The 72,089-nt window shown below is 48.1% G+C and overlaps 1 non-coding gene across 1 annotated transcript; it reads left to right on the top strand.

Moving 5' to 3' along the window:
- Positions 1–21,324: 21,324 nt before the first annotated feature.
- LOC135899254 (U4 spliceosomal RNA) lies at positions 21,325–21,466 on the top strand. Its single transcript, XR_010563570.1, has one exon. It is a non-coding gene; the product is annotated as a U4 spliceosomal RNA (small nuclear RNA).
- The last annotated feature ends 50,623 nt before the right edge of the window (positions 21,467–72,089 follow it).

The following is a 72,089-nucleotide window of genomic DNA, read 5'->3' on the forward strand; positions in this document are numbered from 1 at the left end:
TGACGTTGTGGCGACGTACTGTTGCAGCGAACCCCATTTTGATCGGTACCCCTGCAGTTCCACTGCCACAGTGTCAGTCCCGCCGTTATATTTTGCATTCGCGTTGGAGGAGTCATCATCCTGTAGATGGGCAAAGCGAACGTATGGGTGAGCGCGCTCGCTAGTCGTTAGTGATGGCAGTGATGTTGGGTTTTACGCTATACGGCAACGGCATTACGATCTGGTGCCCCTGAGGCTCGGAGGCGGCCTTGGAACAGGCGCTCCAGGAGGCCTTGGACGTGAACGAGTCTTTCCTGGGGGGAGTGGGGGGCGGGTCTCCGACTCTCCTTGACCAAGTTAGAATTCATGTTATACAGACCGGTAAGGGGGTTCGCGTGCTCGTGCCGCTCGAGCAGATACCCATCCATGTGTATACGCGGGACATCCAGGAGATGCCCAGTGTGAACTCGATCAGGGTTCTAGGACTGTTGCTTGATGCCAGGGGCTGTAATGCCAAAACAATAGCGCATCTGACCTCCAATACCGCGAATATTCTCAGATTAATCACGAGAGCCTCCAATAAGAAGGGGGGGGGGGGCTAGGCGAGGACAACCTACTTAAGGTGCGCCACGATTTTCTTATAAGCCCCATCAACTATGTGGTGTCAGCCCTGCAACGCACAAAGACTGAAAGGGACAAACATGATGCGCTGATGCGAAAGAGTGTCAAAACGGTACTGGTATTTCGGTCTCAAGGAGCACGGACAGGCTAATGGAGCTCGGCGTTTGCAACACCACATTCGAACTAATAGAGGCGCAATGGTCGGCACAGATCACGAGGCTCAAGCCGGCGCCTCTTCGAGGCGGCCGGCTTGCGGCCGCGATACAGTCAGTGTGAGGCGGTTCAGGTGGACGAGAACTCAAGAGGGACCTACGTCGTCGGTCCCTTCCCAGAAACATTTACCCACAGCCCAATGCGGGCAGGTGAGCAGCTCGTGCCAGGGCGAATTTAAAGAAAACAGTCCGCAGAGAAATCTTCGTGGACACAGCTCAATATGGGCACTCCGGCAAATTCGTGGTCACGGCGGTCAGCGAGAAGGGCGAGCTCCTATCTGCGGCCTCGGTACGCGCTGTGAGAGTCTACGTAGCAGAGCAGGTGGTGGTTGCGCTGGCTATGCAGGATCCTAACAGGCCATGTACTACACTGACTCCCGCGCGGCCGTCAGGGCTTTCGCTTGCGGAATGGTTGCGAGACAGGCGGCGGTGCTTTTGCAAAGCCAGTCCAAAACCAATTCTGACATCCTGCATTACATTACGTGGTTCCCCGCTCACACGGTCTACAACGTGCAGCCGGCCCACTTGAACCCCAATGAGATTGCTCACCGTCATGCGCGAGAACTTACGGCCCGCGATGGCGATGGGTATTGATTGGATCCGGAGGAGATCGGTCACAGCGACCAATTATTAACATTCCATGGGATCGTCTCCCACTACAAAGAGGAGCGTAGGCGCTTCCCGCCTCCGCACCCACAACTATGTAGATCTCAAGCGATTACGCTTAGGATGCTTCAGACGAGGTCATATCCCTCGCGATGTTTCCTAAGCAGGATTAACACAGAAACTGATCCACAGTGCCCGGATTAGGGGGAGGAGCTTAGCACTCTAGCTCGTATGCTCTGGCTCTGTCCTGCATTACGGTATACCCCACTCACCAGCGAACAGGACTGGGACATGGCCATCTCAACTACCGAACTCAACATTCAGTCCACGGACGTACAGAGGGCCCGTGAAAGAGCGTAGGGGCTTGGCCTCCCGATTCCGACATGGGAGCAGCCCGCGTGGAAGCCGGGTACCTCAACGGGTTTCAGCCGGCTAGTCCCTCAGGACCTCAATAAAGTTTTTTTGTCTGCCTGTGTGTGTCTACTAAAGCCTAAGCATTTTCTGCCACCGGAAAGGTCATGGGTAGGCGTGCCTAAAGTAGTAAAAGCAATTAAGCAAAGCTAAGCGAAAATGAAGTCACAGACGAGCCAAACAATGATGTTTGTCTTCTGCACCTTCTCGGGACGCCCTGTATCGCACGACGCGTGGGATTCACCAGACACGCTCGAGTTGCGGATAACGCCTGGCACTGGGTAGTTGCCCCCCTAACAAACGGTCATTTTGCGCAACTTGTATCATGCCCACTTTCTAAGGACCTTCTAAAACACAGTGTTTGTTGAATTTAATATGTGGATGAAATGGAAGTCCGGATAAAGTGTTATAACCAGCGTCCTCAACGACTGGTGTGCCTAACAGCATGAAATCATTGGATTATCAAATTGCGGATCCATTTTTTCTATGTCCGTTGCAACGTTGCAGTCTCAGTATCTTCCCTTACAAAATGTTTTGGAGAAAGTCTATAGATTGTCTATAAAAACTTGTGTATGAAGTTTATAGAGATTTGTTTAGACTAGTCTATAGACAGTCTACAGACCTATGGTCATACACTTTTCATAGACTAGTCTATAAAAAGTCCGGTCTCTAGACTGTCTATGGACTTTCTATAGTATAATGCAAACACATTCGCAGACAAATGTCTGCAGAATGTCTGTAGACAAAAGTGTATAGGCACATACAATTCTACTTTTGTAGACAGAAGTCTATAGAATGCCTATAGATAAATATCTATAGACTATCTATGGAGAAATGCCTATAGACCGTCTACAGACATTTCTTTAGACTAGTCTATAGACCGCCTGTAGACTTATGGCCATACACTTTTTATAGACCTGTGTATAAAGTGTCTGAGCGTACAGACACTCTATAGACTATCTATAGACTAATGAAAATTCACGTTTGTAGACAAATGTCTGCAGAATGCCTATAGACAAAAGTGTATAGTGTTATGCAGTTCTACATTTGTAGACTGAAGTCTATGGAATGTCTATAGACAAATGTCTATAGATGTTCTAAAGACATTTGTCTATAGACGTTCCATAGACTTAAGTCTACAAAAATAGAACTCTACATAGCAGTTCTACTTTTGCAGACTGAAATCTATCAAATATCTATAAGTAAATATCAATAGATTATCTATATACATTTGTCTATAAACATCCCATAGACTTTCGTCTGCAAAAATGGAGCTATATAAAGTTTTACTTTTGTGGAAGAAGCGTGGGATCTCCAACGGATTGAAACTCCTCAGGACTTCAATAAAGTTCTTGACTGACATTGTGGACTGAAGCCTACACAATGTCTATAAGCAAATGTCTATAGACTATCTATAGACATTCTGTAGACTGCAGTCTACAAAAGTAGAACTGTATATTCCTATACACTATTTTCTATAGACATTCTGCAGACATTTGTCTACAAACATGAATTTTCGTTAATCTGTAGACAGTTTGTAGAGTGTCTATAGACTCACACAATTTGTAGACTAGTCTGCAAAGTGTGTAAGGTAATAAATCCATAGGCTGTCTGTAGACAATTCCTGCACATCAGTGTATAGCTTTAAGGCTTACACTATTTGTCGATTGTTGTCAATACAGGGTGTCCGAGCTAACATAAATCCAGTGAAGCTGTTCAACGAACAATAAAGTAAAAAAAGAGGATGCAGTAAGATCTAAATTTAAGACTTATGGTGTTCAGCCGTGAGAGATCTGACCTGTAGGTCTTTTTATAATAGTATGTCTTGTACCGTGTTCTTTGTAGATATTGTATTTCAATTTATCAGATTGGCTAAAAGAACCGGGATCGAAATCCTATGTACTAGCTATATAAACCATAAAATTTGCCAAATACGTTTCGATTATATATAAGCACTCGCTGCTGAGATTGTTAATCAGCAGTCTATTGGAAATGTCTATAAATATTGACACGTGTATTTATATTTATCGGGCGACCAGGTTTCACCGCCTAACAAATCTTATCGCACAGCGCGCGACACGCTTGCATGTATCCGAAGTTTCTGGAAAGTTATCGATGCTTCTATCCGCAGTCTGTTGTTGCCGAACCTTGTGTTATCTGATTTATTCGCCTGACGCGAATGATGTAGAACTTTATGGAAGGCAGGCGGGTCCCAACGATTAGTCTGGAACATTCGACGATTGTGTATAAAAGCCGACGCGCTTGAACCGCTGATCAGATTTTCGACGATCGCCGACCGTGTTCGCCGCTATCGTTGTGCTATAAGTGTAGCCTGTTTTGTGGGCACAGGTTCGCCCAATAAAAGTTAGTTTTGTCTATCACAGTATTGCTACTGTGTTCTTAACGTCACCACCACGTGACATCTGGTGGAGGTGCTTTTGGTCCATGTACCGGACGCCCCCGACAAGCCGTGATCCAAGCCCGGAACGCAAAGACAACACCAACGCAGTCCCGGACCATCGAGCAAGCCGCCGTCTTCAACAACTGCCCCCGGAGCACGGACTTTTGCCTGAGACGACCACAAAGATTGCCACCAAGTCCACCCCAATGGCAGCCCCGGCATCGCCCATCGTGCTACAGCAGCCCAGGGAGCCTCCGACGTTCCGTGGTTCAACTTTCGAGGACCCGGAAGGCTGGCTTGAGACGTACGAGAGAGTCGCTACGTTTAACAACTGGAACAGCGACGACAAACTGCGATATGTCTTCTTCGCATTGGAAGACGCGGCCAGGACGTGGTTCGAGAACCGAGAAGCCACCCTAACGACCTGGGAACTTTTCCGAAGCGGCTTCCTTCAGACATTCGCAAGCGTCGTACGCCGAGAACGAGCCCAAGCGCTATTGGAAACCCGGGTGCAGCTACCTAATGAGAGGACCACGATCTACATGGAAGAAATGAGCCGTCTCTTCCGCCACGCCGACCCTGAAATGCCCGAGGAGAAGAAAGTCCGCCTGCTGATGCGTGGTGTGAAGGAGGAACTTTTTGCCGGAATGGTACGAAGCCCACCGAAGACCGTCGACGAGTTTCTTCACGAGGCCACCAGCATGGAGAAGACACTCGAGATGTGAAACCGGCAATTCGACCGCCGCACGACCTCGACAAACTACGCCGGAGTTCAGTCACTGGCCGCCGACGACCTACGCGAGACTATCCGAGCTGTCGAGCGGGAGGAGCTACAAAAGCTGTTCCCATCATCACAGCCTCAAGTGGCTTCGATTGCCGATGCCGTGCGTGAGGAACTACAACAACTTGGAGTAGCCCCTGAATCGCCGCAGCGTGAGCCGCAAGCGATGACCTACGCCGCCGTCGCACGCCGTCAAGGACCCCCTCCGCGACCGCGCCAGGGCCCTGTCACGCCACAGTTTCGTCGTCCGCCGCCGCCAGCACGACCACCCGTCACCCAGCGCACCTACGCGAGGAAGACGGACATCTGGCGTGCTCCTGACCACCGCCCGCACTGCTACCACTGCGGAGAAGCGGGTCACGTCTACCGACGATGTCCGTACCGGGAGATGGGACTGCGAGGCTTCGCCGTCAACGCGCCGCGTCCACAGCTTGGCGAGCGCCCACGTGACATCGCCGATTACCTCGCCGCTAAACTGGGGAGCCCTCGACGGCCGTCCCGTTCGCCCTCACTACCTGTCTCCTACCTGTCTCCTACCTGTCTGTCTCCTACCTACCTCGCTACCTGTTTAGCCCTCGCTACCTGTCGCCGCAGCGCCGACCATACACTGGCCCAGCCCGGGGCCGGTCAGCGAGCCCATATCCGGAAAACTAAAAGCAGCAACCGATGGAGTTGCGGTTGCTGTTCGTCGAACTGACGAAGATCCTCCGCCGCCGACGAAGACGACAACGAAACGATCTCGACGACATAACAACGACACGCCGCCGTCCCGACGAAGTCAGGAAGGCAAGACTACACCGACGAACGACGACTTGACGAAGCGACGTTCCAACTTCAGTTCAACACGACGCAGCCGTGATCCGACGCCACGACCTAACTGCAACGCCAGACAAAGAACCACCGACCTCGACGTGCTTCTCGACGGCCACGCAGTCACTGCCTTAGTCGACACAGGGGCTGATTACTCTGTCATGAGTGGACACATCGCCGCCCAGTTGAAGAAAGTTAAGACTACGTGGGAAGGCCCTCAAATTCGAACCGCTGGAGGACACCTCATCACGCCGTCAGGAGTCTGCACGGCAAGAATTACCGTTCATGACCGGACTTACCCTGCCACCTTCGTTGTCCTCCAACAGTGTTCACGAGACGTCATTCTCGGCATGGACTTCCTGAACCAAGACGGCGCAATCATCGACCTGAAGTCGAAGTGAATAACGCTGTCGGAGGAGCAAGCGATACCGCCGGAGAGCCCTCGTAGTCACCACGCCTTGAGGGTGCTCGAAGATCAAGTGAGCATCCCGCCTCGCTCCAGCATTGTCATGTCGGTCGGCCCCGAAACACCCGTTGACGTAGAAGGCGTCATCGAAGGCGACCAACGTCTACTGCTCGACCGTGAGATTTGCGTCGCAAGAGGGATCGCTCGACTGCACGGAGGAAACACGAAGGTGTTGCTGACAAACTTCAGCCAGGAGTTCAAGCACATCAACAAGGGCACGATGATCGCATACATCGAGGAATTTCAGGAAACCGGCGATGCGTTTGTCCTCTCGGATTCTGTTGCATCTACCCCGACGACCGTAGTTCCCGAGCCACACTTCGACATAAATCGAAGTCTCCCCGTGATTAAGAAGCAACAGCTCAGAAGTCTGCTTCGACGATACAAAGACTGCTTTTCGACGTCATCGAGGATTCGACAAACCCCAGTCGCAAAGCATCGCATAATAACCGAAGAGTGCGCTCGACCACTCCGCCAGAGCCCTTACCGAGTTTCGACGCGAGAACGCGAAACTATAAGACACCAAGTCGACGAAATGCTGCGCGACGACATCATCCAGCCGTCGAAAAGCCCGTGGGCGTCTCCAGTTGTTTTAGTGAAGAAAAAGGACGGAACCCTACGTTTCTGCGTCGATTATCGTCGATTGAACAAAATCACGAAGAAAGACGTATACCCCCTCCCGCGGATAGACGACGCATTGGATTGGCTCTGCAATGCTAGATACTTCTCATCGATGGACCTCAAGTCTGGCTACTGGCAAATAGAGGTCGACGAAAGGGATCGCGAAAAGACCGCCTTCATCACGCCAGACGGCCTCTACGAGTTCAAGGTTATGCCATTCGGACTGTGTTCGGCGCCTGCAACGTTCCAGCGCGTGATGGACACAGTATTAGCAGGACTGAAGTGGCAGACCTGTCTCGTTTACTTGGATGACGTCGTCGTCCTTGCCGGGAATTTCGACGATCACCTAAAGCGGCTTGCGACAGTACTAGAAGCCATCAAGTCGTCAGGGCTTACTCTGAAGCCGGAAAAATGCCGCTTCGCTTACGATGAGCTTCTGTTCCTAGGCCACGTAATCACCAAATCTGGTGTCCGTCCAGACCCGCAAAAGACAGCTGCAATCGCACAGTTCCCGCAACCCATCAACAAGAAGGCAGTGCGTAGGTTCCTTGGCATGTGTGCCTACTATAGGCCTATAGGCGCTTTGTCAAGGACTTTTCACGCACCGCGGAGTCGCTAACACATCTAACGAAATGTGATGTCGAGTTCAAGTGGGAAACACCACAGGCCGACGCATTTGAAGAACTCAAACGACGCATGCAGTCGCCGCCGGTGCTTGCGCACTTCGACGAGTACGCCGATACAGAAATCCATACTGACGCCAGTAGCCTAGGCCTCGGTGCCGTTCTAGTCCAGAGGAGAAACCGAGTCGAACAGGTGATAGCTTACGCTAGCCGGTCGCTCTCAAAAGCGGAAGGCAACTATTCTACGACCGAAAAGGAATGCCTCGCCATCGTTTGGGCTACAGCTAAATTTCGCCCTTATCTTTATGACAGGCCATTCAAAGTCGTCAGTGACCATCACGCGTTGTGTTGGCTAGCGAATATAAAGGATCCTTCAGGACGACTCGCGCGGTGGAGCTTCAGACTACAAGAATACGACATCACTGTCACCTACAAGTCCGGACGAAAACACTCCGATGCCGATTGCCTATCACGCGCTTCCATTGACCCGCCGCCGCAAGACGACGAGAATGACGACGCCTTCCTCGGAATGATAAGCGCCGAAGACTTCGCTGCACAGCAACGGGCAGACGCGGAGCTAAAAGGCCTCGTCGAATATTTGGAAGGGCACACCGACGTTGTCCCCAGGGCATTTAGGCGCGGATTATCTTCCTTCACGCTTCAAAACAATCTACTCGTGAAGAAGAACTTCTCCCCAGTCCGCACCAACTACCTTCTTGTTGTCCCGTCAGGACTTCGTCCAGAAGTATTGCACGCCCTACATGACGATCCGACCGCTGGACACCTAGGATTTTCCCGGACACTATCAAGGATACAAGAAAAGTATTATTGGCCGCACCTGACCGCCGACGTCGCCCGTTATGTCAGAACATGCCGAGACTGTCAGCGACGCAAGACACCGCCGACAAGGCCAGCCGGATTACTACAGCCAATCGAGCCTCCTTGCCGACCATTCCAGCAGATCGGGATAGACTTGCTGGGACCCTTTCCGACGTCAACAACCGGAAATAAGTGGATCGTCGTGGCGACGGACTACCTCACCCGCTTCGCTGAAACTAAAGCACTGCCGAAAGGTAGCGCAGCCGAAGTGGCGAAATTCTTTGTCGAAAACATCCTGCTGCGACATAGTGCCCCAGAAGTCCTCATCACCGACAGAGGAACGGCCTTTACAGCGGAGCTCACCCAAGCCATTCTGAACTACAGTCAGACAAGGCACAGGTGGACAACGGCCTACCACCCGCAGACGAATGGTCTTACGGAGCGGCTGAATAAGACCCTCGCTGACATGCTAGCGATGTACGTGGACGTCGAGCACAAGACGTGGGATGCCGTCCTGCCGTACGTAACATTCACTTACAACACGGCGGTGCAAGAAACAACACAGATCACGCCGTTTAAGCTGGTTTACGGCAGGAATCCGACGACGACGCTCGACGCCATGCTGCCCCACGTCACTGACGAGGAAAATCTCGACGTCGCTAGCTATCTCCAGCGCGCCGAAGAAGCCCGACAGCTCGCCCGCCTGCGGATCAAGAACCAGCAGAGGACCGACAGCCGACACTACAACTTCCGACGACGCTTTGTCGAGTACCAGCCCGGTGACCCTGTTTGGGTTTGGACCCCTATACGCCGACGAGGACTGAGCGAGAAGCTTTTGCGTCGCTATTTTGGACCGTACAAGATCATCCGACGTATTGGTGCACTGGACTACGAGGTCGTGCCAGACGGCATTTCGCTGTCACAGCGGCGCCGCTCACGACCTGAAATTGTCCACGTTGTGCGGCTCAAGCCGTACCACCAGCGTTGACGAACTTTGGGACTTCGCGTAACTGACCTTTGGACTTCATTTCTTTTCGTTGTTTTGTTACGTATGTTTAATAAGTGTCCCTTTGTGTTTCGCTCTCTTTGTAGCATCGGGAAGATGCTTTTTAAGAGGGGGGTATTGACACGTGTATTTATATTTATCGGGCGACCAGGTTTCACCGCCTAACAAATCTTATCGCACAGCGCGCGACGTGCTTGCATGTATCCGAAGTTTCTGGAAAGTTATCGATGCTTCTATCCGCAGTCTGTTGTTGCCGAACCTTGTGTTATCTGATTTATTCGCCTGACGTGAATGATGTAGAACTTTATGGAAGGCACGCGGGTGCCAACGATTAGTCTGGAACATTCGACGATTGTGTATAAAAGCCGACGCGCTTGAACCGCTGATCAGATTTTCGACGATCGCCGACCGTGTTCGCCGCTATCGTTGTGCTATAAGTGTAGCCTGTTTTGTGGGCACAGGTTCGCCCAATAAAAGTTAGTTTTGTCTATCACAGTATTGCTACTGTGTTCTTAACGTCACCACCACGTGACAATATGTACTGCATCCAGCATGCATACGGGAACAAACCGAGGGAACTGTGCGTAGAAAATCATGCGTGCGGATGGAAGCAGTCGATAAATTTCAAATGCATGTAGCCGCAAATCTTCATGCAAGACTGCATGAGTATTTTTGCACTACCGCATTTAGGAAATAATACAGTTGCATGCAATGCATCCGGTTGAACGAAATCTGCTAGCTATCTGATATATACAAGTTAGTTTACATTTCTGTTTACATCTGGCGGCAAAAAATATTTAATGTATATTATGTATGTTCCCGTATTGCTTCTCATCTGCACTGTACTTATGCATTAAGGTCGATAGCTTAATAATGCTTCTAAACCAGCTGCACTCTCATATGTTGCATAAACAGAAAAAAATTGAAGCAATTCCATGAGTGCTGAACCATGCAAGCAAAAAAGAAAACAAATGCTCCGGCTTTGAATTGAGTTTTCTTATTGCGCGATATATTCATTTTCTTAAAATGCAGGTCTTACGCTGTGATCGAAAGAGACTGTTTACAGATTTACAGACTACTTCCCCTTCGCAAACAAGGCCGCCAGGCCGGACTTGACTTTCGTGTCATATGTTCCAAAGATGCTGAAACTGTATGCTGCAAATAAGTAGATGCAACAATGTGAGGCAAAAATAACAATTGTGTATTCTTTGTATGTTCACTAAGCAGCTTCATATATTTATTCAAACCACTTAAGTCAATACTCAATAAGTATGAGTAATGGCTGCTTGTGAATACAAATCAGAAGTATTATGCATTGTTTCATATCATGGCAGGATGAACAGTTAGACAGTCCCAACTGCTTCTGGTGCTACAGCAACAGTATGGTGCTTTTAAGACAAGTTCATATATGACACATCATTGTAACTATCCCAAATGACCTCGATATGATTTCCTGAAGCAAGGTTGCCGACTTGGACTGTCTGTGCAATTTTTGGTTAGTAATTAAATATGCCCACGCAAAGGGATATGCTCAGAAGAGTGACTGGAGTAATCATAGTATCATGGCAAAGATTGTAATTTATTTTCATTCATACTCATTTAAATGTCTTACTCATACTCCTAAATGAATGGGTCATTGGCCATAACTTCAACAGAAGGTAGATGGATTGATTGTATTGATATGGTCACTTAGTTTCTTACTGGTAATGAGGCCTCTTGGGCATGCTAACACGTTTGCAAGTCAGGCATATCACATGAACACCCAAAAAACTATGCGAGCACTTTGCCATGGCACGACAGATATGCACCTCGTAGGAAACAAACTGAAACCATAGTTCGAATGAGTGATATCACATTAAATTATTTTAGGTGCTGTCAAAGATGAAAAAAAAATTTCTAGGGTGTCGAGATTCAGGACTTTTTTTAACGCAAAAAAAACAAATAGAGTAAGACATGCCATGCCAGTATGCTTGACTATCATTTTTTTTTCAACAAATGGGACCAATTTGCCTCAACTTTTTATTAGGTGAAACGTTTTAAAAATATATTTAACAAGAGAGATTCTCTAGGAAACCTCGTATGACATATAACAGGACAGCATACCTGTGTGGTCATTTTCAATTTCCCCGATCTTTTTCTAAGGCTTCCCTGGCTGTTTTCATGAAAATTTCATGGCAATCTATGACACCCGCAACTTAAGTGCGAAAAAAATATTGTGGTTTAATGCTTGCCAAGTACAGCCAGTCTATAATATTTAGATAAAACGAAGAACACGTCAGTCACTTGAAAGGCAGTATTAGATTCAGCTGAATTGAATCCCTTGTTTAATAAGGCTGGGAAGGGCTTGGGCAAGTTCGTAATTGATGGCCACACGAGCACAGCACGGACGACAAGGACACAGAGACACACACGTAAAGCAAATGCAACAATGTGAGGGAAAACTACTCGCTGAGTTATTTTTACGGTTCAATAGTAGTTTTGTGTATAATCTGTTCTCATCTCTTATGTCTAGTTAACTTGGTTCAACTCTTACTATAGACTACACGGCAATAGGAAACAGTACCATTAGGATGTTTCATTATGTTACAGTATGATGAGCAATTTAGACAACCGTAATGATCGCTGGTGCCAGCAATGGTGTGTTTCATTTCAAGACAAGTTCATGTGACACACAGTGTACTTATAAAAATTAAAGAAATACGAGAATCCCAAACGGTTCCTATAACAATAATTGCTGAAACAAAGATACCCGGCTAGGCTGTCCCGGGTATTAATGCAATATGCCCGTGCCGAACGAACATGCTCAGCATAGTGACTGTAGTTTTGAACAATCAGGTTAAGAATTGCAGTTTATTTCCGCTTAGAACAGTCCGCAATGTCTCTTTTCTCATACTTCGAGATGAATACATTTGCAACACTTTCAGTAGAATGCCAATGAATGGGGGCGTCGACGATGGTGCGCCCGACGATGGTGTTTTGGCCCTTGGGCTTTATACGGTAGGTCACGGCGATGGGTGTTGTGGGGCTGTTGAGAACGAGGTCGCGGGATCATATCCCGGCCACGGCGGCCGCATTTCTATGGAGGCGAAATGTGAAAACACCAATGTACTTAGATTTAGGTGCACGTTAAAGATCCCCAGATGGTCAAAATTTCCGGAGACCCCCACTACGGCGTGCCTCATAATCAGAAAGTGGCTTTGGCACGTAAAACCCCACAATGTTTTTAACGGCGATGGCAACGGCAAATATGCGCCTGGAGTATCCTGATAATTATCGCAATAAAACAAAACATAAAGGAAACACAGAGTCGGCTGCGCGCACACGTTCGCGCGCTTGTTTTGGTGGAGACTGCGTGAGCGCCCCCACGTGACTCAGCTACACCAATAGGGACGGGCAGACCTCATCGCCTGCCCTCGCTAGAGTGCTCTGGTGAAAAAAAAAAGACTGTTGCTACTTTTAGTTTTCTTCGGGTGGTTTAGCGGCAGCAGTATCAGCCTGAGAAGCAGCTTTCTTTTCAATATGGTCTGCCCTGTACATCGAATGACTGCTCTGTCGCTGGCGGGGCTTCGCAGAACCAGTGTGCTTACTAGTTAGCTTTATAAATGCGTGCGTTCGGAGGTGCCACTCGAGCTGCAAAGGGTGAGTTTAGGCGCGTGATTTTCCCGACAGACATCCCGTCGTTTGTGCGGCATTATACCCTTAACACATAACACCCACAGTCTCTCTTACCCGAATACTGCGCACGTTCTGCCGAGATTAGATTCTGCAGCCGGAAACAAAGTGCGACCGTGTCGAACTAGCTCCAGTTATGCCGATGAGTGCAGAGCCAGTTCGTCGTGTGTCTAATGCATTCCTCACGTGGACGGTGATGTCTCTATGCCAGTGTCTTGCTATATATTTTTTCACGTATCCGAAATACAGATACTGATACACGTCTTGCCAGACGTATCATGATACAAATACAAGATATCCAAAGAACCCGCCGTGGTTGCTCAGTGGCTATGGTGTTAGGCTGCTGAGCACAAGGTCGCGGGATCGAAAGCCGGCTACGGCAGCCGCATTTCGATGGGGGCGAAATGCGAAAACACCCGTGTACTTAGATTTAGGCGCACATTAAAGAATCCCAGGTGGTCGAAATTTCCGGAGTCCTCCACTACGGCGTGCCTCATAATCAGACAGTGGTTTTGGCACGTAAAACCCCTAATTTAATTTAATTTAAAATATACAAAGAGAGCGAGAGAGAGAGAGAGAGAGGAAAGCCCAGGAGATTAACCAGAGGCGAGTTTCCGGTTTGCTACGTTGCACTGGGGTGGTAGGTATAGGGGTTGTAAGGACGACAAAGAGTTAGAGGGAAAAAAAGAACAAGAATTAAAAACGAAAGAAAAAGACGATAAAAAGCGAAATAAAGAAGGAAAGCTGGTAATAGAAACGGCGTCCCAATCACAGTCATTCACACAGGCCGGTCATTCTCAAGAAGCGCAGTAGCGCTTGCGCGGCCTTCTGGCGCAATGTTACGTCACGTAGATGTTTCAAAATTCGTTCTTCCGACAGAGGCTGGTCGTCCAACTGGCTCAGCACGACGGAAAACGATTGTCTTTGTACACTGTACTGTGGGCATAGGCAAAGAACATGACGAATTCTTATCGCGTCGTCGCAATCACCACATGCTGTGGTGTCGGCCATCTCTATGCGGAAGGTGTAGGCATTGGTAAACGCGACACGACACGCAACCATAGCCCCTACAAGAGGTTCGCGTCTCTTCGGGGAACTTTTGGTGGAAGTGATAGGCCTAAGGTTCGATCCAGAGTGTATAAGCAGGCATGCATAAAATCTGGTTTATTCCACTCTTATGTAGTGCATTGGCGTGCAAGTAGGGGGAGCACCCTTGCAGCAGCCGTCCTAGAAAGCACACTCGATAGGCGGTTGTCTTCTACATGAGTTTAACGAGCAGCTTGATCGGCACGTTCATTGTCGATGATACCACAGTGACTTGGCAGCCACTGAAAAATTATTTCATGTTCTTTCTCAGTCAAGTGGGGTATGACCTCTGTGATTTCAAATACCAACTGTTCATGCGGACTGCGCCGTAAGGCTGACTATAAACACTGTAGCGCCGTCTTTGAGTCGCAGGAAGTCGCTCATTTGCGTGTTTGTTCGTCATTAAAAAAGCGTAGCGCCACTCGAAGCGCTGCGAGTTCTGCTGCCGTCGACGTTGTCAAGCTATATCCACAGAGCATCTAAGATAGTATCCGGGATACACGTGTTTTCGATACGGCACCGCACTGGCCATGTTATAGCACTGACGAGAGATACAAGCAAGCAATAAATGAAGACGGTGGTGGCGGCGCAAGTCAGAAGTTGCTGGTGGAAGGTGCATCAAGTTTTTGAAAAAGGTGGGGGAAAATGTTTCATGCCAACCAGCGGGAAATCAGTCGTGAATATCACGTAGTCGCATCAGACGAGAGGCCGTTGCTAATTGAACGCAGCGAAGAAGTATGAATGGCGAAGCGTCCCGCCGCGGTTACTTTTCTCGAAGCCTGCAGGTGGCGATAGCTGGGTGCAGAATTTTTTTTTCGACAGCAACACACTACTGGCAACTGATATGCATCTAATGTTGTTTCTTCTCATGTGTTCATCAGGGAACTACGAATACAATCGAATTCTGTGCGCATTCCGCAGCCGCCTTTGCTGGGGACTCTAGCAATATGGCCGCCGCGGCTTCCCTCGCTCCCGCATGTGGCTGCTGGAACTGCGGCTTCAGAAATTTTGTAATAGCGTTTCAGCGAACATTTTTAAAATTTTTCAGATATTTCCTGCGGCAGATAGTACAATTTTATTTTAAGAGCTGGTCCACTAGAAGAGGCGGACATTACTGGCACAAGAAATCTAAGGGCATTATCGACTAATGATTAAAGTTTGCTAGTTACATTTTTAACTAATTACCTCATGGAACATATGGCAATGCCTAGGGGGTGAGACTGCAAGGCATATCCACTTGAAAATAATTGTGTGGGTGATACTATTAAGAGATACGCGCCGTCAAACTTGCGGCAAAAATGCACTGCCGTTCTTCTTATTTTTTTAACAAAACATCGTTCTTTGCACTGCAGCACAAAGTGCCAGTGTATTTCCCCATAAAGTTTGGAAATTCCTATCTCAAACCTAGTGTCATCCTGAGTAATTCGTTCCAAGTGGATCCGCCTTGCGAACTGCCTGGAAGAATTTGTAAACTGCATTCTTTGCCACAAGGTAATTAGTTCAAAACGTAATTAGTGATTTTTTTTTATTTGCCGATTATGCATTTCCACTTCTTTTTCATAGTAATGCCCGCCTCTTCAAGTAGACCAGCTCACGGACTAGAATTGCGTTATTTGCCTTAGGAAACTTAAAAATTCGGCAGCCATTCCACTATGTGAAGGCAGACGACCCGGGAAGCTGTATAGATGGTATAATGTAGAACTCAGAGATACAAATATTTTGGTGTTGTTCATTATTGCACGTAAGTTACTATAGCTTTGTGGTCGCTGTGGTAGACGGCCAACGGTTAGCTAACGATGATGGTGAACGTTAAGTCCATACACGAGCGCCTCGGGGTCGTTGGCACCTTGGGATCGGTGTAGCACTGTAGCCCGAATCGTTCGAGCATAAACGAGGGCAGCCAATTAACAGCTCTCCACGCTGAAGCGCCAATGACCTGGAGTGGAGTTTGATCGTCATAGGCCCGATGAAGCAGCCGTCCAAAGTGGTCGTTCATGAAGTCCTCTACGTCGCACCTACGTACACGGTGGCAACGACCATCCCGTCGCCAGTCTTCACGGTACGCACTTCGGCAGAAAACGCCGTGCTTACAAATTCTTGGTTGGTGGACGAAGCGTCGTACGGCCCGACGGTGATGACTACATCGTCCCTCACACATATGGCAGCTCCGCCAGCTCGCGAATCGACTTGACGGGTACATGCGACACGGATGTAGTAGTCGACTTTAATGAAGAAATCGGACCACGTCTCGGAGAGACACAAAAGGGATACCCGTGGGAGTAGGGCGTCGTGGAGCGCGTCCGCCGCGAAGAGACGCAGCGACCTGACGTTGAGAGCTGCCAGCGAGATGGCGGGTGGGCGAGTCTAGGCGCACACGCTTGGGTGATGATGCGAAGGTGGTGGTTATCTAGTTGCCGAGACTCGTCCAGCAGGTCGTGGTCCAGGTTCTCTGAAGCGAGAAGGTGTGATCTCCCTTGGCATTGGTGAGGTATAGCAGGTTGACGTCCGTGAACCTACAGAGGGCAACGTAGAGCAGCTGCTGCGAGCGTCTATGGTCGTACTTGTACACCACGTCCGAGTAGGTGGCCTTCTGCGACTTGTGGACGGTAATGGCACGGGACCAAAGCCCGGGAAACTGCTTGCGCCGACAGGCAAGCCTCGTCTTTATGTCCACAGTGACGGTGACGGTCGCAATTAAAATGGTGCACTTTCACGATTATTAATAAGCAATGTACTTCGCATATTTAAACAAGCAGTCCTAATAAGTTCAACAAAATTTGACGAAACGGCAAACGAGGCCAGTACATTAAATATGTAGCTATGTTCAAGGCGATCGAATGCCTTTTTGATCTAGTGAAACTAAGAGACCATGTACTCACCTGGTCAGCGTGTATGTCACTATGTCGCTCGTGACGAACGAGGGACTGTGTGTATCTCTCTTCCAGGGACTGAGCATGCCTGATGGTGTCCTATTAAGGAAGGCATCAGGTTTCTCGAGCGTCGAGGGATAAGAGCTGTGAAGGTTTTGTAGTCAACATTGAGAAGCGTGATTGGCCTCCGTTCCTCTTGACGAACTGATGGTGGATCGTGCTTAGGTATAAGAATGTTAGATAAAACTCTAAGGGTAACCCGCCCGGCCCTGGGCTTGCCCAGGGCCGGGCGGCATTATCATCCATTATCATGGACGATAATGTTGCTTTCACCTCGTCAGGTGACGGTCGTGCACACAGACGTTCAGTGACCTCAGATTTAACCTGAGGGAGCTGACTAAGCATTTCGACGTTACCATCACCCATTCACATATTCGTACGCGCCATGTTTTCAAAATGCGATACAAAGAGCGAATAATCACGTGCGGGAGGCGACATAACAGAAAGTGCTCTTGGGCCACAGAACTGAATGCATTCGGCTGTCTAAAAAGCGAGTTTCTTGCAAAACACAGAACTTCATGCTGTGCACACAGATTACGTCTGCCTCGCCAAGCAGCAGCTGACAAAGACGAAGCTACACTGAGGCATTGGAAACACGCTTCCGTAGCTCACGCTGCCATGACCGCATCAGCGGAGTCAGTTGATTGACCCGAAGGGCAATATGGAGCTTCTTAGCAGTATCCACCCGTTCTTCTGACTTGCGTCTTCTGAGTGCACGATCTTCAACTGAACAATGCAGACGCCATTGCACCTTGAGCTTGTCCCATGACTCTGGGTCAGATCTAGAAAGAGAGGCGCGCAAAACCCTTGACAAACAAGAGCGCGAGTGCGCGTCATGTAGAATGCGGTTGTCGGGGCGCCAAGGTTTTTCTGATGAAGACGCAGGGTAACAAACGTCAAGCATAACTGTAAAGTTAATGTAAAGTTAATGTAAAGTTATCATATCATAATGTAAAGTTATCACATCAGATTGGGAGACATACTGAGCTAAATTGATTGGTACATCGGCACGGGCTAACTGCCTTGACGACGTGCCACGTCGCCACGTGCAGACAAATGGAGAACCATGACAAAGTCGATATGTATATCCCGCAACGAAAAGTGCTGCACGAGGCGACGCAACACACATGCGCTCCAATCAGGGCGGCCCGAGCCCGGGCCTTTCACATCTGCTCGCGTGTCTAAAACGCAATTAAAATCCGCAACAAGCTAAGTGGACTTAGCGGCTTGCAGGGGTCCATAGATGTACAAAATATGTAACGTAAATGAATAGAGCACACAATCAAATGCCAATATCCGCCCTGTCCAATTATAAAAAACGTGAAGACCTCGCAGTAAAACTCTGTTTAATATAATAATACCGACTCCACTAGAGCGTGATGTCGCGAAAGAGAGATAGAAAAAAATGAACAATCTACGTTGAAAGTGCGTTTGGAAGCAAGAACATGTCCAATGGTGAAAAAAATGGCTGTGGCTTAGGTAAGGTTAAGCCCAGGATGCGAAGCATACTAGCCTTTATTTTAGTTGTTGAACCACTGTTTAGCCTGGTGAACTGCTGTTGCTTGGCTATATTTGGTTCGGCTAGACGAAGAAACAACTCATGCATTACTTCTTCGCCTTCAAGAGTGGAACGCGACAGCGTTCCCGTCGACCCGCCAAGGGGTGTAAGACAATGGGCTACAGGGCAGCGACTACGCGCCCCGCATTGGACGCGGTGAGCGTCGAGCAAAGCAGCGTTCGGCGCGGCAACGAAATGTGCGCCTGAGCAAGAGACGCACGCCTTAGAAACAGCGCGTTTCTAAGGCAACACCGCATTCACTAGAGGCGCTTTTGTACCGCTTTGAAGCGTTGTACTCGTGGCTCAGTGGTAGCGTCTCCGTCCCACACTCCGGAGACCCTGGTTCGATTCCCACCCAGCCCGTCTTGCAAGAGTTGAGCCAAAGCCACTTCTCCTCTGTCGTGACGTCACGGTGTCACGTGATTTCATGGTCACCGCCGCGCCTGAGGAGCTGGGTTGAGCCCTCGTAATATGCTTCGCATAAAAATTGTTTCTTGCAAACACAGAACATCCCAATTTTTAGCGCGGGCCACGCTGATAACTTCGCCTTGTTTTATAGGACTTTAGAACCCCTGCGCGTTTAATGAAATAATATGCAGGGTGTCAGCCATATTTAATTAAAAGTGTCACCGAACTGACCTAGTCGTGTTGTTCAAGTCGGCGCACCGGGAACAAGTCCAGGGGACACGCAGCCCACACGTCACTTCTTCGACTCTCTCGAAGAAGGCCGAGGTTTCTTTGGCCGTTGTAACTCGGCGCGGCTATCCAGGGCGCCGTCCGAGCTAGAGGCTGAAGCGTGGGCATGGTTCACTCCTCGTGGAACTGCCATTTTTACGTCGAGTCTATCCAGGCTAGGTGAGAGTCCAACGCTACTATGAACTCCGAGGCTGAAGCTATTTTCAGATAATGATGATGTTGGTAGCGGTTGGGCGCCGGGATTGATTCCGTCGCCGCCGACAACTTCGGCTGCCTGGGGCGCATTCCGATGCAGCGGCGCAATGGCTTTTGCAGAAGAGCCACCAATCGGATGTGGTGTTGGAAAAGACACAGCTGAGGTGGATAAAGCCACCGCAGATTTCGTTGGTGTATCGAGTGTAGAAATCGCAGGCCAGATGTTTTAGCCGTGTTTAAAAGTTCTGTGCGATCAGAACTGATGGTAGTAGCCGAAGTGGAGGCGCTATCGGCCACAGCATGCGTGTCCGTGGCTTGGGAAGCCAGCGAACATGGCATGTTGGAATCGGCCACGCGTGATCTTTTTGGGTTTACGAGGCCGGCGAACATGGCGTGTTGTCGCTGCTCGAGCTGCATGCTTTTTCTTTGTCATTTACCGATGTTGGTTGATGCGGTGTGCAGGCTATCTATTTGGTTACGGCGTCATGCGCAGTCGCGATTGGAGCTGACGCCGCTGGTAAGGGGGGAAAGGGACCAGCAGTAGGCTGTGAGTATGAACGCGGCACAGGGCACACGACTGTAGGGTGACCACCTACGCAACGCCGACAAGGGGTCGTCCGTCGCTTTTGTGCCCATGGATACCACAAGTGGCCAGAGAACGCTGCTGTGCACTGTGCACAGTAGTGGTCGCTGGAGCCGCACAGCTGACGCACGCGTAGCAAGCTAAGGTAGTCAAACGTCAGACGATGACCAGAGACTCGCAGGTAATCACGGGCATGGTTTGTGGTGCTCATCTCCATCCGAATGAAGCAGGTGCCAGTGAGCACGGCATGTCGTCCGCTCATAATACTAGCATTGACAGCGAATTTAATTAGCTTGCCGTATGGTGATAGTGCCTGGACGAGTACTTCGTTCGTAACGAAGGACGGCAAGAAGAGGCAGGTTACGTCGGTGACCTGCGGGCCGACGGGAACGACAGGAAGACGCTCGCCACTGATTAAAAGGCAGCCAGCATTGACTATTATAGCCATGGAAGCCATGCTCTTGACGGTGACTTGGAAGTTGAAGCCTCCCATGTGCTGAACGCAATAGACCTCAGAGAGGCGAACTATTGAGGCCGTCGCGTGGGTGACGGTGTCGGGACCATTCCCCACAGGGACAATAACATCGAATATCTGGGCCTTCGAAGTAGTCCACGGCACTGTAGGCGTCATGGCGTGAGAGGTGAATGACCCTGACGTGAAACAGACAAGAACGTCAGGAGAAACTGGGACCTCTGTGGGTCCCACCTGTGACAAGGGTAGTTGAAGGGCTCGTTACAGGTCTCCGAGGCCACAGGGGTGATGAATTATTCAGCTTGGACCCTATCTACACTATGAACAGGATCCACCCATATGACGATTTGTTTTTGTCAACATCACGTGGGCGGGAGGACACATTTTTTACAGGTCCTAATCGTAGACAACTTCGCGGGAAAAATTGAAAATACTCGCTGAAACACCCGGTATAACCTCCTTGGGAGCGACACCCCCGGAACCAGTGGCCGGAACTAAGAAGGTTAGGAAAGACCGCGTGGACAACATTTAGGTTCAACACTTTCAGGAAGTAACACACGAGCAAAATAAAAAGAGCTGTGCTTCCAAAAACTGCCTGCAATACGAACAATTTAAGTAAAAAGTATTTTGAGGAAGCGTTTAAATGCTTAACTGCACAGCAATAATTTACATTTCCCAAGTGTTACGTCTGCTGGAGCTCCTAGCATGGTACTGCTGGCTTGTTAAGGAAGTAGGGACACAGGAACTGGTACCTCAACAAAAGGCTTTCCTGAATTAGCTTTGCGCAGAGGCAGTGTCGTATCCGGTGAAGTTCTTACTGAGGAGCGACTATTGCTAGTTGAAAACTTTTCCCAATACCCCGCCTGGACGACGTGAAACACCGTCCGCCGTGGCAATTTTTGGGTGGCCCTCGCGGGCCTAACAACTGTATGTAAAAATAGATGTAATTGTACCGAGTTGTTTTTTCCTTCTGTCTAGCTGTTTTCATGGCGAACACAAAACTGACGGAAATGAAGGCGGTAGCTATGTAGCACAACCAGAACCGCCTGATCTTCCTAATCCTCCCCTTTCGTTTCCTTGCTTTCACAATACTGTCAAATCATTGTGTTCTCACGTTGTGTTTCGACGCATGCTGAAGAAACAGCACGGGGTGCTAGTGCATCACCCTGTTCTCTTTTAACGCTATAGAACTGTTCGTAAGAGGAAATGTCAGCTAACCGCGTTGTCAGACACCTCACTGTCGAAGCCAATGACTAATGGCAAACAGCGCTTACGAAGAAAAAATATTGGAGGATGCTTAGGCTTCGCCTTCAAGAGTGGAACGCGACAGCGTTCCCGTCGAGCCGCCAAGGGGTGTCAGACAATGGGCTACGGCGCAGCGACAACGCGCCCCGCATCGGACGCGGTGAGCGTCGATGCGGCGCGTTCGGCGCGGCAACGAAATGTTCGCCTGAGCAAGCGACGCACGCCTGAGCCTTAGAAACAGCTCGTTTCTAAGGCAACACCGCATTCACTAGAGGCACTTTTGTACCGCTTTGAAGCATCGAACTCGTGGCTCAGTAGTAGCATCTCCGTCGCACACTCCGGAGACCTTGGTTCGACTCCCACCCAGCCCATCTTGCAAGTTGTTTTTTATTCATGAAGTGCCTGCTGGGATTTATCGCTCACGGCCAACGCCGCCGACACCAACGCCGACGACACCAGCTTTTCTGCGACACGAGCTCCTTAACGCTGTCGCGTTAAAAAGCTCTTTCAACTCGGCTCTTGGTTCCCACTGCTGCGATATTTTCCTCAATTGTTTTTAGAGGAATGAAAATATCTGAGGATATTTAATTACCAAATAGTTCTGAGGGCTTATATAGAAAGTGCTAAAGTTTTAAAAATTACTGCCTCTCCGGTAATAGAGAGTAGATGCAGGCATGGAATGCCAACCGCCAAAGCAGATGGGGGGGGGGGGGATGATACTAGTCACAATGTTAACATGGGTGTAGTGGACGCTCACCACAGCCCACCCCACCACACCACACCGCACCCTACCATACCGTGCATTCGCACCACAGTTTCCTGTCGCAGACAGAACCTCATTGCAAGTCTCGCCTCGGTCAAACAGCCATCCGTGGTGCGCCGGACGCTACCGGCGCTGTCGGCGTGCCGGACGCGCCGCAGGCCTCACGGACCGCTAGCGTTGAAAAGAGCCCAGGCAAATCTGTCTCAGTGCCAAAATATGACTCTCAAGTGTATGCTTCCCTGTATGCGCCTTTTGAAACGTCGGTATTGGATATGACAAATAAAGATTCAGCGTGCTAGCAGTTATAGCTTCGGTGCTATTGTGAACAAACATTAGGAAGAAGTCGGAAGCAATATTTATCTAAGTTGTTTGGGAGCAAAAGAGTATGTAATTCGGTCCTACACAAAAGGCGGGGAGATCTCTTTTTGTTCTCGAAACTTTCCCGGATCTTCTCGTTTCGCAGCCCGGATGGATGCTGCGAATTTTGACTCAAAGTCACTTGAAGGTCGCTGAAAACGGGAGCTAAAAGCATTTCGTGCCTAAAAATTCGAATGAAGGTAACAGTACACAAGGAATTGTTTCTGTCCGTTTGCTGAAATCAAGAGTCTTCATTTCAATAAGCTGAAGGCCATGCACACTGCAATGACCCACTAACTATTGGTTATATTTTCGAGTGTGCTCATTGTTGGTGTGAATATAGCCGGTGGAAATAGGGCTGCGCGCACGCGTTTCATCTCTAACGGTCACGTAAAAACGTCGGTGCTAAAGTTTTCCTATGACCACGTGCAATAGCCTAAAAATAACTTTTACAGTGAACCGGTATAGGGCTACCCGATTCGTCTGTCTGTCCGTCCGTCCATACATCTATCGGTCACCTGTACGCGGAAAACTCCTCCATCGCAACCTCTACGTTGTGCGAAAAGAGAGAGAGAGAGGTGCGCAATTAGCCAACACCACCTAGATAGCTCGAGGCCGGTTTGATCGGATCCATGATGTCACTTTACCTGACGCGGAACTTCCATCGACAAGGCTGGCTCGATGAAAGGGGTGACGTGAAAATTATTGTTGCCTACTCAGGAGCATCCCCATTAATTCTATGGCATTCGGGCCTGGTAACATGACGCCACGGATCAGAGTGAAAAGGCCTTGTGCTATCTTGATGGTGTTGGATTAGGTGCTCCAGTAGTGACGCAGTTTCTCTCCAGCTGCGAAATGAGTAGGCCACGCGTCATACGTACTCCTTAGGAGCAGGCAGCATTCGATCAGCAACGCCGCGAGTAGAACCGGGAACGAGCTCGTCTACGCCATGCCGATGCTACAGTCCGGGCGCAAGAACAGGCTCGTGCAGCCGAGCGCATGGAGCAACTGCGGACTGACGGTCGGGCAGCCTACCAAGCAGTCGGTTAATAACCGTCGAGATTAACCAAGTGATAGACACCGAGGCCGCACGTTTGAGCATCGCTGGTTAACCATCTGTACTGATTGCTTTGGCGGCGATCTTTCATAATCATGCAAAAGCGTGAAATGGCTGATTGAGCAAAAAGACAGTGTCTGTCTTCTGTAGCACCGAAACGGCACATAAATTCCCATTGGCTCCAACGTCAACTTTCGAACGTGCCTGAACGGAGCATAGCGGGTGAAAGGGGACACCTGCTGGTGCGGTAACGCCAGGAGTTGGATGAGAGAAAATCTCTCGTCGCGCAGGACGCCAGTGCTCATGAGGAGTGTTTAGGTTTCCTGGGCTTTTTACTTCAGAAGTATAATTCTGACATTTGAAATATGATAGGCGCCTACTGGATTCGAGAGACGACAATATAGCTGCAGAGCTTTCGGGAACAGCCATTGTAGGCGACTAACAACCGCAAACGCACTGTGGCGCGTTATTGCTCGAGTAGAGTCCACAGTCCCCAGGCTGTGCTCCCACCAGCGCCATCATTATGACGAGAGTGGTGGTGGCCCCGTACATGTGCTGCAAATTCTGTTCTAGATATACACCAGGTGAAACCAGGATTTTTATGCTGTCCAAAATTGCATTGCAGCCTGGCTCTAACTACTGTCATACCCACCCTATATATATATATATATATATATATATATATATATAGTCATATAATGAGAAGCCAACAAACACTGACACCAAGTACAACATAGGGGAAATTGCGTGAGCTTAATAAATGAAATCAAGTAATGATAAATTAATGGAAAATAAAGTGGATGAAAAAACAACTTGCCGCAGGTGGGAACCGAACCCACAACCTTCGCATGTCGCGTGCGATGCTCTACCAATTGAGCTACCGTGGCGGCGTTTCCCCATCCACTTTCTTGGGTATTTATGTGTACTAGTAGAACCCTGGGAGTGTTAGCCAGCGCCCCCACTCACAGGTCTGTGAGTGGGGGCGCTGGCTAACACTCCCAGGGTTCTACTAGTACACATAAATACCCAAGAAAGTGGATGGGGAAACGCCGCCACGGTAGCTCAATTGGTAGAGCATCGCACGCGACATGCGAAGGTTGTGGGTTCGGTTCCCACCTGCGGCAAGTTGTTTTTTCATCCACTTTATTTTCCATTAATTTATCATTACTTGATTTCATTTATTAAGCTCACGCAATTTCCCCTATGTTGTACTTGGTGTCAGTGTTTGTTGGCTTCTCATTATATGACTAATAATTATCGGGTCCCTCGGTTTACCCCCTTTCTTCTCGTTTATATATATATATATATATATATATATATATATATATATATATATATATATATATATATATAGAGAGAGAGAGAGAGAGAGATTCCGTTCACAGTGCTCTTTATATACGGGCGTCTTGAGCGTTGGAAGAAAAGCCAGAGGCATTTTTGCGGGACAGAAAAAAACGAATGTACACGTATTTATAAAAAGCCATTGCACATAACCGCGCCGACCAGCGCATGCTCACAAACACGCCAAAACTGCAGCGGATAAAACGTGTGTTAAAGAATGAACTTGGCCGGTACAACGTAAATCTGTTCCAGTATGTTTTGGTTCCAAATCGGCCTTTAACACTCCGTGATAGGTAAAAGTGACTGGGGCTCTGCCTATGTAGGCGTGGCGCCCGCCCACACGGGCTGGACCCGAACAATTGTGACCTATCACGGAGGGCTCATGGCCGATTTGGAAGAAAAAGAGGCTGGAATAATTTTATACGTGCCCTGCTGTAAAAGATCATGAGCCATTCCACTCTGTGAAGGTAGATGACCAGCGAAGCTGTTTAGTGTATGACACAGAGGTGACCCAGAATATTGAAGAAAGGTACGAACATATTTGTTGTCCTAATCTGTGGTAATCGTGGTGGCTTAGGTACGCACACACATTCGCGTATCACCTCTGTTATTAAATGTGTCCGTAACGTAAGACAATGAATGGCTCGTACTCCCTAAAGAACGGCTCGGCCTCGGAGCCTAATGGGGAGGCCTACCGCGGCCTCCGCATTACGACGACAGAAAAATAAAATTCTACGCTGGAATGATGAGGGGAAGAACCTGATCCCACCTCGGCCTGGGTGCCAGAGCCGGGCTCAGACAGCCCCTTTTCGGTGGAAATAAAAGTTCATTCATTCATTCACTCATTTATTCATGAGCGACGACGGAGCCAGCCGTGGAAGACGACGACGCTCGAGCCATCGTTGATGTTGGTAGTTTTTTTCACACTGGGGCCATCTGTGGAAGCAGACGAAGAATGCGCGAGCATTGGCACTATAGCGTGTTTGCGTGGCTGGCGCCAAGAACTTTTAAAATTCATTTTTGCAAAGGTGTACCAAACCTTTTTCAAAAACATCTGTTCTTTCACTTGTGCCTAGGACCTCCTTGGGTGCCACGTGTGACAAGGGTGAGAAAGAGAGAGAGTAAAACTTTATTCAATGTAAACAAAATAAGGCACGATGTTTGGAGCCCCTATTCCAGGGCCCCACTGGCACGAGCGGCTCGCTGGGCTTGGTCCAGAAGAGCAAACTGGCTCTCCCGACCCTCGTCCGCAAGCCATGCCTCCCACTGCCTATTCCTCATTAGTGGATGTTGGTGTAATATGGGACTGTCTATGTGCGGAGGCCTCCTAGGGCACTCCCATGTAATGTGTTGTAGTGTTAGTGTGTCTGTGCACCATGGGCACTCGTCAGTGAACCTCGTGGGTTGTATTCTGTGTAGGTGGTGCAGGTTGGGGTATGTATTCGTCTGAATACGACGCCAGTCCCTCTCCTGTTGGCTGTTTAAATCAGAGTGAGATGTCCAAAGCGTCTCCGCTACTGCCTTTGCTGTAGGAGGATGTCACGAGAATTCGGTAGAAGGTCGCCACTAGGCCATGCCTTTGCTCGTACGTTTAATCCTCGACCAATACGGTCTGACCTCGCGTTTCCTGCCAGTCGCTCGTGTGCCGGACACCATACGATAGTGTGGTGCCTCTCTAGTTGCGTGCCTAAAATTTTGATTATTGATTTGGGTGCAGTTCCATGTAAAAACAGGCGGCAAGCCGCTTGTGAGTCGGATAATATGACAGCCGAATTGGGTTGGCGCTCGGCATCCTGAATGGCCAAGGCGATGGCTGCAGCCTCTGCCACGCATACCGAAGCGGCTTTGAAGGATGCCGTTGTTATGTTGTTGTTGCATGTAGAGACTATGGTGAAAGTGTCTGAGCTGGCTCAACTGGCATCCGTATAATAGACCCCCGGTCCCATGCCAAAAGGTTTGTGAAGGGTCTTTACCCTTGCTCTGCGTCGTCCGGGATGGTACTTGGGGTGCATGTTTTTGGGAATTGGGGTCACTGCGATGTGCGATCGAACATTGTGGTCTATCTGTGCCGTTTCCTCTCCGCAATACTGGGGTCTCAGGGGAAAGCCTAACCTCGACAATACTTCCATACTCTGAGTTAAAGAACAAAGTCGTTGTGTGTGGGCGTAAACGTCGCGACTGCGTACTCGTCAAAAGTATTGTGCAGGCCCAGTCCCTCGAACCTCTTTGTACTAGCGCATTCGGGAAGACCAAGGGCGGCTTTGAAGGCTTTTCTTATTATTGTGTTTGCCTGTATAATCTTTTGGTTTATCAAGGCCTGATAGGGAAGGGCGTATGGGATTCGGCTAATTACGAATGCGTGAACCAGGTTGATGGTCTCTCCCTCAGTTAGGCCGTTTTTCTTTTGTGGGGTTTTACGTGCCAAAACCACTTTCTGAATATGAGGCACGCCGTAGTGGAGGACTCCGGAAATTTCGACCACCTGGGGTTCTTTAACGTGCACCTAAACCTAAGTACACGGGTGTTTTCGCATTTCGCCCCCATCGAAATGCGGCCCTCGTGGCCGGGATTCTCAGTTAGGCCGTCACTGCTCCTTGCCACTCTCCGTATCATTCTGGCCACCTTTCCTGTGACCGCCTTTAGTTTTTGAAGGGTGTGAGATGTTCCAGCGTTCTGCTGTATCCACATCCCCAATGTTCTGAGTATCTCCACTTCACGAATTGGCGCCCCGTCGAGAGTCAGAGCGAGCGGCACCCAGTCCTTCTTTCTTGCGTGTTTTGCGCGCACCCGAATGAATTCCAATTTTTCGGGTAGGCATGCCATGTCCGCCGCCCTCGCGTATTCCACGACTGCGTCTATGGCATTTGAAGAGTTTCTTGCTTGTCCCCGTAGCACCCCTGGTGAGCCCAGAACGGGATGCCATCGGCATATATCGCACAACCGAGATTCGGGTGTTTATCTAGCTCCAGGGCTAGCTTTTTCATCCCTACATTAAATAGCAGTGGAGAGAGTATAGCTCCCTGAGGGGTACCTCTGTCGGGACAGTTGAAGATGTCGGACCTCGTGGAGCCTAATCCGATTGTGGCCGTGCGGTCGCTGAGGAACGAGCGCACTAGTTATAAATTCGCGTTCCGCAGTTCACCGCTTCCAGTTCCTCCAGAATTGCGTGGTGGGAGACGCTGTCGAAGGCCTTTTTGATGTCCAATGCCAGTGCAAATTTATCGTCCGACCCTCTGTTTGGGTGCAGGACCTCGTGCTTTAGTAGTATAAAAACGCCCTGCGCTGACACGTGGGGTCGGAAAACGAACATGTTGGAGGGGAACATACTGTATAGCTCCATGTGGTTCGAGAGCCGGACCTGCACAACCTTTTCAAAGAGTTTCCCCGCGCACGACGTTAGGGAGATGGGTCGAAGGTTGTTGATGTTACGAGGCTTACCTGGTTTTGGAATAAGAATAATTTTTGCTTCCTTCCATTCTTTTGGAAGGACGCCTTCCTCTGTCCAGACCATGTCGTTAAAGAATTTGGCCAAGCTCTTCAGCGTGTGGTCACTTAGATTGCGAATCATTGCGTTCGTGACCTGATCTACCCCTGGGGTCGTGTTTTTCTTGAAGTGTGCCGCTGCGTAATTCTCTTCAAAGATTATGGGGGCGTCCAGTTCCGGTTGGTCCTGACCTTCGTAAACGGGTTTGATGGATTGCCCGGTCGGTACAGTTCCTACATATATCTGTTTAATTTTGTCTATCATGTCAGCTTCCCGACCTTCAAACTCGTCTTCAAGCAGCTTGAGTGTGCGATTAGCGACTGTTTTTGTTCCTTCCGGGTCAATCATACTTCTAAGAATGCGCCATGGTTTCTTTGTATTCAACGTGCCCCGAAGCGAGTCGCTGAACTGACGCCAATCACTGTCGCTTAACTTTTGTGCGTATTCGTTAGCTTCCTGCGCTAGCTGAGCTATCTGTATCCTGAGTTTGCGATTAAGCTTCTGCCTTTTCGATCTTTTTGTGAGGCCTCTCCGGGCTTCCCAGAGATGCAAGAGGTGACGATCCACGGCTGGAGTCTCCATTGTCGTTTCAATTGTTTTTGTGACCCCAGAGTGAATAACTCGGATCCGCTCGGGCCATTCTCCTACGTCTGTTATGCTGCCGATTGTTTTCTGTTTTTCACGAGATTTGGTCCTGTCGGATAGCCTTGCCTTGCCAATAGCCCTTCGAATCCTGGCTGCATTAACCGATATGCTTAAGATATGTGACAAGGGTAGTTCAAGAGCCCGTTACAGGTCCCCAAGCCCACAGAGGTATGTGCCATTGAGCTTGGACCCTTTCTGGAGAATTACCGGGACCGGCACATATGAATCATGATTTGTTTTTGTCAACAACTTGGGGGGAGGTGCACGTTTTTTCCCCCATCCTAGCCACAGACAGCTTCGCTGTAAAAATTTGTTCATAAATGGGAGCGTCAAGGCCAACTTCTGAGCAACAGTTTCTTGCTTGTGCACTGAACGAAGACATGCGAAGAGCTATGCATGGCAAGTTGGATTTAAAAGCTGCTACAGAAATGCCGTGCAATATCTCGCACAACACAAGGTGTTCTCTACTGGACAAAATAGCTGCGCCGCGCTGTTTGGCTCTGGAATGCGTCGAAAACCTTGACGCTTTCGCTCCACTAATGCTTACTAGTGTTTCCACTTGTAATTCATAACACTGCAATCAAGGCGAATAATAAATAAATAAATAAATAAATAAATAAATAAATAAATAAATAATGTTTTATTTATTGTTGCATCAGGAAACATTACAGGAGGATAGTTATGTGTAGCGCCGTGCCGTTAATGACAGTTCTACAAGGATGTGTCAGCACACTCCCTGGCAGACCTCAAGCGGGCTGGCTCGCAATCACATGTTGGAAAATATTTTTTTCGGGAAATGATTGTAGTGTTGGGTGGGGCGTGCCACCCTCACCATAATAATGGACACTTGAAAGCCACGAAATTGCTTGAATACTTTTCTTGAGACGACCATGTTGAGAGGCTTATTGGTTTATTATTTCGGTCAGTGCAAGTAAAGCGTAAGTGCCGTACTTATTCAAATCTAAGTCCGTCTCGATTCAAAGCCATCCGCCGAAATTTAGGAATCCAGAAAAATGACATTATTGAATCTAAATCTAACGAATACAGGGATTCGACTGGGAGGAGGACATGCAGCACTCTAGAGACGTTGCACTTTTGCAATACTCGTATAGATGCTTAGACAGCAAAAAGTTAAATACACTTAGACGGGAACCATGAAGTAGTACCTACGTATTCCAACATCTTTTTTTTCTTTTCTTTGACTACACTAGCTGGCCACGTTCATCTAACTTCATCTTTTTCTACATCCTGCCCCACCCAAGAAGCAGTGGGCATCTCCAGGTGATGCAGGACATTAACGGGCCTTTTGAGTATTTTGCCGCCGTGCGTTTGGATGGCGTGGGCCCGTACCGGTCCATCGCGGCCGTGATATACATTGCGTACTCGAGCCAGTGGCCAAAGATCTGTTGCTTCTGTCATCTTCTATTCAAACGACATCGTCCATTCGTACTTTGGTTTGAGCTTTGTGGGTACTGATGCACTGATCGTAAGTCCAGGAGACACCCCTTTTTCCATTTTCCCCAGAGATGATCAAGGATCCTCTGACGGTACTCGAGCTTCCCGATAACATTTTTTCATGTCGCTTGTGGCCCTGACGAGGTTTCGCAGAAGCTGGGATCCGCATTATCCAGCATTGAGTTTCCAGCCTGGAAGTGCGCCGGACATGCCAGCGACGGTTCTCTTGCTTTCGAGTACTTGTAAGTCAAATGGTGGGAGTTAATCACGGATTCTATTTACAGTAGTAGAGTCCTCAACCCTTTGCTTTTCAGACTGCTCTTCCCGAAAACTTGGCGCAGGGCTGACTTGATCGACCGTACTTGGATTTCCCACCGGCCACCCCACAATGGCGCGTTGGGCGCCAGGAATGTCAACGATATTCCATGGTTGACGAGAAATGAAGCAAATGCAGAAGCATTCATAGTGCGCCCCACGTCGCGTAAATCTCTGCTTACCCTTCCTCTTCCCTTCCCTGTTCCCCAGTGCAGAGTTGCAGACTAGAGCGCACTAGCTCTGATCGACCTCTCTGTCTTTCCTGTAAATAAATTCTATCTGTCTGCTTGCCCTCTTGATGTTCCGGGCATTGTCAGAATACATCGTGAGAGGCACTCCTCTACGAGCAAGGAACCTTCTGAAGGCAAGAAGGAAAGTGTGAGACGAGATGCCTACTCTCATTTCTAGATGCACCGCTCGAGGTTTTCGACAGGTAGAAAGCACAATCTAAACCTTGGTGCACTGAGTTTCTATTCCGCTGCACTTTACATATAATGGGCCTGCGAAAGAGATTCCCACAACTTCAAATTGAAGGAATAGTGGCTCGGTCTGTCTGTAGTGCAGTATAAACTACGCTCACTGCCTTGCTGCGGGATCATTTGCAGAGAAAGAAGTTGTTTATAATCCTTTTTTGTCGCCTCGCAGGCATGAACAATCCAGAAGCGATCATGAATTTGCGCCAGCGTGGTTGATACTCCTTCATGTAGAACAGGCAGTTTGCCTCCATAATCATCAGCCTCGTGAATACGTGATTCTGAGGCAGAATCACAGGATATTCTCCTTGATCCGTAAGTTGCGTTTTCTGTAGACGTCTGTGCATATGAAGTTGCCCTTTGTTGTAGGTCATGTGACGTCATGTTGTGGTCTCGGTATGTAGGTCGTGCAGGATGGAGTGTCTTGAGAGAGTGCATCCGCCAGACAGCTGTTCGATTTCCTGGGAGAAAGCGCTGTGCGGAGCTCTCGTTATCGAAAATTTTTCGGCAATATTCAACTCTGCCACTGTAATAGGCCCGGTAGGCACAGGCCGTGCGCGCCGACTCTTTTCCACATATCTAGACATCAATGGTTTGACTCGTAGAAACTTGGATAAGCTGCTGTACTTTCTCGCGTTTATGACTTCACATTGTTCTTGTGTCGAGAACTTTCTTTGTTGCAATTGCGAGTTCTGTTTTGCATTCAACTTCTGTGATACAAACGGCAATTAGTTCAACTGACCACCTCGTTTCACACCAAATTTCTGCTAGAGATTCTTCTGTAGTACGCACTCATAAAACCCTGATCATGAGATGAGTGCCACAGTCCAAACCAACCTTTTGTCAAACTGGTTCTTGGATTCTCCAATCGAACATCGTATGATTCGCGATGAGGCCTGGAACGTCTGGGCAGCGCATGACTTCACCTTTCACGACTTGGTATAGGTAGTCAGGACATATTAGCAAGGCAATCATAGAGTCTGAGGTATCTTCAAAAACGAAGGTATCGTTCGCCAGCAGCTTCCCTTGCCAACTGAAAGCTTGCACAAATGCGCTGTCTAACGCCGATACAGCTGCATCATGGCAGGTAACAGCAACTACAACAGCTTCTATGCTGAACACGGCTTTGCTATACCAATTTAGAAGTGGCACATCTACCACTTCGTGATTTTCCGCTACTGATGGGCAAGTACTTCCGAAGGTGTTTAGCGCTAGTGGTTTCTTTCCAAGCATCTTTAATTTGAGCTTCAGAGTCATGATTTGTTGGATGAAAGACCTTTCGCTGCCTCCATCTAAAATTCCACTGACGTATCTGCTTTTGTCGTTATTTACGATCTGTGTTAAGAACGTCTGGAGATACATCACGTTGTCCGTAGTGCGCTGCTTGGTGAGCGATGCAACTTCATAGGAGGAAAGAGTGACAGAAGAAACACACACCGGACTGCTTCCTGATGGTTTTGTTGTGGTCGTTGTCGCCGTTGTCCTCTTGTAATTGGGATCACGCATACTTGATGCATGTCTTCAGCATCAAGAACAACAGACGAGCTTGACATCGCAATCTTTCGCTCTGTGACCTCTTGACGTGCAGGAGAAGCATCGGTTGTCTTTTGTTAACTGATTTTTTTAATAGCAAGAGGTATGTCTGCGTTGCAGCTGCGTGTCCCAAGTTGATGAGTTTGACAGAAGAAATATTCCAGTCTTGTAGCAGATGTTGTGAAGTCGGGCGGGAGGTCCGTGCAGCCCCGAAGGTTCCATGGATGGTGGTGCCGTGCCAGGTGCCGGGACAAAGAAGGGTTTCGAGTGACGTTCAAAGAACGAGGAAATGGATTATATTAAAAAAAGGTACGTGATTCAGTTTTACAAACAGGGCTTCAACTATTGGAGCACACTACATGCTAGAGTCTTTGCATGTCCGAGCGTTCTCCCTTTCCCAGCCATCCGGATGCGCTTTTTATGGCGTTTCTTTCTCCCTTTTCCACGTCGAGGGAATGCACTGGTCAATCACAAACGCCGAATAGTTTATCACCTCCTGTTCCCAAATGTCCCATGTGTCTCCAACGTTGCGCAGTACGAGGCGACCACGTGGCAAACTATCAACAGGCCGTTGACGACTTTCCCCGGGAGGTCTCGACAATGACACTGTCATCAATCAGTGGCCTCTTCGTGACGGTCAGGAGGGGGTGACGTAATTCTCTTGAAGCGAGCTGCCTTGAGTGAACGATGAGGCTTGATCAGCACCCACGCAATCCGCATGTCTGCTGGAGAAGCATCCTTTGCTCCGAGGAATCGTCAGGCACGAGAGCATACAGAAATATCTGACAAGATAATTTTGCAGGCAGATATATGAAACTCTCCTGTCGGATCTTTCTGTGCGTCCAAAGCTGTAAGAATGGTTACGTAGTTTTCAACTACGTCTTTTGTCGTCGCACATTTAGTTAGAACTCTGTTGTCGTCGGTTATGTATATTTTGTAAGGGCCTAACAGTAACGGTGTTTCTAATGTGACAAGAAAACTGCCTTAAATGTGTAAAAATGTTCACAGTGCATTACTACCATTACTCTAAATTATCATTACTGCCATAAATCTAAAGCAATAAAACATACAGAACAGCATAAGTTACAATAAAGCCCAAGCTCAAAACAAGAATACGAACCACATAGCAATTGATGATAAGGCGCTCCTGATTACAATGCGAAGCACGTAGCACTCCCCACATGCGTTTCCCGCAAAAGATGACTGCGGCGCAAGGCGAAGGCAGCTAGGCGACGTGGGGAGTGACGTCCCTAGTCTTTCGCATATAAGATAACCAGCCTAGCAACTGGTTTCAACGTTGTTGCAGCACCGCTATGGGCGGCGGCGTGCTGTCGAAATTTCCGTTACTTCTTTTAAGACCATCACTCTAAATTACCGCAACTACCATTACTGTAAAACAAGAAAACATTGCATAAGGTCCTCCGCCGTTGCACAGGGGCTTTCAACAGCGTTTCTGGACATGCACTTTCGCAGGGCCGGGATGGCGAGTCAATTTCTTTATTTGATTTTTTTACAAGCTAAACTTTGCGGTAATGTGCTATATTATCCAGCAGCGTGTGTCCCTTCGCTCGCGCTGCTGTGCACGCTGTTAACTAAACAAAAGATAACCCCACACTCCTATCGATCGGCCAGTCTGCGAGAACACGTGACCTGGGGTTTGCAGTGCGCCATGAGTAAGCCTCAAGTCGTTTGTCGAAAAGCGAGAAAAGCGAGTGCAAAACGAATACGAGATGAACGAGAAACTGCTACCGCAGGGGCGTTTTGAAACTGTTAGAAATAAGGCAAGCATACATGCGAGGTAAAAAAGAATCAGCATAAATCCCGACACGTTAGCTTGTTGGAGCTGTGCAAACGAAGCTAAAGCGCACAGATGCCCCTGAACACACGCTTGCTGCAGTACACCCACTTTAGCTCAGTAGCTTGAAAGCGCTGATGTTATCGTATGTGTTTTTTTCCCGCTCTTTATTTTTTCTCTCGTTCTTATGGAAGCAAGTTAATGGATGACGCTGTGAACACCCGTTTCTTATTATCATCAAACAGATATGTTCTTCTTTCATTTCTCATTTTCCATCAGTTCATTGCGCCATCATGACGAGTAAAAGCAATTTAGCTGTGGAGCCCGAAAGGCGGTTTCGAAGGGAAGCAGCTGTAACAATTGAACGGATAACTGCTGCCTTTTCCGTTTGCACGTGACGTGCCAACAGAAGCTACTTTTTCATATCTACTTTTGCAAGTCCTTGCAACTCATAAATTCTAGCTTCAATGAGGGAAGGATATACAGGAGCCGACGATGGAAGTATCGGGTATAAAAGCAGCAAATATTCCTTTCCTCAAACACACCATCACCTGCCCAGCTGACGAGAATTGTGTTCCTGCGATATCGGCGTACGCTCTGAAGAGAGAGAGAGAGAGAATCCAAACATGGGATTCAACGGCTTCTTCGGTACTTTGCTTCTGATTGCGGGGACGACGAGCGGGGCCTCGGCTTCAACGTTCAGTGAGCAGCTTATTAAGAGAGAAGGACAAGCGCAAATTGGACGATATTTATGCGAAATGCGGCAATATTTCAACATGCAGTGCAAAGACCACGGAGACCGTTAAAATTATGATGATGGGGCAGCATAATGGAAGCAAATTGAGTTATGAAGGCTATAAAGAAAAAGATTGGGTAAGTTTATAGCTATATGGTGTTTTTCATAATTGTATTTTGGCTAAGTTCTCTGTTGTAGGATGATTACTAGAAGCGTATTAAATGAAAGGCAAATTTAATCCTTCTGAATTTAGGTCCAGTACCCGCACGTCAGTGTGAGGTCACGAATTCCAAAGCAGCTGTTACGTATTTCGGGGTATTTTGGGGCCGCTAGAAGGTCTCGAGTCCTCTTTTTTAGGTCGCCAATGCTGCTGTCATGGTAAGAGTTAGTTTTGATGACATTTTAAACCGGGGGTAATCCAGCGATACAATTAACGTTACTTTTCGCTTTAGTATCTCTTAAACATACTCACGTTTAGAATATATTAAAGAAGCCGAAATGGTTACCTTTATTATATTTAGCTTAATTGCCACTTTTTATACATTTATTCTTTTTGCTAAGATCTAAAAATATTTTTAATGCAAAACTTATATAACCGAGGTCGCTGAGGTGCATTCTAACCTAATATACCCACAGTAACTGAGTTATAAGTGAACCAAGCAGAACCACGGACAACGGATAATAACTTTAAAACGGGCTCCTTGCTTCAAGCATTGTCATAAAACATTATCCGTGGTCTTATAACTAACAACGTGCCCTAGCTAAACGCTGAAGAGAAAATAAATTGTGTCTTATATTTATTGTGCAGTGCACGTAGAAATGTTAAGCAAGGGTCACCTTACTGAACGGAGAATGTCAATCCTGATTAAGTAAAAAAAAAACAGCTTTTGAAACATAAGAACCTCTATTTTCTTGAAACGTGCTTCTGGCGCAGCAAAACTAAGCGGGAAGCAGAAAGGAAGAAAAGAGGGCTACATTACAAGCATCAAGCAACTAGACCAACATTGCTTTCTGCTGCTTTCTCTTTTCACGTTTTCAGCGTCCTGCTGCAACGTCATGCTGAACAATATAATGAAAATAGGCACCGTAAGTCGCACGAATTGCTTTTCTGACTGCACAAGTTTTGCCTCACTTCGTATCACTGAAACGCTGCAGGCCAATGCCAAAATTCAGTCATATCTGATTAGCGCTAGAAAAGACTAATGATGAGAATGATAAGCGCACAGAACGCGACGTGATAGCGACGCTGTGTTTCACGTTATCCTGCTACTTCTCTATAGCGCTATTCCTATATCTCAATCCTGGAATACGCATCAATTAGCCAAGCTTTCTCTACCACTTGTAATTACGCTGGCAGAGCGCATTCAGTTAAAGGCGTCATTTAAAGATTTGTCCATTGAACGGCGCCGCTCTCACAATATTGCTAAGGGAAGCGACTTGGACAAACGCAGCATAAATTTAAAGATTTCATGACCTTACGTCGCGTCGAATTTACATTCACTTCATGAACTTAAAGTTGTCATTTTGTGTTCCGACTGATATACGACTCAACCCAGTGGACTAAAACAGACTGCAGTGAGGACATACATTAGTTTGGTACGCTCAGTATTTCACTGTTCTTGCGTTCTCCAGGGTAGCGTATCCCACCACTGGATCAGTTGTTGCGACGCCTGGTTCTTGCAGCTCGACCAGCGTTTATATTGGGTAGCGTGGCGTTGTCGGCGGGCTGACGGCGTCCAGCAGACCATGGCAACCAGGCAAGGACGAGATGATGGCTAGTGCGAAACTTGCGCTCTTTATTCAATGGTTGGTGAAAGATAAAAAGAAGAGACTGAAGGGTAAAAGTACATCGCGGAGCCCCTTTAAAGGGGCTCACTAAAATCGTAGGCGGGATCTTGTTCACGTCAACATCACGTGACAGGCACTGAGCCTAGTTGTGGATGGGCGGCTCCCGCTTTCGGTGAGCTGAATGGGCCCGCTTCGGCAGGTCGCACTCCGCAGGTGACGTTGTCAGTCCTCGTCGTGGCTTTGCAGCTGCTCTCACTTTCGGTGAGCCTGTAGGTCTGGGAGGGGCGGCTTAATCCTTTCTTCTAGGCAACGCTGGTTCGCGGAAGTTCTCCTGTAGAGCTTGACAGTTCGTGGAAAGGGTCCCTCTTTGAGTCGCACAGTTTGTGAAAAGGGTTCCTCCACACACACACAAAGTTGCCTGTGAACACTGCGGGGTGCCAGCGAGAACGGAAACCCCTCGAGACAACTATAGCAAATTAGGCATCCATCATTCGTTCCGCTTAGGCAAACACACACATGAAAAGGCCTGTAAGCACTGCGGGGCGTCCACCAGACGGGCATCCCCTCGAGACAACCATAGCAAATGAGGAATCCACTCTTAGTTTCGCTCAGGCATGGCGCTAGAGCATCCTTTTTGCCTGGGTGTTACACGCCAACCGTAACAGCATCTACGGCGGGAGAGGAAGATCCCGACGTGTAGGGGCCAGCAGCCACTGCACGAATGATTGGCGTTTCAGCAGCAGAATTTCCCTCCGTGGTGACGAACCCTTGGTTCACAGCTGGTAGATTCCTGGGAGTCATTCATGTGTCCTCGTGGCGCTCTGGTATGTCTTTTCTCCCTGGTCCGGTCCGGTGAAACTGGACTTTCAAAGCGGTCTCGCAACTGTTCGTCTCCTGTTTGGGCCAGCAATCACCCCAGAACAGTGCCGGACCCACAACCACAAGGCAAGCGAGCACAAGGCCACCTTTCCCCAAGATACACCAGGCTTTAGAAAAAAATCAAAACCCGCTGCAGCTTTCCCATCCCATTCGCGCGTCCTCCTCCCCTGAAGACTAAAAACAGTCATTTCCTGAAAGCGTTAAGACGTGGTTATTAAAATCAGCCAACAATAAACTACAACTTCACGATAATAAAAAAAACTTAGGAAAAAATACCAACGTAATAACAATAATGTCACGGAACCCAGAGAGAGCGTGAGGCTTTCGCTACACTAGGGGCAACGGCTCAGACCGTCGGCATTGCCCTTAAGCTTACCCTTCTTGTAACGAATATCGAAGGTGTACTGTTGAAAAGCCAAGATCCAACGCAAAAGACAACCGTTTTTCGTAGACATGCACTGCAGCCATCTGAGGGGGAAGCGGTCAGCCTCTATGGTGAACCTTGGACCATCGATATAGCATGCTAGCTTCTGCACCGTCTAAACTACGCAGGCGCATTACTTTTCTGATGCACTGTATGCTTCCTCATGAATTGAAAGCTTTCTACTGGCGTACAGTACAGGGTGTTCGTTTTCATCATCTCTCTTTTGACAAAGCACCACCCCCATACCCCTGTCGCTGGCATCACACTGAAAAATGAATGGCTTAGAGTAGTCGGGTGCGTTCAACACTGGCGGACTCGTTAGTGCTTCCTTTAGCATAATAAAAGCCTTTTCTAATGGTAAGGTTTTTCGGTAAGGCTTTTCTAAAAGCCTTACCGTTTGCGGTTCTGTTTTTCTGAGAGCATCTGGTAAGGAACTTGCAATCTCAGAATAACGCGGGATATATCTTTGGTAATAACCAGCCAAGCCAAGGGATGCCCTGATGTCTGAAGGAAGTTGTCTATTGTGGTCAGTTTAACCTCGGAAGGCCGACGATGGCCTTGACCTATTACATGACCTAGATAAGCTACCTCCGCGTGCCCTAATTGGCATTTGGGAGCCTAGACAGTTAAGTTGGCCTCTCGTAGACGACATCACGTGGTTCGCAGGTGTTGCATATGGTCCGCCCATGATGAAGAAACGATTGCTATGTCATCGAGATACGGAAGTGCAAAGTCCTACATTCCTCGTAGCACCTGCTCCATAAGGCCAGAGAAATAATAGGGAGCCTTCTTCAATAAAAAGGTCAGGACTTTCGGCCGGAAGGTTCCCATCGGGGAAATGAACGCCGCAAGCCTGTTTGCCCTCTCGGTCAACGGAACCTGCCAGTACCCTCTGGCTAAGTCAAGCGTAGAGATGAAATTAGCCCTACTAACTCTCTCAAGCGTTTAATCGATGTGAGGTATCGGGTAGGTCTGGTCCTTTGTGATCAAGTTGAGCCTGCGGCAGTCGATACACAGTCGCGGCTCCTTTCCTGGGACCTCAACCAAGATAAGAGGCGAGGTATAATTACTCTCTCCTGGCTCGATTACACCTAGCTCTAACATCTTGTTTACTTCAGCGGCCATGACTTGACATTGACGAGGTGAAGCGCGAAAATCTTTCGAGTGAACTGGGTCCAATGAGGTGAATTCGATATCGTAAACGAACGCAGTGGTCCTGCCTGGTGTGTCTGAGAATATGCCTTTAAATTCAAACACTTGTTCCCTCAGTTCAGTCCTTTGATTGGGATTAAACTCCGCCGGCTCTACTAGCTTGTCAATGGTCTCGTGAATGTCCTTTGCTCCCTTTACTGATGTTAGCTTCGGAAACTCGACAGGCATCTCGTCAGGTTGTTTAAGGGACATTTTCACAATGGCCTCCCTCTGCCGGTAGGGTTTAAGTAGATTGTTGTGGTACACTTGTGGTGTCCTTCTTTTTCCCAGTACCGTGATTACGTAATTTGTGTAAGATAATTTCTGAATTATGTCAACCGGTCCTTCCCGTTATAACCTATAGTTTATTTTTCAATGATCGTTTCAGGATCATTACCTTTTCCCCAACTTCAAAGCGTCGCGTTCGACCCGTCCTGTCATAGTAATGCTCAGCATTGCTTTGGGCCTTGCGCGTTTTCTGCTCAGCAATCATTGTGGTAGGGCTTACATTCAATAATTTTCTCCTGCATTCTGCCTCTCGAGAGATTTCACGCTCCGGTGCTTTCCTGACCTCTTCATTAGCTAGTGTACTTTCCACAATATCCCCTGTGGGGCTGTGCTGTTTGGTGCTGGTTGACAAATCCTCCGTCAAACCTGTTTCCTCCACCACTGGACATTCGCACACTGCTTTGGCCGCGAGTTTATTTACCTTGGAATGAGTTAGGACTTGCACTATTCCCTCGCTAAACCTGATTCCCCTGCGTCGTAGCAAATGCTCGGATTTGTGAGAAAATAAATATGGATACTGCGGCGGGAGGTGTGCCGAGACGGTGGCTTCAGTGTCCACTACTCCAAAAGGGCCTTCGATGCGAATCTTTGCCACAGGGAGACACACTGGAGGTCTCTACGGCTTGTCTTATCCAAGCACAGTTTCCCGCGAACTGGTCTTCCTCTACGTATGACGGATGCACCACGTCGATTGTGGCTGCCGAGTCGCGAAGCACCCTACGCGGTTTGCCGTTTACCACGAGGTCTCTAATGTACGGTTCTAGCAGTTTCAGATTTTCCTCGTTAGCAGTTAGTGACATCGACACTAGTTTGGGATTTTTGCATCCCACGGAGATATGCCCCGTTTGTTGGATGTTGTAGGCAACTATTGGTTTCTTTGCCTTGAAAGCTTTTTTTCTTTTACCTTTCTGCCCTCTTTTCGGGTGACTCCTACATTCCCTAGCTGTTTTCATCAGTACTTTTCATCGAACCTGACCTTTCCATTTATTTATACTGACTCGATTTTGGCCATCGCTCTGGCTTACCGGGTCTGTATTTATTGATTTCCTTCTTAGGAGCTTCGTTGCCTTCAAACGCACGGCGAGTTGCGTACTCCTCAGCGATATTGGCCGCTCTCGTGATAGTGTCCACGCTTGGACTATCATGAATCCTATATTTGATGTTTTCTGGCAGCCTGCGGTAGATTTGTTCTAAAGCAACACACTTCATTGTCTTTTCGGCGTCACCGAGTGCACCCTCTTCTCAGAGCTATTCTTTTAGGTTTACCTCCAAAGTGTATGCAAAATATGAGTATGACTCACTTTTGGTCTTCTCGACCTCCCTGAATATTTGCCTGAATGCCTTTGCTGATAATATACTTTTTAAGCAGATTCGCTTCGAATACATCGAAGTCCTCTGCTTCTTCTTTCCTCATGCGGGCAATGATATCAGCTACCTCAAGTGGCATTAACGTAAGCAAACGTTGCGGCCACGTGTTTCTCGCGAATTTTACCTTCTCACAAATGCGCTCAAATTGCACCAAAAAAAGACCTATGTCCCCTCCTACAGCGTAGGGTGCCATCAAGTCTGCCATTCGGCGCTCGCTTTCACATGGCTCTAGGCTAGGTCTTTTAGTATTTTGAGCTTTCAGGAGCTCCATCTCTAGGCTCTTCATTTCGAGATCGCGCTCTTCTTTGGCCCCACGTGCTGCCCGCTCGCGCTCTTCTTTTTCTTCTAGGCAATTATGCTCTTTTCTTCTAGGCGCTCACGCTGTTCCTCCTTATGCGCAATGCTCTCGAGGCATTCGTTCAGTTCATCGTCGTCTGCCCCAGTCGCTTCGATTGCCTCAATGATCTCCGGCTTTCTCTTTGATTCGGCAATTTGGAGGCCCAAATCTCTCGCCAAGCTCAGCAGTTCCGGCTTCCTTAGTGCCTTCAAGTATATGGCTGCCCTTAGTGCTGCTAACTCTTCGCTCTATCACAACATCGACGTGCTCAAAACTTCCGTCAACGGTTAAAGAAAAATTACTGCTTGGTACTTCCCCCCAAAATAAGTAAAGACTACTGATCTCTTAGTAAAGAAAATCCGTGCACTCACCATATGCAGTCATGAATCCTGAAACCTTCCTTCCGAACGTTGTCACCCGGACGAAGAGAAGACGATCTTTAAGATGTCGTCCAAAGTGGCGTTCTCCAGGGTAGCGCATCCCACCGCTGCCAATCAGTTGTTCCGACGCTTGGTTCTTGCACTTCGAACGGCGTTATTCTTGGGTAGCGTGGCATTGTCGGTGGGCTGTCGGTGTCCGGTAGACCATGGCGACCAGGCAAGGACGAGACGATGGCTAGTGCGAAACTTGCACTCTTTATTCAATGGTTGGTTAAAGGTAAGAAGAGAATGAAGTGTAAAAGTACATTGCGGAGCCCCTCTAAACATGCTCACTAAAATTGTAGGCCGACTCTTGTTCACGTCAACGTCTCGTGACATGCACCGAGTCTGGTTGTGGATGGGTGGCTGCCACTTTCGGTGAGCCTGTACGGGCCGGCCTGGGCAGGTCGCACTCCGCAGGTGACGTTGTCAGTCCTCGTCATGGGTTTGCAGCTGCTCTCACTTTTGGTGAGCCTGTAGGTCCGGGATGGGCGGCTTGATCCTTTCTTCCGCGCGATGTTTGTTCGCGGAAGTTCTGTAGAGCTACACAGTTCGTGGAAAGTGTCCCTCTTTGAGTCGCAGAGTTTGTGAAAAGAGTTCTCCCGTACACACGCAAAGGGCCCTGTGAACACTGCGGGGTGCCAGCGAGAACGGCAACTCCTCGAGAAAACCATAGCAAATTAGGCATCCATCCTTCGTCGCGCTTAGGCATCAGACACACGAAGGGGCCTATAAGCACTGCGCGGCTCTGCGAGACCTATCATCCACTCGAGACAACCATGGCAAATTAGGAATCCATCCTTCGTTTCGATGAGGCATCGTGGTAGAGCATGCTTTTTGCCCAGGGTGTTACACGCCAACCGTAACAGTGTATAGTGTAAGACGTACGTTTACAACTATCTGTTTCTCAGTCCTCATTAAGCACGAACTGGTTTGAAGAAAGCCGTAAAGAGTGTCTCTATCTCTCTCGTTATAAACCAAGAGCAGAGAGAGAGAGAGAGCAAGCAATTCAGTTGATAGTGCGTTGAACGCCAAATCAACCATCGTCCACACTTCTTGATGCAGCCAAATTGTGCAAAAGAGTGAAAAAAAAAAGGTTATGCAGACGTCTACAGACAGGGTAACTTTAACCTTCATTACGATCAAAAACAGTTACAGAAGGTTAGAAAAAATACTATTCAGGATTCCCTTTATTTCTGTCATTTTCCTGAGCACTGATGAAACATTTGCAAAGGACAGAACTTGCCGCGGCACTCAAACGATTCAGTTTGCGGCAGCAATACCTTCAAACCCCCATCTTTTCGGGCAAATGTTCCTACAGTAACCAAAGTAGGTTTGTCTGATTGAAACTGTACTTTATATCCTAACTGTAGTGATCCCAGTAAAAAATGCATACATGTATATTTTGTGGGAGACATGACGGACCTCACTCACGTTGCAGGCATCCGTTTGACGAAAAACATGGGCCGATCTTGAAAGTAATGCAGTCTAACTCAGCGCCTCAAAAGCTGTCACGAGGGACGAATGCTTGAAGTTGACACGCGACACTTGCGCCAAAAAGCGACTTTAGCACGAGAGAAGCACGCATGTTATTGTGGCCCAATAGTTGGAGCATTGTACTGCTGGGCTCGAAGAGTAAAGCTGAATCCCGCCATATGGGCCATACATTTCTTTGTAGCATTATAGGCGCACTTGATCAACTTTAGAGGTATAACTTTCAAGTGGATCTAACAGAAAACTTGAGGTGTGTTGAGCAAGCGCTTCACGGGGTGCAAGAAATCGCAAGTTTGTGTGAGATACGAGGTGCGTTTGGCAGGCATTCTCAGATCATGAACAGCACGTTGCCATTATCCCTCAAGAGAAAAGTACATAACAATACTAGTACTCACCAGTACCAGTAGTACTAGTACTCACCAGTAGTACTAGTACTCACCAGTAGTAATACCAGTACTCACCTACGGGGCGGAAACCTGGAGGCTTACGAAAAGGGTTCTACTCAAATTGAGGACGACGCAACGAGCTATGGAAAGAAGAATGATAGGTGTAACGTTAAGGGATAAGAAAAGAGCAGATTGGGTGAGGGAACAAACGCGAGTTAATGACATCTTAGTTGAAATCAAGAAAAGGAAATGGGCATAGGCAGGACATGTAATGAGGAGGGACGATAACCGATGTTCATTAAGGGTTACGGAGTGGATCCCAAGGGAAGGGAAGCGTAGCAGGGGGCGGCAGAAAGTTAGGTGGGCGGATGAGATTAAGAAGTTTGCAGGGGCGGCATGGCCACAATTAGTACATGACCGGCGCTGTTGGAGAAGTATGGGAGAGGCCTTTGCCCTGCAGTGGGCGTAACCAGGCTGATGATGATGATGATGACGAGGTATAGAGGAGAAGGAGGACATTTTAACGGAGGTAAATGTATAGGCATGTTTGCCGAGTGGTAGTGGCGGCGCCCCTGTCGGACAGCCGCTTCGATTCGAAGAGCAGGGGGCAATGACCCCGCATGCTGAGGCCAGGCAAGGTACTCCGGCCGGGCCAATGGCCTCCACGGCGAGTTAAGGCGATGTAAACTGGATATCCGCGAAGCGGCGACAACGTGTTGACGGACGGTCGCTACAGTCTCATGCTTGTCGAGTTTATGGGCATCTGCGTCGCGTAGTCGTATATATCGGACTACAGCTGCTTTGACTACCTCGAACATGGGCGACTTTTCTTTGCAGATAGTGGCTCGGTGTATGTCGGTGTATGACGGGGGCGAAATGCAAAACACCCGTTTATATAAATTTAGGTGCATTTTAAAGGATCCCAGGAGGTCAGAAATAATCCTGAGTCCCCCACTACGGCGTGCCTCATAATCATGTAGTGGTTTTGGCTCTTAAAATGCCAGATTTTTTTTTTGGTCTGAGACCGCCGCAAGCGCCATGTTATGAGCGGCTTCTTTTTCTTCCCGAGCGCTCATGTCATGGCAGAAGACGCACTCAGACAGTAATTTCAGCATATTCAATGTTAAATATAGTTGCGTGAAACTAAAGCGACGGTTGAAGAAGTTGAGAAAGCTAGAATACCGAGGCTGCCCCACTCACAACCACAGCGGTAGCGGCGTTCGCATACCCTCTCATGCACGGTTGCGCCTCTAGCGGCGGGCGCTGGCTCTATATGAAACTGAGGTGGCAGTTTCGTGACCAGAGAAAAAATGGAAGGCTCTGGTTTAACTTATTGCTACCAGATATTTACATAAGCAAAAACGTATTGGGCTGAGCAAAGCAGCGTAGATTTGAGAGCATTTTAATACACACTATATTTTGCCTATGTAGGATTGCGTCACAAACGTACTTCTAAGTAGAACTTACTTCTTAGCAAAAAGAAAAAAAATTAACCCTGGGAGGATTCAGGATTAGTACGCTGAAATTTTATGAAACCTAAATACATGCGGCTACAAATATAAGCAGACACTCCATTAGCGCATGGAAACATTAGGCCTGGCCTGGCACTACATTAGCGCTCTGGGCAACGTCTTCACATATATGTTTATTTTTTTGTGGTGACGTATTTTTAATTTTTTTTTAATCACGCACAGTCCTTTTGAAACCGAAGTATAGAGATACTTCGCATGGGATTGGAAAATTATTATCGGAAGTGAAATATCTAGTTTGTTAACCTTATTTGCGAAGGGGAAACGGGATACGGAAAAAGAGAAGGGAAAGCAAAGAAAGAAAGCATGTGCGTGATGGAAAATATGTAAGCGTCCCAGGCGTCTAAAAACGTCATTCTAGCATGGGTGGTCAGTAGCGCCTTAATCGCCTTATGCTGTGCGGATCGTATGAGCTTTTTAGTCACGTAGTGGTCACACTCCTGCAAGACCTGCCACCACTACTTCGAGCAGAGACAGCTATTCTTTGCCGACAATGGATCACCGCATGTTACACAAATAGCGTATTCGCGGTGTGACTCACAACCTGAAATGAATCGCAGGCACATGTGGAGTGGTGGGGCATCTAGTCACCTCGGCATTCATTGCCGTGACTGCGGCGTCATGACCGAGCTTTAACTATGTTAGATTGTTAAACGTCACAGGAAATAGCTGGCACAAGAAATTCCCGTTGCCTTGGAAATGGCCAAGTTATGTCACGCGTGTGTTACCAAGCCTTCGGTTGACCGCTAAAGGAGATTGAATTTCTTGTTTCTGGACTTTGCTTAAGTAGTGCGCACGTTTTGCACAGCTGCGGGGAGCTCTTTAGGCCTTTTACCTTCAATTTTGATCTTTATTTGGCCCTCTTTGTCACAGACTGCGACAGCATATATTGTGCTGTTACGGTGAACAAACCTTAGTCGTGAGTTAGCGCTGTGTCTTTGTCTTTGTTCGTACGGTCTGTCGTCGTGTTAGACTATATTTTAAAGTACCAAGTGTATAAAAATATATCTGGCTAACGCATCAGAATGACCGACTATGCTACCTGTGGTGACTACGGCAGCGAACAACTACAGGAAGTTAGTCTAAAGGTGCGTGCATATCATGGATAAAGAAAGATCGTTTCCACTAGCACCTCGTAATATCCATCTGACCATTTACACATCCACTACATGCTTCGAAGGAGAGAAGGTGGGCTTTAAATATATTGGCAAGCTGCTTACAAAATCTAATACTGCCATAACCAATGTTGAGCATAACAAGTACATTTCTCCAAAGTCATTGCATTTTTCATGATCGTCAAAGTCTGCATTGTCAGAACGGAAAAGAGCACACATACTTGAGTTGTCACGTGTCATTTAAATTCTACTCATTGGGACCTTTCACGAATTATTTGAACTCTCGTTCAATGCGTTGGTACCAGTCTTCACTCGTGCAGCAGTACAACAGTAAGTTTTCCTGGAGCTTCGATTGCACAAATTAAAAGACCTTCTCTGGAAATATTTGTTTGAGACAGCGAATCATTGCTCTAGAGAAACGAATGTTTTCAATCCCAGTCGCTGAACTTAGTGGAAACAGCTAAAGAAAGAAGTGCAAAAGTCACATATAATATTTCAAGCAGGGCATCACATTGTTTAATTACTCGATCTGTCAGTGCTCTAGCTATTCTCTTAATCAGTCGCTACAACAGCACGAAATTCCTTCTTTTAATATGATCTCGTTACTCTCACTTACTGCAGGTGGTAACCCAAACGGTAAGGGAAAGGGTGCCATGAGGTCTTGACATATCAAATTGCGATGACTCCTGACGCGATAATTCCCGTCAAAACATATTTGTACAATCCTTTTCATAGATCCTTGATAATCGAGGTTCGCTAATTCTGAAGTTTCTTCCCTAATTTAGGCAGGTATATATGCACATATTCTGCAACAGTAATTTGCTTGTGTTTTTCTTTTTCAACTAGTCAAGTAGCCCAGTATCCGGACTCGACAAGCTGCTCGATGTAATTTATATGAACTGTTGTCTATGTAACGCTCGTATGTACAATGAACGGTGACCGAAAATGTGAACGGTGAAACAATTACGGAGGTACAGCCCTTGCTCCTTCATTAATTTGAACTAACTGCTGTATATATTGCGTAGCCCTTGCAAGTACTTAAACCATGTCTGGTAAGCGAATACAACCTTATTACGTGTCTTCACCACCGGTGACAGGTGCTAAGCATACCGTGGATCGGGAATTAAGCGAGCAAGCCTGAGTGGTGGGAATTCGGTATAAATGTGAGTATTACACTGAGACGCGCTTTATTGTGATAGCTTATTCCTCAGTTTACATCGATCGCTCAGAAAGTTCACTCACAGAGAATTCGTTTCTGGTGAGGCTGGCAGCTACTTCTGCGGAGGTTGCTGCTTTTAGATTGGTGCATAATAACGACACGTTCGGAGCTCTTCATGGGATGGCTAATATTCATTATTAGTCATCCCATGACTAATAATAATAAGGTCATCCAAGGCCTTATTTCTACATTTAAATTGAATATAACCAATAATTTCCCGCAGGCTTTCTCCGGCTTCGTTGTCTGCTTCGTATGGTTGTGACTGCCATTGAAGGAGCCCCTCAGATTCTATTGTTCATCTCGCTATATATAGTGCTCTGCTATACTATACTGTCACGTGGTAGTGACGGTGGAGAAAGCAACAATACTGTGAATGGCAAAACTGGTGTTTTACGGGGCGTACCTTTGCCCTCGAAAACGGACTACACTCAAAGCACAATGATGTAGTGGCGAGCACAGTTGGCGACAGTCGAAAACCTGATTAGTGGGTCTAGCGCGTTGGCTTTTATAAATGCGCCATCGAACGCTCCACAGTAATCGGTGGTGCCCGCTAGACTTCAAGAAAGTTCTACACCATTCGTGTCCGGCATACATGCAATCAGGTTACTCAGGGTTCGGCAACAACAGACAGCGTATAAAATCATCGCTAACAGTGCAGGAACTTCGGATACATGCAACAGCGTCCTGCGCTGAGCGATACCATTTATGAGACGACGAAACGTGGTCACCCAAGAAACAAGTACAGGTGTCAGTACCCCCTCATAAAAAGCATCGTCCCAATGCCACAAACATAAAATGAGAGCGACAAACAAAAGCACACATACTAAGTAACAAAATAACAAAAAACAAGAGATAGATACAATAAACTTTCTTGTCCAACGGATAAGGTGATCTACCCACCACCCGACACGCAGGTCAGGGGGCGAGTGCCACCGCCTCAGATGCAGGCTGGGAGGTCTTGAGTCCCAGCATCGTCTTCAGCCAGTTGGACGAGCCGGAGCTGGAGCTCAAAGTCCGAGCTGCGCAGCAGGGTCTCCCAGGTGTCTCTACTACCTATTTCGTGCGTTCCCCCGGGAGAGTATGGACATTCCCATATTATGTGGTCGAGGGTGCCTCTCGCCCCACAAAGATTACACCTATCGCTCCTGGCCTCGGGGAACATGTGGTTCACCATAACCAGGTGCGTATACGTATAAGTTTTTAGTCGTCTCGACGTGAATGCTTGTCTGTTGTTTAATTTTGGGTCCGGCGGGGATACCAGTCTACGAGCCAATCTATAGTGCTGCGTGATCTCCCCATATTTTAGCATGCGCTCTCCGCTCCCTCGGTCATCGAGGGGCCCCGTAGCGGCTCGGCGGTAGAGATCTCGAGCCAGCTCATGGGCCGCCTCGTTGCAGGGGATGGCTTCTTGCGCCGGAGTCCAAATTACTTGAATTTTTCTATCTAACTTTCTCTGGCCTAGACTTCTGGCAGCTAAGGGCGAGATTCTTCCCTAGCTAAAATTTTGTACGTCAGTTTTGCTGTCGCTGATCACAAGTCCAAAGCAAGTCCAAAGTTTAGCTATGCAAATTACCAAGGTTCGTTAGCGCTGGCAGAATGGCTTCAGTCGCACAACATGGACTATTTCAGGTCGTGAGTGGCGGCGCTGTGATTGGGAAATGCCGCTTGGCACGATGTCATACTTCAGGGCGCCAATGCGTCGGATGATCTTGTAAGGTCAGAAATTACGCGTAGAAGCTTCTCACCAAGTCTTCATCGGCGTGTCGTGTTCCAAACCTAAACACGGTCACCGGGATGGTTTTCTACTAGCGTCTTCGAAGATTGTAGTGCCGGCTGTCGGTTCTCTCCTGGTTCTTGATGCACAGGAGGGCAAGTTGTCGGGCTTCTTCGGCGCGCTGAAGATAGGCGGCGACGTCGACATTTTCCACGACAGTGACGTGCGGCAACATGACGTCGAGGGTCGCCCTAGGGTTCCTGCCATAAATTAGCTTGAACGGCGTGATCTGTGTTGGTTCTTGCACCGCCATGTTGTAAGTGAAGGTTACGTACAGCAGGACCACATCCCACGTCTTGTGCTTGACGTTGACGTACATTGCTAGCATATCGGCGAGGGTCTTGTTCAGTCGCTCCGTAAGACCATTCATCTGCGGGTGGTAGGCAGCTGTCCCCCTGTGGCTTGTCTGGCTGTATTGCGAATGGCTTGGGTGAGCTCTGCTGTAAAGGCCGTTCCTCTGTCAGTGATGAGGACTTCTGGTGCACCGTGTCGCTGCGGGATGTCCTCGACGAAGAATTTCATAGCTTCCGTTGCGCTACCTTTCGGCAGAGCTGTAGTTTTAGGGAAATGGGTGAGGTAGTCTGTCACTACGATGATTAATTTATTTCAGGATGTTCACATCAGAAAAGGTGCCAAGAAATTTATCCCGATCTGCTGAAATGTTCGGCAAAGAGGCTCGATCAGTTGTAGTAACCATGCTGCCTTTGTCAGTGGTGCCTTGCGTCGGTGAAAGGCCCGCCATGTCATGAAGTAACAGGCGACGTCGGCGGTCATGCGCGTCCAGTACTACATTTCCTGTATACTTGAAAGCATCTGGGATAATCCCCGGTCACTTGGGCAGCATCACTTTTGCTTTTCCTCCATGCAGTCCAGCAAACCATCTTGCGACGCCGATTTCACAATCGAGCGGTAGGCGTTGGTCACCACAGATGACGCCTTCTACGTCTGCGGGTGTTTCGTTGCCGACGGAAATGACAACGCTGGAGCGAGGCGGGATGCTGATGTTGTATCGTACACTCAAGGCTTGGTGACTACGAAGGCTCTCCGTCGGTATCGCTGGATCTTCAGATAGCATTACTGACTTCGACTTCAGGTCGATGACTGCGCCGTGTTGGTTCAGGAAGTCCATCTCGAGAATGACGTCTCATAAACACTGTTGCAGTATAACGAAGCTGGCAGGGTAAGACCGGTCATGAATGGTAATTCTTGCCATGCAGATTCCAGTCGGGGTTATTAGGTGTCCTCCAGCTGTCCGAATTTGAGGGCCTTCCCATGCAGTCTTAACATTCTTCAACTGGGCGGCGATGGATCGACTCAGGACCGAGTAGTCGGCTCCTGTGTATACTAACTGGGTGGCCGTCGAGAAGCACGTCGAGGTCGCTGGGTGTTTCTCGTGCGTTGCAGTTTGGTCTTGGCGTCGGATCACGGCTGCGTCGTGTTACTGGAACGTCGCGTAGTCAGGTCTTTTTTTATCGGTGTATTCTTTTCCTCTAGGCTTCATCGAGATCGCGGCGTCTTGTTGATGCCGTCCTAGATAGTCTTTTCGGCACTTTCGTCGCCGGCGGAGGATCTTCTCTTCGTAAGTTCGAGGAACGGCAACCGCACTTCCATCGGTTGCTGCTTTTAGTTTTCAAGATATGGGCTGACCGACCGGCCCCGGGCTGGGCCAATGTATCGTCGACGCTGCGGTGACAGGTAGCAGCCTGGTAATGGCAAACGGGACGGTCGTCGAGGGCTCCACTGAGTGGCGGCGATGTAGTCGGCGATGTCAGGTTGCCGCTCACCGAGGTGTGGGCTCGGCGCGTTGACGGCGAATCCTCGCAGCCTCATTTCGTGGTATAGGCATTGGCGGTTGACGTTGCCTGCTTCTCATCAGTGGTAGCAGAGCGGGTAGTAGTCAAGAGAGCACCACCCCTCTGTCTTCTTTGGCTAGTAGCGCTGGACGACGGCTGGGCGAGCTGGAGGCCGCGGTGGCGGCGGCGGACGACGGAACTGTGTCGTTACGGCGCCCTGGCGCGGGCGCAGAGGGTTACTTTGACGGCGGGCGACGGTGGTATAGGTCATCGCTTGAGGCTGGGCCTTTGGCGATTCAGACAGTCCTTTTGGAAATCCCAATGAACGCGGGATTTCTTCTCGCATGACGTCAGCAATCGAGGCAACCTGCGGCTGCGATCTTGAGAACATCCTCTGAAGCTCCTTTCGCACAACTCCTCTTATGGTCTCACGTAGGTTGTCATCGATGCCCAATAATTGAACTTCGGCGTAGTTCGTGGGGAGCGTGCGCCGGTTGAACTGCCTGTTCCTAAATTCGAGTGTTTTCTCAATGGTTGTTGCTCCGGAAGCAAATGCAGAAGCTGTCTAGGGCGGATTCCGTATAAATCCGGCGAAGAGCTCTGGCTTGACAGCCGTCATCAAGACGCGAACTTTTTTTTCTCTTCTTGCATAGCGGGGTCGGCGTGTCTGAACAGGCGACTCATCTCCTCTGTGAAGATCACGATCCTTTTGTTGGGAAGTTGCACTCGGGCTTCTAGTGGAGCTTCGGCCTTTTCCTTGCGCCCGGCACTTGAAAAGATCTGCAAGAAGCTATTGTGCAAGAGGTCCTGTTTTGTCAGGGTCAACTCTTGGTTCTGAAACCACATTTTGGCGGCGTCTTCTAAGGCGAAGCAGTCCCGGTTGTTGAACTTGGCGATTCCTTCGTAAGTCTGCAGCCAGGATTCTGGGTCTTCAGTCGATGATCCATGGAAAGTTGGTGGGTCCCGAGGTTGTTGAAGCTGACTGAGGGACGCTGGGCAGCCATTATGATTGTCTTCGCCACGATCTCTTGATTTTCTCCGGTAGAAGTACGTGCAACGGGGGTAGCTGTTGCAGTCGGCGGCTTGCTCGATGATCCGAGATGGCGTTAGTGTTGTCTTTGCGGTCAGGGCATAGATTACGGCTTGTCGGGTGCGTGAACGAACAAGCACCTCCACTAAATGTCACCCGGCAGTGATGGAGAAGAAGCAGCGAAACCAGTGTTTTATTGGGTGAACCTGTGCCCTCAAAAACAGGCTACACTCAAAGCTTAACGATAGCGGCGAGCACAGTCGGCGATCGTTGAAAATCTGATCAGTGGGTCAAACGCGCCGGCTTTTATACATCAGCCATCGAACGCGCCAGAATAATCGCTGGTGTCTGCCTTTCTTCAAGAAAGTTCTACATCATTCGCGTTGTGCATACATGCAATCAGATTACACGAGGTCCGGCAACAACAGACGGCGTATAAAACCAGCGATAACGTTCCAGAAGTTCCTATTCATGCAGGCGTGTCCTGGGCTGAGCGATAACGTTTGTTAGACGATGAAACGTGGTCACTCGATAACAAGTGCGCGTGTCAATGCTATACTATGCTATAAGTCATTATACTACACTATGCTGTACTTCACTATATTATAATACCCGCCTACGTGCCTATACTTCTCACTCTTTACTATATTATATACCCATTCTCGAATTCTTCTTTCAGTTGTGAGTCAGTACAGGAGCAAAATGAGTGAGGTCAGCGCCGTTCTTGCCAATTAGTTTTGGGAGAAGGTACTTGCGACTCGATGCGGCTAGCAATTACGAGAATAGTTGAAAGAATTACTAAACAAGGGTGTTAGAACGGCTAACAACACCTTTTAGCTGCCATTGCCACCAGCATACACGACAAAATGCGATTTAATTATTACAATCGATTACAATCGGGGGCTATAGAAAGACAAGAATTCTCAACAAATTTGTTTCACTAAGTCATTCGAGCTTAGGGCCATACAGAACACAGTTCTTAAGAAAACTTGTGAATTCAGTTTGTTCAGCAATTCAGCGTAAGCGTGATGAGCGTAAAATTATGCATCAAGCTGTTCAACATTCGTCGCCAGCCAGGTGCAAAGACAACGTAGTCTCTCGCAGTGCATGTAGAATAGAATAAACTATTACCGGCCACCTTTTGGCACTTCAGGACTTAGCGCGGAATGCTAACGGACTATATCGACTTTCCTCAATGCGATAATTCCCTTATCCCCGGCGGAGTCACACTTCCACCTTCAGGGGTAAATTAGCAAATGGTTCTACCGCTGTTATTCCAGAAATTGTGGCACCGATAAGTTGAACTGATGCACAATCCGCTTATGGACGCGCTCGTGACTTCGTATAGGAGGCTCCACTGATTTAAGCAGCATGAGTCGCGTCACACTGGCTTTTCTTGACACCTGAAACCCGATACTATGTGTCGTATAAAACACCAACAACGAAGACGACTGCGGTCTTTTTGATTTCAGTGCACCATCCAAGGAATATTTTGTTATGGCTCACAACAAGGAACTCTCGGTGCTTTGTTGCTTCTGGATGTGTTAATCACTAACCGATTGGGACTGCAAGGTAAAGCCACAACTATTCATCTACTTAGACAGGCCGAATTCATTTCTTTTTATGTGTCCTTGCGGCATTGTTCCTCAAACTATAATCCATGCACCTCTTGGAAGACAAGAAGATTTGCGAGGACCTTTCTTGAGATGCACAACATGAAAGAGTGTTTACCTACGTCATCGTTCGAGAATCCCTGCAGTATCTTACGCATGCGAAGCTGCGTTGTCCTTGCGTTGATGGCGGTATACAAAGATAGAAGCAATGAACAGTGGCTGGCGTGTTGAACAACTGTCACACTCTGCAGCGACACCTTCGTGTCGCTGTCGTTTGGCACACTTCTCTTTGGAGAACTGTGCAAGGATGGCCCCCTTTCATTGTCTGTCGCGCGCAATGCGGCAAATTATCGCGGTGTATCTTTTTCATATCGCGTGCAAAATCTCGGTTTCCCACAAACTTCGGAACTCTGCCTCATTATTTAGGCGCAAGCCTTACACTGCTCACGGGACGAAAAATCCGATGTCTGGCGTGACGCCGCCCGGCGTTGTGACGCAAGAGCTCATGGGGCCAAAATTCAGAGGGAGTCGAACCCTCGACCTTTGATGCGAGTCGAACCTTCGACATTTGGTTTTAATTAGGGCAAATTAGGGCATACATTTCTTTTATTATGAAGCGTGAAGCCGAGGCGAAGAATGTGGGAGCCTACCCTCGACATTTGGTGGGAGTTGTACCCACGACCTTATGTGTTAAACATGGCAGAGCTAATTAAGGCGCAATTCATTAATATAGCTTTATTCAGGGCACTCGAACCCACGACATTTGGTGAGAGTCGAGCCTACAAGCTTTCCTGATATTAAGGGGAGAAATTCAGGCACAGGTAATTAAGGTATAGAGTTAATGATGGTACCCGATCCGACGACTTTTGGTGGGAGAAAACAAGTAACACGAAATAACAACGCATTAGAAAGATTATGTTAGATAATGTCATGAACGTCCCGTGAGCGCACAGGGTTTTAGCTCCATCCTCTTTAGCATAGGCTAAAGTGACTGTGACTTTTCTAATGAACGAGAAGAAAGGGGGTTAACCGAGGGGCCCGATAGTTTTTATTAGTGAAACGTTAACCAGCTATCCTGCGAGAATGTGTTCATGGAGGGAGTTATGGGGTTTTCAAGTACATGGGTTTGTGACTCTGCAATGCGATTTGTGTACTTAAGGCGAGTTTGAGGCCGACGTTATCGGTAATTGTATAAAAGATTGATGACAGCTTGAGGCGTTATTGCTTGGCAATATGTCAGTGTCACAAGAAAGTGCATGTCAGTTTTGACGACAAAACAGAAGTGAAAGGAAAACGTCGATAATGGTAATGAAGAACGGCTGTTGTGTATGGCATCTTATTAGCCTCCTTTGCGCTTGAGTGGTGCTCTTTGAGACCTACGACATTCTTCGGCAGGCAGCTTACGACGATGCGTAAAGGCAAGGCTAGGTGCTATACAAACCTGTAGTCTATTCGCGGCTGTCGGCTTGTTTTATAGTTATTAGCATTCTTAGGGTGCGTCGCGCACTTTCCAGTGGCTGCCGGTATAAGTGCGTATGCCTGTAATCGTTTTTCCCCCAACATGAACCTTTGGAGATAGCCCGTGGTCGAATGGGTAGAGCATCAGTTTGCTTTGTCGAAGAAATTGGGTTTTAAACAAACCGTTGTACCAACTTCGGTTACTTGGTATGTGCCACTGTTTATGTGCCGCTCTTCAATGAACTTATGCGATGGCAACTTTGGTCACTATGTGTGCGCCGCTCTGCAATGACTAAACAATTATACAAGCCTTCTCTGCTGCACGGCGGAATCAAGCCTGCGTCATATATACTCAGACAGTTTCCCTTAAGTGTAGCCAACCTGACAAACAATGTGTTTGACCTCTCTGCCTTTCACCTCTTGTTTTCCCTCGCTTCTTCGATATACATTAATAATAATATTTGGGGTTTTACGTGCCAAAACCACTTTCTGATTATGAGGCTCGCCGTAGTGGAGGACTCCGGAAATTTTGACCACCTGGGGTTCTTTAACGTGCACCTAAATCTAAGCACACGGGTGTTTTCGCATTTCGCCCCCATCGAAATGCGGCCGCCGTGGCCGGGATACGATCCCGCGACCTCGTGCTCAGCAGCCCAACACCATAGCCACTGAGCAACCACGGCGGGTTCGATATACATTAACACACGCACTTATTTTCATCTGTTTGGGAGCTACCACGTGAGCATGTAGTGGTGTTCTTTTGGAGCTCCAAGTGAAAGAACTGGTACTAGAAGGTTCAAGAGTCGGAGCACTGTTCTAATCGTTCCATGCGCGTAGAAATGGAAACGTGCATTCTGACTTAGACGCGGTAGGCAGACGTTTCTTTCTGCGAATGCTTTTAGGGGATTGCTAAAAACACAGCGCACACGAACACAAAAACACAACAGGCATGGAAACACGATAAAAAAAGTGATTACGGAAGAGCTAAAATGCACGTATGTTAATAAAAAGAATAACTTCTACAAGTACAACGTTCTTTTCTCGTAACCTGTTTACATTCTTTTACCGACATAATGACGACATAATGGTTATCCCGCCTTGTTGCGGACGAGAAAAGGCTTGAGAGGTACAGCGCGATATACACCATTAACAAGTTGTTTTCTGTAAAAGTAACAGTGGTGACAACTTCACCACAGTCGGCGCTCTTTGTAAAACTTCGGAATGAGTTGATGTGAAAGTAATGTGTCGTCGTTAGTCGGTAGCCCTTGAAAATTATTGTTATAGTAGCACCGGCGGTCGCAGTTCATGTATTCGTATCATGCAAGGCTTCCAATGCCGTTTTCATCTACTTCCGGCCTTCTTCGTGTCTCGTCGGTGAGCGCTGTTTACCTTACGAAAGCGGTGGCCGTCATCCAGCCGCTGAGCGCGGTGACTATTTTGGAAGCGTAGCGTGACGTCGACCATGCTTGGCCGGGAGAAGCGCACCGAGTTGTCTCTCGTCGATAGGTCGTTCTTGTGGGGTCGGCACATGTGAACAGATTTAAACGGCAAGAGGTGTTTAAGCCACTCTCGGCCTAGGTAAACGCGGGTTAGGTACGTTTCCTTTCTCGGGCAAGAGAGGTCGTGCTGCACGCGAGCGTGGACGGCGCACACTCGATACCTTGAACGGCGGGGGAATAAAACAAAAGATCGTTTCCGTTTTGAAAGATGCGAATATATAATAAACGTAAAGAGTTGCTCCAGCGAAATCGCAGGGGCAAGCGTTGGCTTAACCGAAGTTGTTGCTGTAGCCTTTGACTTACACTTGGCAGTAAGCGCGTCACCGCTTAGAATATGGCGACACAGCAAGCGGCGGCATCCATTTCACGTGAGAACGCCTACAAAACCGTACCAATTAGCGGCTGGTGGCGCGCACTACGAAACACACAAAAACAAAAAAAAAAACAAAAATCTTTGCGTTTTTTTTTTTACCGCGAGAGAAGAGTGATCTCCTGAAACGTAACGTTAGATTTTTCTTTTTCTCCGCATCTTTGTACCACAATCGCTCGCTGCCGCGAGTGCGTGCACTTGGACACGATTCATGTTCTGCTGTTCGGACGTGTTTGATCGCGCGAGCGCTGACCAATCAGGTTAATCTCACCGCACAAACGAAGGGCCACACGTCCACGGAGCGATGAATGAATGAAAAAGACCTAGCGGCGTGCCAAACGATTTCGTAACCTGCACGCAGGCTTGTTTAACATTTAAGAGTCAATCTGGCGCAAATTACAGGTTGGAACCTACCCAAATCCGCTACTACTTAGCAAACTCTATACCCAGGCCAATTAGAAGCTAAATGCAAACATGGTGAAAACCCGGCAAGCATGGTCCATAGGCTATGGACTTGCCCACAGATATCATGCAGCACACACACAACAGACATCTGGGCGGCTCTTATCCGCAGCTCAGACCAAAGAGCTCAATGGGCTATCATTAGACAAGCTCAGGCAGCCCCGCCAGGTCCCAAGGGCCGGCTCATATCAAGGTTCTTAAAGAAACGAAAACTGAATGATACTGAATGAAGTTTCTTCATTATCATCATCTTTGAATAACGAAGCTGGAAAAGAAAAAGAAGAAGGAGAAGTTGAAGAAGAAGATTATGATGATTGATTGGCCTCCCATTTGAAACGAGGTGGTGACAAATAATCACCTAGCCTACTTGATTGAAACAGGTATGCTGTACACGTTTCGAATTCCAGCACTCTTGTGTACATATCCATAATCTTTTTTTTCTCCTTGCTCAAAAGTTCTGTATACGCCTTTTACCGCTACCTATGCCTGTAACGGATCCGGTCGTATCAATCTCATCCCTGCTTTTTTCCACCAATACACTAAACGACTCTTGCTTATCTATACTGCTGACCGGTAGATGGTTTCGTCGACTTTAAATCCAAGTGCTCCTAGAAGGGGCACGCTACCGACGTGTCTTATTGGGCGAATCTGTTCGTATTCCATTGCATACGGAGACAGTATGCTGAGACAGTTTTGCCACATGCCGGTTTGTTGAGTTTAAGATCTAGAAAATCTAATGAAAATATCAGTGGTGCGCGGGCCTTTCTGAAACTTGACAAATGTGGAGGATACACAATCGTACTGATGAATGGCTATCCAAATCGCACCCAGTAACGTATTCATCATCAGCCTGGTTACGCCCACTGCAGGGCAAAGGTCTCTCCCATACTCCAATAACGTATTATTCATATTCATATTCGTATTCTTTACGATCCAGGTAGAAGTGACAGTGTGCTTCAAGAGCTCATGTGTGGCAAATCATGTCTACAGAAGCCCGCAAAACGGAGGAAAGTTCAAGAAAAGGAAAAACTGACATCCACCCGTCTCGCAGCACGAAACTGCAAAGGAAACTTATGCGGGTTTCCCAGAAACAAAGCTTCTCAGTTGAAGAAAACTTCTTACTTGTCCGGGATATGTGTCAGCGCAGCTTATGTCTGTGGGAGACTTGCAGAAGTCTAGGACGTGAATGACCCTAGCCGCTTCGAGTCAGCTGCTGTTAAAGGTGCTTGTTGACTACATGTTAGTCCTCATACAGATATCATCATGATCACCTACACCAGTGTGCAACAGACACTAGGTTTAGCTATACTCTAAGCAAAAAGCGAAAATATTTCTATCTCATACAATTTAAAGCCCCAAATAACATGTTTAAGAAGGATCTCCGAAGTTGTACCGCAGACGGAGATGGCGAAGGGTAGTGAAGCCTCTTCTTACACAATAACTGTCGACGACAAAGTGTTTCAAATAGTACATCAGTGAAACAAGGAGCACAACAGGCCGGCCGAGGCGGAGAAGATTATTCAGTAGAATTATATACACCTGACTCATCAGCAACGCTGGTGGTGACGAAAGAAAAGTTATACCATTTAGAAAATGTTGCCGCTTATCCACGCACAACACTGTGTACTAACTGAAGGTCCATTTGTCGATAAATCATCAACTTCGAACTAACACTACGTGTGCTTTTTTGCAATTTTTCGTCTGGCTGCTTCAAAGTAGCACTTCCCTGCAGGCGCCAGCGCACGAGATGCGTGGGCTGCCGAGCTTTCATAATGCAACAGCGGTTGAGGCTAAACTTGCCTCGGCGCGCTATTTGCTGTGGCTGACGCAAGAAATCGACCGATCGACATTAATAAGCTTCCCCTTGTTGCAATTCCAGCTTAATCAATAGTAGTGCGTGATCGGTGTCGGCTAAAATTGTTGCCGCGACGTTCGCTGCCTAGCCTAGAATGACGAGCACGAAACCTGCTTGCTTTAAACAGTGATCGATAAGGTCGCTGGATTCTCATACCTTTCTTCTTTTTTCAAAGGTGCGAAGTTTGACTCGTTGATTGAGCAACATTCTGAAGGAAAAATAAAGACACCACTGAATACAAGATCGCAGGAAGGCGAAACAACGCAGTCGTTGACTATCATCATCATCATCACCATCATCATCAGCAGTAGCAGCAGCCTACATCTAAGTCCACAGCAGGACGAAGGCCTCTCCCTGCGATCTCCACTTCCGACTTGCGCCCGCAAATTTCCTAATTTCTTCAACTTACCCAGTTTTCTGACATCATCAATAGCACCTCCCTTCCCTTGGCACCCATTCTGTGACTAATGGCCCCTGATTACCTACCCTATGCATTACATGGCCGGCCCAGCTCCATCTTTTTCTCTTAACGTCAACAACAATATAGGACATCCCCCTTTTTTCTCTTATCCACACCTTTCTCTTCCTTTTTATTTTTTTTCGTTTCTTTGCTTTTTCTCTCAGGCTGTTCTTTAGGTCTTTCATTGACCCTTCCCCTTCCGCCAGTACAGGATAGCGAACCAAAATTTTATCCGATTAACCTCCCTCCCTTTCCCATCCCGCTTATCTCTCTGTCTTTTGACGTTACCCATACCACTTTTCGCTCAAGCGCTCTTAGCGCGGTCCTTAACTTGTTTTCAAGCTTTTTTGTTAACCTCGAGGTTTCGGCCCCGTCTGTTAGTGCCGGTAGAATGCAATAATTGCGCACTTTTCTTTTCGCCGACAGTGCAGTATATATATATATATATATATATATATATATATATATATATATATATATATATATATAAACGAGAAGAAAGGGGGTTAACCGAGGGACCCGATATTTTTTAGTCATATAATGAGACGCCAACAAACACTGACACCAAGTACAACATAGGGGAAATTGTATGTGCTTAATAAATGAAATAAAGTAATGGTAAATTAATGGAAATTAAAGTGGATGAAAAAACAACTTGCCGCAGGTGGGAACCGAACCCACAACCTTCGCATGTCGTTCCTACTAGCACACATAAATACCCAAGAAAGTGGATGGGGAAACGCCGCCGCGGTAGCTCAATTGGTATAATATATATATATATATATATATATATATATATATATATATATCTATATATATATATATATATATATATATGGGTGGTCGGAGCCCCTCAGTGGATCCAGGGTCTCTGCCGCCTGCCTGACATGGCTAATTAAGAACTTTTGTCCTGCCAAGTCGGAACGGATGAGTAGTGCCTCCCACTGATACACTGTGTTATTGTTATTGGGCCCAAGAGGGCGCTTAGTGCACTCCCAGGTTCGATGCATTACGGTGGGTATGCCACCACACCAAGAGCAGTTGCCCTTTAGCGAATGGCCAACATGGTATGGTATGGTATGGTATAGTATGGTATGGTATGGTGAAGCTTCAATGAAGTCCTGCAGGTCGTGAGTCTTCACGAAGCGGGCCACTCCCACGTGGGAACCGGAAGGCCGAGCCTCTCGGCCACATCGTGGGCCTGCTGGACAGCCCAGAGTTGGTCAGCCTGAAGAGGGCTGAGGAGAACCGCCTCCAATCTGGCCGAGCTGTTATCGATGATAGGGCGTGACCGGGCACACCGCCAGAGCATGTGGTCTAACGTGGCTCTTTCTGGAGTTTAGCATATTTAGATGGGGGAATACCCCAGCCTGTATGTTGCGCCAATCGGCGACCTGTTCCCCGCTAAATTGTGGGTGAGGCGCCAGGTATTTCCTGCGGACTCCGCCCTCATGAGCAAGGATATTTTTGTTATATAAGTTAATGAGATGTTGTAAGGGATATTGTGAAGGGTTGGGGTTAGAGGAGAACGCCATCGCTCGGTTAGCAGACCCGCGAGCTAACGCGTTAGCCTGTTCGTTTTCTTGTGCCCCCGCGTGTCCCGGGTATCAGAGTAGACTATGGAGGTGGTTGAACAATTTGTAGATTTTCGCGAGGCTAGCCGCAGCCACATGCCCCTTGTAAAAACACTCGACATGTCTCCCGGGAGTCCGTAACCCCGACCGAGTCCGTCTGCGAGCGCTCCATGTGAGCTCGGGAGATCGCCACTGCTAACGTTTGGGCCGCGGCCGGCACGTTTTTTAGTGCGGAGGCACTACTTGGCTCATTGGACGTTTTGCTGGTGTCTGGTGGTGGTGGTGGTGTTATATTTCATGGTAGGAACGCAAAAAATGTAAGCGCAGTATGTATGCGATCGATGTGGAGCATTGTAAAAGGTCATAACGTATAGAAAGTGGTCATGCAGACATTTTTTTAGGTATAATAAAGTAAAATATTTGAAAAGAAAATTCGGAATGCGTCTGCCCGTAGGCGGATACGAGCCCACGCTGCCCCGATGAAGCTTTTGAATGAGAGCCACAGGCCTTACCTCTACTCCTCACAAGTGGGTGTTATCAGAGAGACGAAGGAGCGCCCAGTTCGCGCGGCGCGCCTAGCGGTTCGTGACGTCACGGGAGAGGGCTCGCCACTTGTATGTAAAACGATGCCCGCATTGGTATGTCTCCATAGCGTGTTGCAAAACGGATCCAGGAGGTTATCTGGCCGGCGCCTGCGAAGCCACGTGGTCGACCGTGAAAGTGCGCCTCGCAAGAAGAAGCACAAGCCCAGCGAAACGCGGCTCCGCGTGCAAAGCGGCTAGACGATGCTGGTCTCCGTTTAGTGCTTTCGCACTAGCCCCCGAAGTGATGCGGGATCCCCGATTTTTTTACGCTGGCAGATCGACTTCACGACTGCCAGGGCGTAACTCCTTTCGTAGCGCTGCCCGGCCGCCTCTGCATACGCAGCTGCGTCCCTGCAGTACGTATTGTACCTAGGGTTATGATAGTACATCAATTTAATATGCTGTGCGCGCGCTTTGCGCCTATCCTTGCTGTACTCGGGATTCATGTTCTTCGAAACTGGAGCTACTGTAATTTTGGACCTCACCGAAGGAGGGAGAGGAACGGCCTATTCGGTAAAATAAATGGGGTACGCTGGGATATTGAGTCGGCCCAACATTGCCCTACCAGTTTTTGTGCAGCTGAAGCGTTCCTTCTGTCGCGTAAGAGTGGCCTGTCTGAGTTTGTCGAAAGTATTATGTACTCCCAAAGCTAGCATACTTTCCGTGAAGGTACATTTAGGCAGGCAGCCGCCATGAAAGTGGTTCGAATTATCGTGTTAGCCTACCTTTCCTCTTCCCTGTTCAGGATTTGGTAAGGTAAGCCATACGACTAATCGCTAAGGCCTGTACGAGCCTTAGGATATTGCCTTCTCGAACGCCCAACTTTCGATACATCCCTCACCGTATTATTTGGTCTATGTTGTGGGTTGCGGTTTTGCGCGTTTGTGCTGCTCGCCCCTCTCGCTGAAGCCACAAACCCAGGACTGTCATCGTGCACTTGTTTAAGAAATTCAGTCCATTATAGCACTTCGGCCGGGGAGGTATCCGACTCCTCCAGCGCCCTCTGGAGTTCGCTATAACGAGCCTAGTCGATTAACTTATTGGTTCCTATTGTTCGCCGTAAGTTGGGCGTTCAGAACACTAATCGGATTAGGTCGTGATCCCTTCCCAGGCTTTCGTCGAAGGAAAGCCATTGTGCGTCTGTGACGTTAATTCTAAATGCGCGGTCAGGCGCCTAGTCTTTGCCGACGCTGCTAGCCGAGCGTATAGGTTTGCCGAACCCCGCCGTGGTTTCTCAGTCGCTATGGTGTTGGGCTGCTGAGCACGAGGTCGCGGAATCGAATCCCGGCCACGGCGGCCGCATTTCGATGGGGGTGAAATGCGAAAACACCCGTGTGCTTAGATTTAGGTGCACGTTAAAGAACCCCAGGTGGTCAAAATTACCGGAGTCCTCCACTACGGCGTGCCTCATAATCAGAAAGTGGTTTTGGCACGTAAAACCCCAAATATTATTATTTTTATAGGTTTGCCGATTTGATTGATTGCCTCTGAGCCCACGGCCATGGTGGTGTGCTGGAGCAGGAACCCTTTCGGCAACGTTTTCGCGTAACTCCATACTATGTGGGGTACGTTAAAGACACAGTCACCGCCTTATCCCTGGTGCCCGTTAAATCTGTTGTTGCCGAAGAAAACTTGGGGTAGGTTGTCCTCATTGCTTTTGAAGGAATTGTACAAGTTTGTGATTATTGTTTGCGCGTTACTTCGTTTCTTTGGCATCACACTAATAACTATGGAATTGGTATCTCCTTCAATTTGTGTAAGTGTTAATAATTGAGCATTTATCGACATGCTCCCCAAGGTGACGACCTTCACATTTTGGGGATCGCTCAGGTTGTGGTATCCCGCCACTTGACCGGCTTGGCTCCGACCTCCTGCAGACATGTCACGTCCGGAGCGTTTTCCGAGTTTTTGATAAACTGTCGGAGAGCTGCCACTTTCCTGAAGAAGGAACGGCAGTTCCGTTTCGAGATCTCCAATTGTTCTGAACTTCATATTCATTTTGCTTTCTTAACGTGACTAGCCATGTTGCCCACACTTACTTTATGCCCATGACGTTTCCGTGTGCAAGCCGTCGGATTCCGTTACGCAGTGGCATACTTAAACTTTTGCGGAACCCGCTCCTTTCAAAATTGCGCATCTTTTGGCCGGAACCCATATTCTGGCTGGAAACTTGTCACTGCCGTTGTAAATTTGGGACAATGACAGTGATGAGCTTCCAGTCAGGATTTGGTAAAGCCTGCCATATGCACTCCAACCCATTTTGTTTTTCTGCAAGTTTCCTTCTCATGATCAGTGTACCCTGTAATTGGCCTAGCTAAACGTGCTGCTTTACAGACTGTGCAGGCTGACTCAGTCCTCAATTTTGGTTCGCTTACCAGGCTATTGAACGTGATATTTTTTTCTGCATATTGATATTTAACCCCACTCTGACACTTTCCTGGTTACGGTGCTTAGTCATTTGTTGTAATTCACCCTGAACAAGGCTGAACAAGACAATGTCATCTGCAAACCGAAGGTCGCTGAGATATTCGCTGTTTATCCTCACTCCTAAGCCTTCCCAGTCTAATAGCTTGAATACTTCTTCTATGCATGCAATGAATACAATTGGAGAGATTATGTCTCCTTGTTTGAGCCTTTCTTTATAGGTTACTTTCTACTTTTCTAGTGGATAACCAAGGTAGCTGTGCAATGTTCGAAGATATTTCCGACAATATCACATTTGCCTCCTGTGCTCCTTGATTAGGCAATGCTGCTATGACTCCTGGTATCTCTACTGAATAGAAAGCCTTTTCATAATCTATGAAAGACATACTCGTATAGAGAGAGCGCAACAAAAAACGACACGGACGTAAGAGAAGAAAACGCACCAAGCGCTTCGTGTGTCTTCTATTACGTCCGTGTCCTTTTGTGTTGCGCAATATCACCTGAGTAATGGATTACCAACTTGCCCGGAATACTGCTCTCATATAGAGAGATTCACTGCATTCTGCGGATGTCTCGATAGCCTGATTAATTACATGAATGTGATCCATTAGAGAATATAGAATAGTGTTGTCAGCGCAGTTTCCCCAGATTTCCTCCTCCCTTTCTTCACCTCCGTCCGCACATCAAACAAACAAACAAAACAAACTGTCTCCCATAGCGGCGCTTTCCCTCACCAAGACACCCACACTCGCACCTGAGAAACTCCCTCACAATTCCTGCACCAAACAAGAAGTGTGCGAAATGATAGAGGAAATTGTGACTGTTTTCAGAGCGGAGATGCAAAAAATGAAGGAAGAAATCATGGCTGATGTCAGTCATATGCTACAACAGGGCATACAACAAGCCATGACTGACATGAAACAATTCATCAGTGCAACTTTTAGCTCAACTTTGAGCCATATAAATGGCTCACTTCCACATGACACTAACGCCCCTCGAGAACCAAGAAGGTCACACCCTTATACCCGTCCGGCTCGTACAACACCTGCCCTCATAGCGAGGTGGTATCAGCCAATCATGGCCAGCAAACCTAAGAGGTGCACTACCACCACCTTCCGGGTGTGGCAATGGAATTGTAGAGGGTACCGAAGCAAGAGGGGTTCCCTCACACAGTTTCTAGTCACACAGCCTCACCGACAAGACGTTATAGCGCTTCAAAAAGTGCATTGCACTCCCACACTCAGTGGATACAATGCATACGCCCACAAGCATGACACCATCAAACCACCGCTAGCTGCCACCCTTGTGTCCAAGCAAATCACAGTGATCGAGCACACGCTCGACAGCTCCCAGATTCCGCATGTGCTCTTAGAAATTGTGCCTAGGAATCGCTACGAAACCAGCTTGTTTTTACTTAATATCCACAGTGCACCCAAATCGCGACGAGACGACTTCGGACAACTTTTTTCGGCCGCCAGTAAACAATCCAAGAAATTGATTGTTCTGGGAGATTTCAATGCGTCCCACCCAGCCTGGGGTTACCAAAGAGATACTCCAAAAGGCCGCCGTCTAGCCCACGCCATGTATTTTAATTAATTCACTCTGCTTACAGAACCTGACACACCAACCAGAACGGGCAACAGCGTAAGCAGGGATACCTACCCTGACCTAACAATGGTCAAGGAGTTGACTCAATGCTCCTGGAACTACCTAATAGAGAATCTGGGCAGTGACCGCAGCATTCTAGCCACAGAAGTCCAACTGGTGGCCATACGCACCCAAGAACGTCCAAATAATATAACGAATTGGAACGCTTTCCGGGGCAACAGAACCTAATCTCAACAACACGAGGTGCCATCTCTACACGAGTGGACACAACAGCTACACGCAGATTTTAAATCAGCCACTAAGCAACTTACTGCAACAACGGAGACACTGGATGTGGACAGACATCTGCTCCATCTCTGGGATGCTCGAAGAGGCCTGACCAAACGATGGAAGAGGCAGCGGCACAACCGTAGGCTGAAGCAAGGAATCACCCGGATCACAGCAGAAGCTGAAGAATACGCCACCAGCCTCACTAATAGCAATTGGCACAACCTCTGCGACCGCCTTACTGGCAGACTAAGTAGTTCCAAAACGTGGTCCCTCCTCAGTGCACTACTCAACCCAACGCACACAAAAATGCATACAATGAACACCGTCCGAACTATCATCCAGAAAGAACAAATGGATGATGACGTGCTCCTCCAAACACTGCAACAGAGATACATTGCTATAGGTCACTGACCGGAGTACAAAGACTATCCACAAGAGGAATAAACCCAATTGGACGGCGATATTACAGAGACAGAAGTGAGGGCAGCCCCACACGGCATAAGACGTAACACGGCACCCGGAGCAGAGGGCATTCACTATGCACTGTTACGCAACCTCGACGACCAGGCCATGCGGCAACTCACTGCTTACAACAACGACATTTGCAAAAACGGAACGCTTCCACAGGAATGGCGACACGCCGATATCACCTTAATTCCTAAACCCGGGAAACCGCTGTCCCTCCAAAATCTCAGACCCATTTCTCTGACTTCATCTGTTGGCAAACTCATCAAGAACGCAGTTGTAAATCACCTCCAGCCTCACCTCGAAGCGAACCGATTCTTCCCCAATACCTTTTTAGGCTGTCGACCAGGTCTGTCCGCGCAGGACATACTTCTACAACTTAAGGAGGATGTTGTGTATAGTCAAAAAAAAAGCTCAAACAAGAGCCATTCTGGCGTTGGACCTCAAAGGGGCCTTCGATAAAGTCTCACATTGACTTCATTCTAAACGATCTTGCATTCTCCCGATGCTGAAAACGCATCTATGACTATGTCCGAGCCTTCTTATCTGACCGCACAGCCACCATCGGCCTAGGTGATATTCGGTCGGATATCATAAAACTTTCCGGCAGAGGGACTCCGCAGGGTTCGGTTCTCTCACCCACTTTGTTCAACGTGGCGATGGCAAAGCTACCACCACTCTTCGTCAAACTTCTGAACGAGCAGCACGCCCTGTACACCGATGATGTTACAATCTGGGTGACCACAGGGTCAGACGGCGCCATTCAAGACGCACTACAGGACTCCATACATATAGTACAACAGTATGCAACAGCCGGAGGACTCACATGCGCAGCTGAGAAGTCGGAGCTCCTGCTTGTATTCAAAAAACGCAATAAGGCCGATATTCCACCAGCCATCACATTGCATCTCAGTGGCAACGTTATTCCAAGGGTAGACAGACTACGTGTACTAGGCCTTCACGTGCAACGCAACGGGAAGGTCACACATACCCTACACGTGCTGCGCCAACAACTTACCCAAATAACGCACATGATAAAGCGCATTACAAACCGCCGACAAGGGCTCCAAGAAAAAGACGTACACCAAATTGTGAAAGTCCTCATAATTTGCCGATTAACCTATCAGATCCCCTATCATAAAATGACTCAAACTGAGATGCACCAGATGTACACCCTCCTCCGTACGGCACTAAAGGCAGCGCTGGGACTACCCCAACGTGCGTCTACACAGCTGCTACTACGACTGGGGGTGCACAACACATTCCGCGAAATAGTTGATGGTCATCTTAACAGCCAATTGCAACGTCTGCAATGAACAATGCAAAGGTGCCACATTCTATCCCGGCTAGGATACCAAACACCAAGAAAACCACAACAGGAAAACCGCACACTTCTTCCGCTTAGCATTCGCAGCAAAATTCACGTGGCCCCAGTTCCGCGGAATATGCACCCTGACCGTCCTAAATGCCGAAGAAACGTAAGAGCACAAGCCCTGGCTCCCATGCACCGGTCCTATACACCGACGTGGCCCGCTATCCAAAGAAACGTGCCCTATGTCTAGTCGTACTGGACAGTGCATACATTCTGAGGGCTTCGGCCACGCTCAACGCTGTGGACACTGGCACGGCGGAAGAGGCTGCTATCGCCCTAGCCATCGTACACGCTTCAACCATGCCGGAACCGGATGGACCCATCACCGTGGTCACTGATTCACAGACCGCCTCCAGGACTTTGGCCCAAGGGAGGGTGACACCCTACAAACACCGCATCCTTACATCATTACACCCGACAGCGTTACACAGGGTGCGTATCGTCTGGACACCTGGACACGCCTCTCTCCATGGTAATGAACGCGCTAATGCGGTAGCCCGATAGCTCGCTAACCGGGCGCCATTGGAAGAGCTGTCCAACCCAGACGACGCACCTACAGAACCACTGAACTGCACTGAAACTCTACAATATTACAGAGATAGTAGGAGACACTTCCCTCCACCACATAATTCCCTTAATCGAGAAGATGCCGTCGCGTGGCGACTGCTTCAACCTAATTCATTTCCCTGCCTCTTTTATCTTCACCTCTTCCACCCCACACAATATCCCTCATACTGTCCCTATTGTGGAGCAAAGCCCACAGTATATCATTTCACCTGGGAGTACCCACACCCTCCGGGCTACTGCCCTGTTCCTTCACCTTCACCTTCCTACTGGGAGACTGCGCTGACCAGCTCCGACCCACAAGAGCAGCGACGGCTGATCTGGCGGGCACGCGGAGTGGCGCGAGCCAATGAGGCCCTGAACTAAGGGCTCCACTCTGCGAAGAAGTCGGCCAATTCCATGCCAAATAAATGTGATGCCAACCTGTTCTCTTGGTGATGCCTTGATTCTATAGGAAATTATCTTAATCATAGTGAATATTTTATACAATACTGAAAGCCAGTTTATAAGCACATAATTCTTCAATTCTTTAACGTCTCCCTTCTTATGGATTAGTGTAGTGTTGAAATTCTGCAAGCTTCCCCTTAGGCTTGAAATCGTTGACACACAAAGGGTGGCTTATTTAAAGGAAGCACTTATGTATCCATGAAATAGCGAGAACGCATCAATGACAGACAACGTGAGGTATGCTTGCCATCAAGGAACGATTATAAAAAATGACGGGTTGATTGCGTGCGCCTGCGTCGTTTCAACATGTGGCGCTGTACCTAACAATGATGTTCTTGTCTTTTTTTATTTCTTTCAAATTGATTTATAAATGCGAGATTGGCGTGAGACGCACGGAAAGAAAAACATGTGAGCACCAAAGCTGCCCTGAATTTTAATTTGCATTGATTCGCAACAAGCAGCATAAAATACGTACTGGCAGTTAATTATGGTTTTACCTGCACAAAGTTGCTAGGACGCTTCATAATTTCTATAAACGCGTTTTCGAGCTGTGCCTGCACTAGTTAACTGGGTTCGGTTGTTGCTGACGGCACGCAAGGATGGACAAGCCCTAATGTGTCATTCATGAGTGCGCTGCTGGACACTCCGTCATGTGTCAATATGTTTGGCGTGTGAAATAGTCGCTGACCATGCACATCGACTTAAGTAGCCTATTTCAGTGGACTCGTTTCGCCGCAATGTGGCGTTCAAGAAACGAAAGATTTCCGCAGCTGCTCATTGATGTCTGCTTTTGCGACTGCTGCCGTTCGTGGGAAGTACTGCGATAGGACGCAAATAAAAGTCATTTGAGTGGGCCATTGCTTCATTCGCGATATCCCATCCCATGGACGGGTATCGATATCCCGCACCTCCGCCAAAATGACAGCATTTTGCGGATGGATGGATGGATGGATGGATGGATGGATGGATGGATGGATGGATGGATGGAATGGAATGGAATGGAATGGAATGGAATGGAATGGATGGATGGATGGATGGATGGATGGATGGATGGATGGATGGACGGATGGACGGATGGACGGATGGACGGACGGACGGACGGACGGACGGACGGACGGACGGACGGACGGATGGATGGATGGATGGACGGACGGACGGACGGACGGATGGACGGACGGACGGACCGCCCGTGCTGTTTATGTGTTTTCTCCCTCTGTCCCCGTCTTATTTGCGGTCAGTATGATATACAGTAAATACCAACTAGGCCAATGTGAAGTTCTTCTGGACGGACGGACGGACGGACGGACGGATGGATGGATGGACGGACGGATGGATGGATGGATGGATGGATGGATGGATGGTTGGATGGATGGATGCAATTTTCTTGTACGTCCGGCAAGGTTTAACGCGACCCGGACTCAGGTCTCCCACGGGGGAACGTGAAGGCCCTGCCTTAAAGCCGCCTCACGGGCTTGCTGTACTGCCCACGTCTGTATTCCGAGGTCTGAGTTGCGCAGAGCGGCGGCCCACCTCGATGACAGGGTCTCCGAAGTAACTGCCATCCCTGCTATAGATAGACGGATAGAAACATACAAAAGAAATAATTACAATGTACTTACAAAAGCAGCGCAGCCGGAGATCAAAATGGGAACAAGCTCGCGCCAAGTCTAGATGGCCGTTTTCGTCTTCCTTTGCGCCATGTCTCTTAAGCGTCTGTTGCATCGCAACAATATTTTCTCGTTGAAACTATTCACCTCACCGGGTTTCTTGCCCATCGAATCACCACTCTGGAAAATAAAAGCGAATTTCAGGGTATAGCTATCATAAAAACATTTTTTATTTATACACGAACACCTTCGGCGGAAACAAGGGAAGGGAAGCATAGCAGGGGGCGGCAGAAAGTTAGGTGGGCGGATGAGATTAGGAAGTTTGCAGGGACGGCATGGCCACAATTAGTACATGACTGGGGTTGCTGGACAGGTATGGGAGAGGCCTTTACCCTGCAGTGGGCGTAACCAGGCTGATGATGATGATGTTGATGACCTTCGGCGGTCTGGCAACCCTCGCACATTCGCAACTATCGGCGTCATAAACCACGACCCGCTGCTCGCATCGTCTGCTGCAGGGGCTGTCAGAGCTTCTTTAAAAAAGACATGTAGTAGAATTGAGGCGGCGGTAGACTTTCTTGGTTCGCTTGGCGGTGGAACGTAAACTATATCTTTGCTGAATATAACAGTGCACTACGTAAGCGTTTCCCAGAAATCCACTGTAATATTCAGGCAA

Source organism: Dermacentor albipictus, chromosome 5, assembly GCF_038994185.2.
Source record: "Dermacentor albipictus isolate Rhodes 1998 colony chromosome 5, USDA_Dalb.pri_finalv2, whole genome shotgun sequence".
In the NCBI taxonomy this organism is placed as follows: Eukaryota; Metazoa; Arthropoda; class Arachnida; order Ixodida; family Ixodidae; genus Dermacentor; species Dermacentor albipictus.